This window comes from Terrapene carolina, unplaced genomic scaffold (genome assembly GCF_002925995.2).
Source record: "Terrapene carolina triunguis isolate 2854851 unplaced genomic scaffold, T_m_triunguis-2.0 Scaffold85, whole genome shotgun sequence".
Lineage (NCBI taxonomy): Eukaryota > Metazoa > Chordata > Testudines > Emydidae > Terrapene > Terrapene triunguis.
Genome location: NW_020664436.1, coordinates 45551398 through 45623486, shown reverse-complemented (window position 1 = coordinate 45623486; position 72089 = coordinate 45551398). Strand labels below are relative to the sequence as shown.

The window sequence follows — 72089 nt, the reverse complement described above, 5'->3', positions numbered from 1 at the left end:
ACTGAATGATTGTGGGCAGGATTTTCCCAGTTGTCAGTGGGATGCTGAATTTCTTGAGGCCTTCCTTGACTTTGTCACAGTATCAGAGCTTTGACCTTCCTTTGCATTGCAGGCGGTTCTTAAATTGGCCATAGAGCATAGCCTTCGGCAGTGCTTCAGTTACCCATCTGTCAAAAGGGGATAATAATACCCCTTAATAGCACAGGTATTGTGAACATTTGGGAATCTCTCGGATATTATGGTGGGAGCACCACAGAAACACCCAGGAGGAAATTAATATTCTGTACAGGTTTTGTGCATGGTGTGCAGTAAATATTGCCTGGGCCTGCCCATTAAATGAGGAGACTAAGAAGAAATATTGAAGAACTAACTACTCATTCACTGAATGAAGCAGGAGTCATTTGTGGGTGGGTTGGTGGGTGGGAAATAATATCTGATCACGTTAGTTTAAAAAAAAAAATCATAATGTACACACAAATGGGCTGAGTTAAGGTGTCAAAGACCATTAATTCCTTAACTTTTGATTGCTTGACTTTGCAACCTTAACCTTCCTTTGATGTAGTTGTTATGGAGGTAATACAATATAAAGGGCCAATTCTTGAGAGAGGATGAGGGCTTGCAGAGCATACTTACTGGAATGGGAGTTGCAGATGCCCAGCAGGCACTCAGTTCCTCTCAGGATTTGATCCAAAGTTTGCAAAGCATTTTGGGGCTCCTTCTGGATGAGTGGCATGTTTGATAACCACAAAGATTAAAATCCTTTATGTAGCCAGCAAACAATCAACCTAATACCCTTCCTAGCCACTGAATTCACTAAAAATAAATAAGTATGCACGTGCAAATGACAGTACTGTAAATGATGGCCTTGGAAAAATACATGTATCAAATCACCCAGGTGATCTGGGTTGAGAATGAACGATACCTATTACATGTGTTTATTTGATCCTACAATATGCAGTTACTGAATAATGAGATCAACAGAAAATTATAATAATCCTTCACTGGGAAGAAGCTGACCAAACTCAAGAGATTCTTATCCTCAATGTGTGCATCTGATAACTCTGTCATGGAAGGAGCTATTTGTATATATCAGAAGAATATTTTCACAATGGCAAGCCCATAAGTATGTGTGGGGGTCCATAGAAATTGCTGGGTGCAGAATATCTTCTGAAATCACAGAACCAAGTACTCCCCACAGAAATCTGACTTCTGTATGTATTACAGGGAAAGCACTCATTTTCTGAAGAAAACCCTTAAATAAATGGAAGAATTAGACATTAAGGGCCTAATGCTAAAGTGCATACTCAGTTCTAATTTAGGCAACAAAACTATCATTGAATTAATTATTAATTTTGCTTCTCTTTTGTACAAGGCCGGTCAGGACAGTAATACTTACTCTGTCTGGTGACTGGTCTGATGCAGAGACAGAGGTTCACTTCTGAGTGACATGGTTTGGCAGTGAGACTTCAAAGACTTCACCTGGGCAAGTGTACAAGCTTCCAAAGTACTTACGTGGGCAGGGGCACTATCACAGAATGCTGCACTCACAGCCATCCAGACCTCAAACGGTGATCTTCCAAACTTTTTTCTACTTCCGTCCCACCTTATTTGGTTCTTCAGAACTTTGACAGATTGATTTCAAAAGCCACAACTATTGCATATACTGTGTGTGGGTTTGTTTTTTTTAAAGCAAAGTGGCTAGAAAAATAGCAGACCAAGACATTTGTTTACAAATTTCTTCAGTGTCTAGAAAATATAATAAGTGGCTGTTTAAAAAAAAAAATAAAAAAATTCTTTTTCAACTTGCATATAAAAATGCAGGCAAATCCATGGAATATGGATCAATGTTGTAAAATAGGGTGATATCTCTTTTAATAGTGTGGGATTATCTAATGGGCTTCCCTGTCTTCTGTGGCAGAAGATATCAGAACCCTGCCAGAGCAGCAGTGTACTTAGGTAGCTAGGGCTTGCATATTTGTACATAGTTAATAAATGAGGTTATTTGGAATCCAGCTGTGCCAGTGTGGTTTCCCCATGGTCTCAAGGTTGTGTAGGGAGCAAGGACAAAACAGAGAGAGTCTATTTTCTGATTAACATAATCAGATACTACTGTCAGTCATGATGTTCTATTGCAGATTATCTAGGACAGTCCCAAATGGGGAAGACCATGCCCCAGAATGCACTGAGAAGCTGAAACTTCAGTTTCCAGAAAGGTTCTTTTCTCTTAAGCCTCTTGAAATTGGTTCTTATCATTGGGTATTTCCTGTGCAATTACTGCAAAAGGACACCTTAGTCCATAGAATCCCCAGTGGTCCCAAACACTCTCCCTTCACTGCCTTTCCCTTGAGGTTAAAGGTGTTTCACCTCTTTCGGAAGGTGTGCTTGAAATTCACAAATAACTGCATAAACTCGCAGGAGCTGTAGTAAAACAAGCTTTATTAAGAGTGGGAGTTAGGGGGTGTGAATCTGATTAGAGCAAAATAAACAATGCACATGACACATCAGTTCTTCTGCTCTGCAGAAGCTAATCCCTTTTGTGTTACAAGCAAATAATCAATAGTTTGTTTCTAGAGAGTATCCTTTCTCCTCACTGATTTTTTTGTAGGCAATAAATCATAGACACAGCTAGTGCCCCAAATCTGTTAAGGATTGCATTCATTACTGTGAGCAGTTTCAACCCTTGTTTTACCTGTACCATTTGTACACCCTAAAAAGTTCTATGGAAGGTGTTGACCCACAATCACTGTCTATAGCCCCACTTCATTTCTTATTTCTAAATAAGCATCCCCCTTTCTATGGGCTGCCTTCTCTTTGTTTTCCCATCACGATGTGAGGTTTCTAAATCAGATGTTCAGGGGAGTGGGAGGTGGGGAATCTTATGTGCTCTTGAGAAAAGATAGTAATTCCTGTAAGAAATCTTGGCACTCTCACAGGCTGCACTGACATCCCGTGGCTTGATTTCTGAGACTGGAATGAATGTGACACAAACTTACGAACACTAAATTTCTGTTTTTTCTTCTCTTCACCTCAGTCCCTTACCCTTCTCATGACTCGCTGCTGTTTCCATCTCCACAAACTTTTGCTGGCTGGGAAGGCAAACAAGCACCTGCCCCTGAGCTGACACCACTGCTGCTGCTTGTCCAGCTGGCAGGGGCTGTAGTGTGCTGGGGAGCCTGACTTCACCACTTCCGTGACTCGCTCAAAAACCACTGACCTTGGGCGAAAGGATCCATCCATCTTTTTGGTATCCTGAGTTCTCCCTCCAGTGAATCATTGCCCGCAGCAATGGTGACGGGTGAGGCTGAGCTGAATTAACCCATCAGTGGGTAGAGTGTTATTTTAAATGAACATTTTTTTAACTCCTCCTTAAAAGGACAAGCAGATGGAAATCCCCCCAAATGCCCTGAATTCCAATTCCCTGTACTCCAGCTAAGGTTTGGGGCACATTTTATACACACTTTTGAATGATGGGCCATAACATGGTCTGTTTTAAGCTAATAATATCGTATTTCCTCCCCAATCACTGATCACATACATTCGATAGCACCCAGCACCAGTCACTGGTCACATTTTATTTTACCTCCACAGTGGGAATAACATCAGTCTGTAACTTTTTAGCCATCACCCCATTTGCTGCATAACAGCTATTAGCTTTGGGCTCTCAGCATTTTCATGAGATATTAGTTCCAGGGCTTGTGGTTTGGCATAAAGAGTATATTATATTATTCACACACAAAACAATTGCATTAAAATAACTAAGAATCTGGCTTAAGCTGACAAAAGCTAGAAAACTCAGAATTATGGCTGGAAAGTATGTCCTTAACTCACCCCAATGTGCTGTGGCTTCTGCAGCTTATTTAGTATGTTAAACTCTCTGGCTCCAATCCTGAGTCCATCTGAGCACACGACTTGGTGGAGGGGAAGGAAAAAGAGACTGTATGCCACATCTGCACTCCCCACACACCCTCGGTTGCTGGGAGTTGCTTCAATGCCTCGCATAAAATAGACCAGCCCGTAGGCTACTCTGAGGGCTGCTCTAATTAATGCTAGCTAGTAATGCCCCTCAAAGGGCTATTACCCCAGCTGGGGATTGCCAAGGTCCGCTCTCCCCAGGCACACCCCCAATACACCCCTACAATGGGCCAGAAGGGGAATGCATAGAGCCAGTTGAGCTGATTCTACAGCTGCTAAGGATTCCCCTATGCCAGCAGTGCAGCCCCTTCATGCTGCTAGATTAGTGCAAAGGGGCTGTATCGTGGGCCTGAATGAGTCCCCCCACCGATTTGAAGCCCTCTGATCGAAGGCCATATCAACTGCAACACCTAAGCACAATAGGCTGAGGTAGGAACTGAGCTACGAAGTTGAAGGGGCCATGGCATGAGGCTCAAAACCAAACTGGCTTCTTCCCACCATGGTGCCACTTTGGAGTAACATCTTGAAATACCATTGTTACCACGCCATGGTATGCTGCCATTGTGATAGTACAACACTTTTTCACAAGGAGTTACATAGCTACAGGTGATGGAAAATAATTGTCAGATACCATGGTGCCTCGCTCATACTGTGGCGTCACCTGCTCAGTGTTGGAGAGGAAAGAATTTTTTAAAATATAATGCCCCTCACCCCCAAAGCCTCTCCAGCACACCTAACAGCATCTAAACTTACCAGGCTAGCAACAAGACATTGGCAGAGGTCTCAGGCCATGCAAAAACTACTGAAAAAGCCAAGACGAGCAGAAACACACCACCAAGAATGGAATCTTAGCCATGTGGCCAGGCATGAGGCAGGAGCAGGTATTTCCACTGCTCAAAGAAATGTCAGAGAATATGGCTAGCATGATCTCTGCCATGAGAGAGTTCAGTTGACCCTGCAGTTACTCGCTGCCTGGATGGCAGAGGCTTCAGACTGGATTTAAGATTTAAGGAGCAATCCAGGCTGCACAATAACTGAGACAAAGCAAGGCAGCCAAGGAAAAGCTTTTCACTAGAAAGTGCTGGAGCTAGAGAACAGATCCCAGTGCATAATTTAAGGATTTAATGAGGTACGGCCAAGAAGTGTATCAGGGATACAGATTTGGAGTTTGAAAGGACATACAAATCACTGGCACTTAAACTGGGGGAAGAAGAGGAGGACCAGACCTACTCCTTGAAGGAGAAACTGTTTTGCAAGGCCCATGAGCTGGGGAGCTACATTCCTTGTGGTAATTAAATCTTTGCTCTTAAAACATATGTCATGACATCCCATGTCCGAAAAATAAGGGAAGGTCCTGGAAAGATGGGTGTGGTGAATGAGGAACACTGTGGTTTTGTCAAACTGAATGTAACTGGAGGATGCTGACACTTTTTTTAACCAATTCACCTCTTGAGCCAGGGTGATTGTCATCTTCTTATTGTCCATCTTATAACATGTTGGCTTTTGTCACAGAACACAAATATCAAACCTTCCATCTGGCATTGGCTTTCCACAAGACACGTTTGATCATTGGAAAAGATTACCTCAGCTGCTATATCTTCACTGCACAACGAATAAATAAAAGTAGCAGTAGCATCATGGGTCATATTCCAAGTAAAGAATCAGCAGGTAGGCTCCTAAAACCCATGAGAAGGACCAGTGTGTCCACTCTGCTTCCTAGTGACAGCCCAGAGTGGTTGATTTTAAGGCCTTATTCCAAGGCCAAGAATTTGCCTCCAGACTGCAGCTAAATCATCTCCTCCGAAAACATGTTTGAAGTGAGTTTCACTTTTTCTCTCTCCTCATTTTTTTTTAATGTATGTGTTTTGCCATTTTACAGGAAACAGCCGAGATGCTCAAGTGTGAGGCAGCTCTCTCTGATAAGTAACACCAAACACACCAAGTGTAACAGCCAAAAAAATAGCTTTCTCTGCAGAATTAAAAGGCGTGCATCTAAGCCTCACTGGCTATGATTTTTCCCCCAAGTGCAGGGAAACAGGCAATTTGTTGTTCAAATACTGGAAGCAAAACAAATGGAATAAATATTCCCTTTTCCAGCAAATGTTAATGCAGCTGGATTTAGTTGTGTTCTTTTTATTTGTATACTATAAACCAGCCCATTCCTTAGCAAACTGGCATTTGGGACAGACCATAAACACCACCACAGCTGGTTGTTTCAATGGAAAGACCAAGGACTGATTTAGTGTCTGGGCTTAACTATCCTGTGTTTTGGGGAAGTTCTATGTTATGCAAGAGGTCCGACTAGATGATCACAATGGTCTCTTCTTGCCTTGGAATCTTGAATCCTCCTACTAGCGGTCCCTCCATGTCAGGGTTGAGACATATTGGTGGTATGGAGATGAACACTGCTGCTGTCTTTGCTGTTCCTGTTCTGTGGGTTACTAAAGGACTTTAGTTAGGCACCAGGAGCTTGGCAGCTTTTCTGAGCACTGAATCTATTGTAGGACAATGCTGAGTTAATTGTTAGGACGACTTTTACTGTGAAATAAATGTTTGTTATATTGGGCCACATTTTTCAAGGTATTAACGAATTTTGGATACCCAACTTCAGACTTCCAGGGCCTGATTTTCAAAGCTGCTGAGCGCCTATAGGTCCCATGGAAGTCAGCTAGAGTTGTGGGGGCTCCAAACCTCTGAAAATCAGGGCCAAGTGTAGGTAGCCAAAATTAGTGATGTTGGAACTAGGTGTGTCATTGTCTGGAGTCGCTCACAACTGCGTGCCTACCTCAGGGCAGACTGTCAGAGAACGGGGCAGACACCTCAAACTGGTGGTGTGTTCTATACTTAGATTTCACCAAGCAGAGGCGTAGCGAGCGCCCTCCGTACCCTCCGACCGGAGGGGGCCCCGCAAGGAAGGGGGCCCCTAAAAGTGGTAAAATAAATACCGCATTCCAGTTTCTGCATTGTAAGGGGCCCCGCCCAGACATATGTTCGGAGGGGGCCACCGTTCGGAGGGGGCCACGTTCTTTGTTGCTACGGCCCTGTCACCAAGCCAGTAACAAATGTGAACTCCTGGATCACTATGCCAGTCTTACCATGGAGTCACAGACAGTCCCCTTAGACTCTCCAGCCTATCTTGCCACCCAGGCCAGCTGGACTTTGTGATAAAAGGTCACTTAAACCAAAAATCACATGACATCAGGTTGCTCCCCAGTTCCAAAAGACCAATCACTTACCCCAGATCAGCTGGTACTCTAGATCTTACACCAAGGACAATGCTGGCAGCCAATTCTATAGTAAACTAACTAAAGGTTTATTAGCTAAGAAAAGGAAGTGAGAGTTACTGAGGGGTTAAAGCAAACAAAATATATGTACAGGTGAGTCACAGTTTGTAATTCCAAATGGTGCTAGAGATGTAGTAATCTGCCAGTTTCCCAAAAGTCTGTTAGGGTTAACCAGAATAACTCTGGGGATCTCTGTCTTCTCGTTCAGTTATTCTGCCCTGCTAGAATCCAAACAGTGCAGAGATGCAGGATCTTTCCATGAGTCCATACCTATAGCTTCTTCTCACAGAAAACAAGCTGACAGGGTCACTACCCACATGTGCTTTTCCTTTGATGAGGGAGAGTGAGGAATGCATTTTGAGCTTTGACCTCCAATCATCACACACCATGACTACTTGCTTTGAAATCAGCACTTTTCTGTTACAGTTCTTCATTTGCATTTCACAAGGCTTCTTTCTTGTCTGATTGGTTATTTCATTAAAGTGGTATTTACAATGTAAATGTTTGCAATTACATTATTACAGGATACAGATAAGTACAGACGCTCCCTGGGTTATGCAAACCCGACTTATGGAAATCCGCACTTACGGAAAAAGTTCCGTACGTTCCGTAAGTTTTTTTTTTTTTTTTTTTGCATAATTGTCAGCGATACGTTCCTGACGTACGCAAAATTCGACTTACGCAAGGTGTTCCGGAACGGAACGCTTGCATAAGTCGGGGAGCGGCTGTAAAAGCAATGCATGTAACATCCCACTAGTTTTCACGACGTTTAAACACCAAATACCCTCTTATACATTTAACAATTACTTTCATCTATACTCACAGACAAGTGAATGCACCTGGGGCTTCGGCATGAGCTGGCACCTGATCTGCCAGTGTCACAGTAGGCCACAGTGTACAGTGTATGTCCAGAGCATCCAAAGGATGAACAAAGTGCCTGTGCATGCGCCCTGACCCTGACCAAAATGCCTCTGCATAAACCTAGGCGCTAGCTATGCCTCCCAGAAGGCCTGGCCGAGTAGTGAGGCAAAGGGTGAAGGTAGCTTTATGTCACCCTTGCATGCCCCTGGATTCATGGGTTACTGAGACCCTCTAGTACCAGCCCCAGTAGGAGCTAGAACAGCACAAGGAGCTCATCTAGCTTACACAGTCCCAAAGGGAATGCTTGGCAGCCCAGAATTGCCAGAGCACAGAGCGATATGGTCACATCCCCTCCTTCTCCTAACAGATCCCCCTCCCATCTCTGTGCTGGATCTAAAAGGAGAGCAACCATAGCGCTGTCACAGTGGCCTATGGCATTCGAGGAATGCCTCTGTACTGGAAGACTTCCTACATTATGAGATCCAGCTGTTTTCTGGCCCTTCTACGTTGCTAGAGCACTGTAAAGAGATGAGAACACAGCCCAGAATTGGTGCCATTGTTATGGTGTGTGTCATTACGATTTCATGTTCTGTGTAAAAAACCTATAATTGTCTAGGAGTCTGGGCAGGGACAGCTGCCATTTTGGTTAGGCAGAGTTGATGCAACATGTTACAGACGAGACCTACAAAGCAAAGGAAAGTTTATTAATAGCAATTTAGCCATGGGCCAATGTGCAAAAAAAAAAAAAAAAAAAGAAGTATTACAATAAAAGTACATCTAAAATTATAAAATGTTAAAATACTTATAAATAAAGATTACAAAGGACATACACCTTTAAATCATATACGATCCCCAGGCTACTTGCCCTTTCCTTATTTTAGTGCAGATAGAGCAACAGTTCTGGTCAGTTCCTAACAAACGGTCTGTTTTCTGAGAGGTCATAGACAAAGGCATCTGGGACAAAAACACAGAAAGCCATTTTGACCTCAAATGGCAATACAAATTTCAATATAATAAGTAGTGGGGGATAGGTCTTCCATTTGCCTTAAGCCGCATGGACAGAAGCAGACACATTTCTCTGTGCCAGTATATTGGCTTTCTAAGTAAGCTGTCTGCATAGATTGAAAATGGAAAGCTGTAAAGGCCCTTCTTAGATGTGATTATACAACAATCTAAATATCTGGCATACCCACGAATCTTTTTAACCAAAGGGAACCAAGGTGATATATTTGAAATATATCTATTTGCTTATTAATAGCCAAAGACACACACCGCTTCCACTTCCATCAGCTGCAAGGTGTGTTTAGCAGGCACCAGTAACTGCCTCCTCCTCTGCACATGGGTACCAGCACCCAGGCCTATGAACTCCTGTTTGCTCTTTATATTTCCTGGAGGTAAATTTACAAAGATGTCTGAGAGGCATGTGCAGAAGACAACTGTACGTGCACACACACTGCGCTGTTCATTCTCAACAGATGGCCTAAATCGGAAAACAAAAAGAGGATGGGCCTTCAGGTGTATTTCAGCATGCACAGGCACTTTCAACATAATGGCACAAACTGTGCTGTAAAATGTAGGTGGCCATTTCCATATTAAGGACTTAGAAATGACTGACAAGCTCTGCTTTTACCTTCTGATTTCTGCCAATCAAATTCCTGAGGGAGAGAATGGACGGAGCATATTTAGAATATGTATTTTTAAAATTTCACTTCTGCCAACGCGTTCTGACGTTAAGAAGTCAAACACCAAAAAAAACCACACAAAAAACACCCAACCAGCTGTGACTAAAATATAGCCAAAAAAAAAAAAAAACAAAAAAACAAACAAGAAAGAAAAAAAAAAAAAAAAAAAAAAAAAAAAAACAGAACAAGTAATCAGAATGAAAATATAGAACAATGTGGATAATTCCCAGTGAAAGCAGTTATGTTAGACACACATTAGATCCATCTGCTGTCAGCTAACACTTATGCAGATAAAAAAGAGCCCAAACCAAAGGGTGTGGTACATGCTCACACGCAAGGACAACATTTAATCCTTTCCTTCCACCTTCGTTACCTCTCACTCTCCAGCCCTTTAATTTGGTTTGATTTGAGGAATGAAATAAAATTCTCTCCCTGAGCTGAGGAGTGAGGTCCCCATGTGTTTGTCCTCATTACAGAGATTGCAGTAGGAGTGGGATCCAGCTGGTAAAAATTCCTCATTAGGATGATGAGGATGAAAGTGCAGGACCTTGGGTGACACCAAGTAGCTGCCTGAACAGAGCTGTTCTCTAGACCAGGAAAGAGAGAGGTGGGCAAAGAAGCTGGCAGCAGGTTTATTTCTAAAAAGATATTTATTGCTTTTTCATGATTTATGACTCAAAGAAGGTAGCACCATAAATGTGCATGGTGCTTTAAAATACAGATACAGATGGATCCCCGCACCCCAAAAGCATATAACCTAAGGGCTATATTGTGACTAGCCCCAATGTGGCTAATCAGGGCAGTAAAGGGATCTAAGGCCTCATTTCATCCCGCTGCTCTAGCGCTACCCAGATCTTGGGTCCAGGTCCTGTGCAACGCATGGGAGCTGTGCCCTGGATAGTCCTCTCATTAAGTAAGTGCATGAGGAAGGGGCAGGGGGAATAGGCAAAGCCCCTGCTTGATAATGATGATAAAACAGATACTGATATGACCTTACTCAGTTTGGGAAACCCCTCCATGTTCATTGACTGCCCTTATTCACTGTCTTGTCCTTATTTTACACTTAAGATTGATGGCCTATGCCAGACACAGCAGGGTTTAAACACTAATTTAACACAAATAATAATAAATGTATTACTGTAGAGCCTCAGAGCTCCAGTCATGAGCCAGGACCCCATTGTGGTAGGTGCTGTACAAACACAACAAAAAGACTGTCCTTGCCCCCAAAGAGCTTACAACCTAAGCATAAGAGACAACAGATGGAGACAGACAGACAGGGGAATACAAGAAAACCAAGAGACAATATTGGTCAGCATGACAAGCTGTGGTCTCAGCACACCAGCAGCCTAGCAATTGTCATGAGCTCCCCAAGCAAATCTTTGTGACAGAGGATGTTATCTCCACTCCTTGATGCAGATGCTGGGCCAAAATTAGTTCTCAATTACACTATTGTAAATCTGTTTCAACTACTGTATTCTCAAGAATGGACCTGGGGAGAGAAGATTTTAAAAGCATATCAAATTATCCTTTTTTTTGTGTCTGGCAAAACACTAAAAAAGCCACATCTTAGATCGAGATCATTTACCCTAGTTCAGCTGAGGGCATCGCAAATGTAAACAGGGTCTGAATGAGCTCTCCCCTGACGGCTAATGATGAGCTGCGGGGGAGGCTTCAGGACTAGACTATATTTACATGAACAACCAAAGGCTATGGCTATACTACAGCTTAAGTCAACATATGTCACTCAGGGGTGTGAGCCAGTTACGTTGGCAGCAGAGCTGAGGCATTGCTTGAAGTTTCTTCCCCCAGGTAGGAGGTGAACTCATGTGAAATGCACATCCGAACTCTGGGTCTTCGCTGAGCAAGGACAGCCGCTGTGAGCAGGGTGCAGTGGAGGGAGAGGGGAGTGGTGTGTTAAAGGGACATTTGTTTGTTAAGGCACGTCTTCACTGGCAACGTTAAACCGTGGCAGCGCTTTAACATGGCGTGTGTGGTCACGGTGCAACACTATGAGAGAGCTCTCCCAGCGCTCTAAAAAAAGCACTGCCACAAGCTCCCAGTGCTGGTGCACTGTCTACCCTGGCACTTGACAGCGCTGAAACTTGCAGCGCTCAGGGGGGTGTTTTTTTCACACCCCTGAGCGAGAAAGTTGCAGCGCTGTAAAGTGCCATGTAGACAAGCCCTTAGACTCTCACGCCACAAGGTGAGAAACGGAGGCAAAGGACACTGCCCAACGTAGTCTGGGGTACATTTAACAAACACAAATGGACTGCTAAGTTTCAGTGTTAACCCACCTCTTTCTTCTCTATTGCTTTCAGTGAAGGGAGGTTTTAAACCCTAATATGGAGAACAATTATCATTGAGTCACTCAGATAACCATGAAACTGGTTTACTGCCCCAGCTAGGATGCTGAACTCCGTGTATTTAAATGTGAGGATTGTAACAGTGAGTAGTGATGTCACTCTTTACTTCCTTCATGCACCAGTGAACTATGCTTATGGTTGCTCTCGGCAGCACCAAACAATTAAACAGATAAAGCCACCAGTCTTATATTTCTACACATTAACCTAATTGCTAACAAAGCACAACTCACATTATCCTTATGGACTCTCCAGAGCTGAGTCATATTCAAACCACGATACAACTACTGGAAAAAAAAGTCATGTTTCTTCCTTCCCTTCACTTGGCGCTCCAGGCCAAATTCTCCTGAGTAAAGAGGCTCTGTGCTGTGTGTCCTGTGCAAGGACGGGGTGGGGAAAACAGCATCACCACGGGGGCTGTGGCTGATGCTGTAGCATGGAGACAGTAGTTGCTACTGCACACTGTGCACCCTGTGCAATATTTGGGGGCAGTGGATCTGTGCTGCGCTTGTCCTAGTTGGCCACATCCCTGAGCTGCTCATACCATCCCCTCTCCCTTGCAGAGAAGTAGGGACAGGGGGCAAGGAGACCCTCCATAATGGGTTTCTCTTTGCCGTTCCCCTTAAGCAGAGGAAATGGAACACTTCTTCCTTGTGCACCTACAGAAGGAGCCAAACGATGTTGCCATCAATGACTGAATTTAATCTTTCCACATCCATCTCCAAACTAAGCTCGGCCTTTCTGCGGATTCATTATGGTACATATGAATCTATTTTATCAGCTGCCTTTCCCTAGAGATACTTTACACTTAATGAGAAACTCGATGGAAGGCACTGAATTGCTTTGCAAATGTTAAGCCTCACAACAAGCTTGTGAGGTATTATCATGTGCATTGCATTATAGAGGGATAAACTGAGACTCAGAATGGTTATATTATTTGCACAAAGTCAATAGCAGAAGTGGGAAGAGAACCCCCGAGTTCTACTTGTATTATAGCAATAAACAATAACCGTGTATGTATTATCAGGGTACTGGTAAATGCCTCTGCTACATTTGACTAATGTCTTCACTCACCAATAGCCTACTGATGCACCTCCTGCTCTGGCTTATTCATATTTGAGTATGTTTAATAATTTAAATAGTCAACTCAGTAGGACAGGGACATTGTCTATTTCTATGTCTGGGAAGTGCCTAATACACTCTGTGAATGATATGAAAATGGGAAGAGGGTTCCAAAACCGGAATATTGAACAGTTTGGAATTTAGAATTATAAATGATAAAGGGCAGGGGATAGTTTAAATCTAATCACCTTTCTCCTCTTACTGTCTCTGGCTGCCCTTATTATCTCGGTCTCTTAATTCACTTTCTCATCCCCCCATTTATTATAAGGGGCATAGGTTGGTTGGTTGGTTGGGTTTACGTCGTTGCGGTTGTTGTTGATAAGGCCAATGCTAGGAGCTGATGTACAGGTACAGAATCATCAAAAAGACCCAGCCAGAATGTTGCTTTGTAAATGCTCTAAAAAAGTGTCAAGTATTTTCTTACCGTACAGTAATTCTTTTCCAGTGTAGGGTCCTATAACAATGTAGGGAAACTGTCTGTACAATTTATGAATTCTATGTGACATTATCAATTCTTTCTATATATCTTTACCAGACTGCAGACTCTATTTTGGATTTGGGGTTCTTTACCTTCTTTGTTTTCCTATTACCTCTGTGTTGGATTAAAATTCCAAAAGCAAATGGCAAAAGAATAACAGAAGAGGGTCATTGACTTAAGTGCCCAACCATTGAAACTGCTGTAGACGAAACACTGGGTCCCAACCAGGAGAACTAATTTATCAGGGGAGAGCTTGCCTAGCAATGAAGTCACCTGATAAATATCTGGGACAGGGATCGGCAACCTTTGGCACGCAGCCCACCAGGGTAAGCACCTGGCGGGCCAGGCCGGTTTGTTTACCTGCTGTGTCCGCAGGTTCGGCCGATCGTGGCTTCCACTGGCCACGGTTCGCCGCTCCAGGCCAATGGGGGCTGCGGGAAGCGGCACGGGCCGAGGGATGTGCTGGCCACCACTTCTCCTCTTTCCCTGGCCATTTTTCACTATCTTAAGATGAGAGAAGCTGCTGCAGGAGCTGGATGAACCAGGGGGGAAAACCCTTCCTACCTACCTGAACAGAGATCCCAAAGGACTCCCAAGATATAGTGAGAGGAAATGTGTGCAGGGTTTGTTTTTGTTTTTCTTTGTATGAATCTGTGTATTTCTGGGGTGATTAAGTAAAGAGCAATAATGTGTTTGGTTCTGTGCAAAGTGTCTGTCTGTTACATGCCTCAGATACCACATGCCCCCTGAGAGAACTAAACCATAACCCAGAAGGCTGACACCTTTGATGGGATTTTGGAAGAGGGGGTGTTTAAGCTACAGAGGAATTTGATGGATCAGCATTGGTAGCAGGGGCTGGGTAACTAGACTGTGTGATCGCAGCTGTCAGGAGGGGGTACTAAACAGAGTCGTCTCTCTGACAGTATGCCTAGGAATCCCAAGCGTAGGACAGTGCCTGGGGTCTGTTCAGAATCCAGAGGCTTAAAACACCTGAGTATCCAGAGGCTGGGATTCCCCCATGGCAAAGTGGTGGGCTGCTGACAGGGAGATTCTGACCAGATCTGTGACAAAGGCCCAGCCAGAGTGTGGCCTTGAAAATGTGTGTCCTATGCTATGCTCCAAATAAGTATCAAGCATTTTCTTTTCTTACACTCTAGTAATTTTTTCCAGTATGGATTGTTTAGGTTCTATCTTGCAGCCTTTACTCCATGTGAATAAAGGCTGCAGGATTTGGCCCAAGTTATTTGGCAGACTGATTTCCTCTCTATTGATCAACAGAACAACTGTAGCACTAGCAGCAGCAGAGCAAGCTTTTCACAGAATGCTGTGCCAAAATGCCTGTGCTGCGGGCACCACTTCTAAGGCCACATCTACACTGGGAGCTAGACACGTAGATTATCAGCTCCCATAGACATACTCATGCTAGCTGTCATCGAGCTAGCATGCTAACAGTAGTAGCGTAGCTGTGGTAGCACAGGCAGTGGTGAGCAGCGCCATGGGGTAGCTCTGCCGAGTACATACCCACGAATTCCAGGCAGGGTTGTACTCAGGGTGGCTAGCCTGAGTTGTTGCTCACCACTGCTCATTAAGAGCTAGTGCAAGTACATCTACATGAGCTGGGAATCACACCCCAAGCTCGAAGTGCAGACATAGCCGAAAGGTTAGGGGGTAGTTCATTCTCCACTTATTCAGGCCTCTCTATTGCGACTACACCAATGAATGCCAACCGTGATGATTTTTTTTTTATTTGTCTCTTGTCGATTAGGAATGGGAATGAGACCACCAACTCATTTCACATGAGACACTGAACAGCCAACAGATGGTAATAACTTTCAGTCACTGACAACATGGTCTGGATTCAAAGCAGAAATATGGAAGTGAAAAACAATTCCATTGGCCATTTCTTAAACCATTCCTGGCTTTACTAATCTTAATGCTGAATAGATCAAGGGCTTGGGCTCCTAAATCATTTAGGTGCCTTTGAAAATTTTATCCCATATTCTTCCTGGTTTAAATCCATTGAAGTTAATGGAGTTTCACAGGGGACTGAATCTAGCCAAATAAGTGTCAGTAGCTAGAAAGATTTAACTTTGACGTTAATTTTTTGTTCTCTGTGGAATTCTGGTTAGAATGAGTGGTTTATTATTGATTTAAGTGTATTATAGCCTAGACTTCTGTTTCATTGCTCATGTCTGGGTTCTAGGTATTTAGAAGTCTATATAGCTAAATTATACGGTTATATTGTGTAGTTGCATTAATCTTATAAAGCGTGGAATAAAAAAAAGGCATTTCCTAGCAAAGAGAAGATGTTAATGAATGGTAAAATAGGCATTAATTTATTATCTACATCAAATTTATTTTTTTGGCTGGTCTAATTGCTATAATACGTATGTATGCATATGAAACAGTTATTTTAATATAAATACAGAATTGAGAGTGTTAGTTACCATCAATCTATAGCACACTATTTAGAAATAATTTATGGACTGTAGTTGTCTTTTCCTCCTTTTTCTTTTTTTAGATTAAATGTACTGAAGGGGAACACAATTTAACAAGTGAACATGGAATTGATTTCATGTCAGCTAATTTTACACAAGTTAATATACTGGTATTAATGATTTGCCTGGTCACCCCTTGCTGTTGAGTTGTATTGTAGTCTCTCTTTGAATTGCTTAGTAATCTACAGGTAGTAAATATTTAATTATTCAGAAAGTGACATGACCTACTGAAAAATAATTAAATATCTAAAAGGTGATTGTATGCTTACAAGGGGAGATGATGGACCTTGAATCGCTTGTTTCCATTTGCTCATGCAAGACTCGAGTTCAAAGGTCAAATCCTTCCTTTATAGGCACTCAAGGCCTCAAAACACATCAGCACAAAGGCCTGGAAACAAAGTGACTCCGCTCTACCCTTGTGGATCTGGAGTGACAGTATGTATAGGAGCACAAAGAAAGAGGGATTCTAAGCTGGTATAGTAGTGGTATGTCCAGTGGGTCTGCACCTGGCATGGATCCACTATTTCAACATACCAGGGGAAGCAGAAACTGGCCATGTCCACTACTTCTCGCTTATCTTTCAGATGTAGCTTCAGAGCAGCTTTAAAAGGGCTAGTAGGGAGGAGTAGAATCCTCAGCCCCACTGTATTCCCCTGAATGCATAGCTCATTTCTTCAACTAGTTTGAGTGCACAATATTTATTTTTTCCTCAGACTTCCTCAGACCATTTCTCTCCTCTTGCCCCAATGATGATTCATTACAAACATGTTGTTAGCAAAACTTGTGGAAGCTTGTGGCCAATGTATTAGAAATAGAACCATCTTCCTTTCCAAATGCTAACCTGGCACAAATATGTGGCCTGCATATGGAATATAATCTGGGCTTCAGTGAAGTAATACATGAGGGATGACTTTGTCTCACAGTATTTATTGTTCTATTAGAATTTTTCCTACCCATTCTCTGCTCTGTTTTTCCCTCTGTCAAAATTTTCCACTTCCCACCCAATTCTTTCATTGTGAAGTAGGTAAGTACATTTCTATAGGCCAGACTGATACCCTTCATTGCATTGAATAGTACTTTATAATCAGTCAATGAGATTAGTGGAGTAAGGTAATACATCAATCTGGCCCCATTCAACTGAATTTCTGATAAAGTGGGTACTCTTATACCACATCAATCGCCGTGATATGTGAGAGCTTCTGAATTCCAGTGAGAGCTCACTATGCATCCTCATTCATTCAAATTACTCACCAAAGGAGCTTGAGTAATCTATAGAAGTGGCTATGTGGAAGTGATATTGAGGTGGGTGTTCTGTTGCTCACTGGAATCCAGACACAAAATTACATTGTAGTTGTACTTACTTGAGGAGTGAAAGCAAGGATTCCTTTGCTGACAAAATGGTGGATGTGGTCTTTCCCTATTATGACAGAGAAACTGTGAGCACAGAGAAATGGCCAGGAAGCTGCTGGCAGTGCAGTTTAAGAAAAAGAAAGCACAGTGTGTAATATCATCTCTCTGCTTGGTCATCTGGTGCATGAGTTATAAAACCTCTGGACCTCAGTGATGTCTCATGAGTTCTAAAAACCTACATAATTAATCTAAGTCAGTTGCCACATCTGAACAGACTCAAGGTCTCTTAAATAAAATGGAAATACCTATAATTCCTCAGGAAATTAGAGCAGTTAGGTAGTCCCATAGCCGAGGAAAAAATAAAAAGAAGCCATAAAATCTCTGGGCTCTGGAAAAGCTCTGGGTGAAGATGACTTTCTAATAGAATTTTATAAGCTCTTTCAGTCTCATCTGGCTCCTAATCTACTGAAATGTTTTTAGAGATGTAGAGGAAAAGGGTTTCATTTCAGCATTAATTGCAGCCTAGATTTTTCTTAACTCTCTCCCCACCAAAAAACCCAATGATGGACCATTTGCAATAATTAAATTACAGTCCATAATCCTCTGATTAGTATGAATATAAAGACATAGACTAAAATATCATTCAGAAAATTCCAGAACAGTTCCTTTTATGGAGAATAATTTAGCATCTAATCTTGAGGTTCACATTAATCAGAAAAGTTGCAACAGAATCTATAGGCCTGTTAAATTTGCTATTTTTAAAATTCTCAAGTAATCATAAAAATAAAGCCCAACAACCCCTAACTGGTCTGCATCCCACTCATGAACAGCAGCTGACTTCGTTTACCCAAAAACCATTTAGTGCTCTGCGTACTACTCTGCCATACTACATACTATAATTGTATCCTTAATTTTTGTCTTGTTGCAAGTCTGCTGGAAAGCCAAGTGTGCGAGTCCTCATTAGCAGCAATTCATATGTAAATAGTTTAAGATGACATAAACAACGTTTTTTTTTTAAAAAAAGAAAAGTTGGCCCAAAGACTTGCAAACATTGTGAAGGCTATTGCTCATCCTTCTCGGGTGGGATGACGGCTCAGCTGGTGTTATGATGCTTGGTGAATCTAATGTGCAGTGTGAAGGATGCAGAGCAGCCTCTCCAGGCTATTTCCTTAGATGCTGGAGAAAGCATTTGACAAGAGAATATAAATTAAAATAAATAAATATAAAATTAATGGAGATATCCTATCTCCTAGAACTGGAAGGGACCTTGAAAGGTCATCGAGTCCAGCCCCCTGCTTTCACTAGCAGGACCAAGTATTGATTTTGCCCCAGATCCCTAAGTGACCCCCCTCAAGGATTGAACTCACAAATGTGGGTTTAGCAGGCCAATGCTCAAACCACTGAGCTATCCCTCCCCCTAATACTTATAGAATACTTATCTCCCCATGCTCTATTGCCACAGTTGCAGTATTGGAGGCACGTGAGTTGAAGCCTCATTAGCATAAGAGCAAGGGGCTGCTGGCAGGGTATTCTTCATTAGGTACATGAGCCTTTCGAAAGCATGTCTTCCCTTTGGTCTGTAGTGACCTGAATTTATTAATTTCCATGTGCATTGCAAGACCCATCTTTTCTTCCCCTGACCATAAAGAAATGGGAGATGGGTAGTGATGGAGTGCGAGTCTGGTGGGGACCTCAGCACTGCTAAGGCAGAATAATTTCCCAAATTCATGTAATGTGTGAGTCAGGTGTGCTGATCTATTGATACAAAGGTGTATGAGGTAACTGTTAATGGTTTGTGTTAGAGTCCACGTTTGATGAAGTTGGGGTAGATATTGCTTTTTGAGTATCTGTTGGAGCTGGGAATGAAAGCCTCAGGGAACGTTGGTGAGTGTCATTGATAGCATTGTAGGCAATATGAAGGTTGAAAGGAACACACAATTCTTTCCCCTTATTTCCACACTTTTAAGGCACTGGATGAATGGACATGAATCATCAGTTCATTCCAGCAAAAGTATTACGATAACCACTGAGAAATTTGGGCTCCTATCCAGATTTATAAAAAGTAGGATAAAAGCAAGGATACTCCTATCCAGTGGCCAAAACCTACGTTAAAACTGATGGCATCCAAAATCTCCATTGATTTTGATTCTGATGGGGAGTGTTGCTTTAAAAAACTAATAGGACCACCTGGCTTCAGATTTCACCCTTAAACTTTTTAATAAATGGCAGATACATGATACTGGAAAATGTAAAATCAATCATGAGTTAATGTTTCCAACTCCTTCTGGGCTAATCCTCTTTTGTAATTGGAAAAAAGATCTCCAATAAGCAAGTGCTAGGAATACATCAGACAGGACAGAGATTCCTCACCTCTGATCCATGGACCAGTGGTGCTCCGTGGAGCACTTGTTGGTCACATGGTGCAGGTTCACCATGTTTCCAACTGAGAGAAACAGAACAAACATGAGGCAGAAATGAAATGCACAGGAAAAAGAGATAGAAAACCACATTCTTTAGTCTTGCTGGGTTGTACTGAGCACTAGACCAGATGGGGTGAGTGCAAAGATTGCTTTAAGTTACTTTTGCAGCACCCTGATCCTTGGCTGACTCAGCACTGGACTAGTCTCACAACAGAGATTCATGTAGCCTGAAGGCTGCTGAAAACTGTGCCAGCTAATAACTGGGGAAGACTGCAAAGATGGGCTAAAATGTGTAAGTAACAAAAAGCACAGGAAATAATGTCCTAAACACGTCATAGTGCTCCCATTTATACATCTAGTCTATGATACAGGGAATTTAGCAGTAAGAATAAAGACATGCCATATCTGCATTAAGAGCTGCCACAGTGAACAAGGAAACTATTGAAATAGGAGTGATAGTGAAACACAACACAATGAGATAAACAAGTACTTAAAAGACAGCCCTGGCACAAAGTTAAGGTAAAGAATGGGTGGAGTGGGAACAGGCCAAGGAGTCAATTCACTGTGTAAGGCTCTGAGGCATCTATTGACATTCAGATCTCCAGCTGGTGTGCAGGCAAGGTACAACACTGAACGCTGCAGAATATTTTTTTTAAAAATCCCCAAACCTAAAGATTTCTCAAGCTGCAGTTGCCCACTCACGGGTTGTTAGACATCCCCCAAGATGGAAATGCTATTAAAGTATCTTCAAGTGGAAGTAATTAGGGGTTCTGTTGTGCAGGAAGCTGAGGGCCTTTGCTGAAGTCAATGGGAGTGAAGGCTCCTCAAGATCTCACTGGAGATAGTAGATGCCTTACTAGTAAGTTAGCAAATTATTACACAACGGATTTAAATACTACAGAGCACACTCAGTAAGTGCATATGTGTGCGCGTGCGAGTGATTCCTTCAGATTGCTATTGCCAACAGCAGCAGCTCTGCAAAAGAGGTTGGAAATGAACTGTAGACTCTGCAGTGTGGAGGATAAGCAAATGAATCACATTGAAATGAAGTAGCAGCTGTCTTTGTGGAGAGGATTAACAAGAACAGGTTTGGCCACTTAGGAGCTGTCCATCTCCTTCAGAGCCTGGGGATTCTTGGCCTGATGACAGTGTGAGTTTATGAGTGAAGCCAGAGAACACAAAGGTAGCTACACAATTCTGTTCCAACATTAAAGTGACATTTGCTTGTGTAACACTGTAAATCACAAACAACATGGATTGATTTCATGCTTAAAAGTAAGAAAAAAAATTTAATATAAAATAAAATAAAAACTACTCTTCTCTTCCCCAGCAGCAAAATTATGTGAGATGCCCGAATTCATCTTCACCCATTTTTGAAAAAAGTTTACACAAAATTGTTGCACTAGCCTGACTCATATGGATCATTTGCAGAGCAAGGAGCAGGGCTATTACATGACTCCAACCTAAGTGCTCCTCTCCACTTGTCATTGCTTAATTTGATGGGGACTTTGGAGAGGCAAATCAAAGAAAAATGCAGGAAGTGCAAGTGCAGGCAGGAAAAAGACGGCACATGGGATATCCCGACACACACAAATATCTATGTAGTTGCTAATGACACCTGCACAAAAATTCCATGTGGCAGATGGACCATACATAGGGACAGAGGTCAGGGAATGGAAGAACCAGGGAACAGACGCTCTTAGCATATGTTCTCCTTCTGTGTCAAATATTCTAGTTATTTAGTGATGCTTGGAGCAGCATTATTTATTAATTATTATTTAGCTGTACTAATAAACACTCTCAGAAAAAGCTCTAGGTTTCCTAATTACTTATAGTTACAGTTACAAAATGATGACCATCCAGCAACATTAAATAATTGTAAAAGGGGAACAAGCTAACTCAACCAGCCAGTAAATCAAAACAGAAAAGCCCCTTTCACTTCTCTCCCAAGGGACATACCCTCATCTTTTCCAACAAACTGTGTCAAATGGGTGGCTTTTGCAGTGTGACTGGAAGGTTCTGAAGTTTGAGCAATTTCAGACCAAGGTGGGAAACCAGTTAGAGTCCTGGGGGCCTTGCAGAGAAAACAGTACCAGCAGCCCCTGAGAAATCAAACTTGAGAGCCTCTGCTGATCACAGCTATGGCAGTATGTCATAGGAGAGATGAGGTCCCTCAGGTAGGCAGGTTCCAAGCCATTTAGGGCTCTATAGGTCAGAACTAATACCTTAAACTTCACTCTGAGACCGATAGGCAACCAGCCAAGATCCTGGAATTCTAGTGTTATGTGCTCCCAGCAAGATGCCCTGCTCAGTAAGTGAACTGCTGTGTTCTGCGCTGGCATCAGTCTCTGAAGGGTTTTAAGTGGTAGCCCCCCAGAGCATATTGCAGGTGGCAAAGGCATGGCTAGCAATAGTAAAATCCACATCCAAAAATAAAAGTCGCAACATCCTGGCTAGGCACAGAATATAAAAAGCCACCTTAGTTACTGCCGCAGTATGATCCTCTAACAACAGCTGGCAGTCTAAAATCACTCCCTAAGTCCTGAACTTTGGTGATGAGTGAAGCAAAGAGGTTGATCTGCTATCTCTTCTGCAGCTTCCCCCAACCACAATCCTCACCTCCATTTCTGATGAGCTGAGCTTCAGCTAGCTCGTTCTCATCCACAGCCCTGTCTGAACTGAACAGTGGCTGAGGCGCTGAACCACAATGCCATCCAAGCAAGACAAGAGAGCCATACAGTTGGATGTTATCAGCATACTAAAACGGCTTCCCTGTGCTACCCCATGCAAGAGAGCCTTTTGGGAAGAGGAACCATAGCATTAGCTAGTCTTAAAGTGATGCCCCAGTAGCCAGTGGCCACATGGCAAATCTGTCAACTGTGGTGACACTGTTAAGCATTCTTGTGTGAAACGAGGACAGTCTGTATTTGGAAGTTAGGGCCAAAATTTCCCATGAATCCTCAGTCTCCACATCTAGCCCCTCCCCCTTCCCACACCAGTTTACACCTGGTCTATCTGTCCAGGTTTTTATATAATTCCCATCACCATGGTATTTGAGCAACTAACGTGTCACAGTATAATGCAAACTAATGGCAGCATCTCAAAATTCAAGGCTTCTTTTTCACAAAAGTGGAAAATAGGGTCCTGGGGACACTGAGTGAATTTTTCTTGATAGTCACTTATAAATAAGCTTACAAAAGCCAAAAGCCTCACAACAAAATGTATTTTTTAACCATATTAAAATAGGAAAACAGCAGGTGAAATCTTGGCTCCAACTATCCCAATGGCAGTTTTGCCATTGACTTCACTGGGGGCAGGATTTCACCCCATATCACTACAACCTGACCAATTCCTTAATTCCAGAAATTGCCCCTACTTTACCCAACAGCATCATCAACCACCTACATGTGGGTGTGCGTCACACACACACCCCTAAAAGGAGTAAGAGTAACTAGCAGACACATTTTCTCTCTCTCTCTCTCTCTCTCTCTCTCTCTCTCTCTCACACACACACACACACACACACTAAAAGGAATAAGAGTAGCTGGCTCGCTCTGTCTCTCTCACACACACCCCCACTCTAAAAGAAATAAGAATAGCTGGCGGACACACACACTCTCTCTCTCAATAAGAATAGCTGGCGGACACATTCATAGCTGAGGTCACTGAGTTGCTCTTCAGCCAGAAAACAGCAAACTCACTCCTTCTGTCCTCAGGCTATATGAGGCTAACAAACATAACATCCCTAAGAAAGGCAAGATTAATCAAACAGTTCTAAACTTTCGTGTCCGCAGAGTTCTAAGCTTTTTATTTTATATTACCTTTTTCTTATTTTTTAATCATGCATATTTTGAAAGAGACAAAAGTAAGACAGCATTGAAAACATTTAATGTCTCTATGGAAACACAGGCTAACTCATGTTTTATTGCCAAGTGACTACCTAACTAGAGTTTTACATCCTATTGGATCACTACAGGCCATCTGCCATATCAGAAACTTCTGCAAAAAAAAATTTTTTTTCAGTTAAAGAAAAAAATCATCATTCTTGACTACTAGTTTAGAACAATTTTGAAAAATTCAAATAACCTCACTTCAGAGGTAGCCCCTTAAAAAGATAAAGGCCTGCCTTAGAGAACTAATAGAAAATGACCCATTTCTAGGTGTATTTTAATTATAAGATTGTATATTGGCAGCCACAAGGCAAAACAAATGATTAAACATCTGTTTCTTGTACTCTAGCACTAATTGTCTTCCTCTCTCCTTTCCTCTGTTAGTGTCAAAAGCATTTTCTTTTAAGATTTAAGAGTTACTGCCTACACTGGTGCTTCTGGCTGCAGGCTATCTCCCCAGATCTTGCTCCAAATACAACAGAGGAATAGGTTTCTTGCCAAGCCCTGGGAAAGTTTGAAGACTTTACTTTTAAAAATATAATCTTCTATCAGTGCTCTAAGCCTGCCAAGGTAATTATGGCCCATGCTGCATATACATCTCTGCAAAAGACCTGCAGACATTTCAAACACTTAATAGAAGAACTCCATAAATGTACATATTTAAATAAATAAAACTGTCATGTAAAGGTATCACTTAATCTCAAATAGTGGAAGGAACTCATAATGAGAATGGAATGGCTCAATAAGCCTTTCAAAGCCCCAAGTTGTAATTTAAATTAATGCTTTCTCCTGTCGTGCCAGTCACAAGACATACTTATTATATCTTTGGATTGTCAATCACAATCCATTTAGCACAGACAGAGCCATGTAGCTTTGTGCTCTTGCCCTTCAAGCTGGTTCAACAACGGCTGAAATAAGGTCACAGAATTCTGTGATTTAAACTGGAGAAGATACAGTCCAAGGTAAGTCTGATGCAGCAGCATATTTTTGGGGGAGGTGAGGAAGCCTGCATTTAAAATACTTAAATTAATTCTATATCATACAAGCTGTGGGTATGTTTTCTGTACCTTTTCATGTCTTCTTGGCCAACACTGTAAGAAACAAACAAACATAAAAATAATGAAGCAAAAGTCATTTGAAAATAATTTGCATAATTAATAAGATTGCACTGAGATTTCCAGATAGCATTGATAGCCAAGGATGCACTTCAAGCCCAGTGAAGTCTAAGATTCTCATCGACTACAATAGACTTTGGATGGGCCCCTGGTGAGGTTGTAATAATTTCTTCAAGATGTGGAACCCACCAGTTTTCCATGCCTTGGTCACCTCCTCCTTGGTTTGCTGTAATGCTCTCCACACGTGAAACCTGCTTGCCACATTGTGGCTACCTGCTTACTTGGCAGATTCTTCCATGGAACACATTACGCCCATGCTCCAAAAGCAGCAACGGATTCCTATTTGTTTCCAGCTGAGGTCAAGGTTCTGATTTGGACCAGTAAATCATTATATGTTTTAAGTCCTGACTATAATGCCCTCTCTCCCTGTGTTCCATACCAATAATTGAGGTCAGCTGTGGATCTCTTCATGATTCTGCCCCTGGAATTCTACTTCAAAGGAAGTAGGAGCAGCGTACTCTGGCAGAGAGTTCACAAACCTGAACTTATCTTCCTGACGGTCTGACAGAGTCTGAGTTTGTAGATCGTAAGAACATGATGCAAGGTCTATCAATTTTATTACATTTTTCATGAAAGAATGTTTTGACTGGTTGTTGGGGACATCAGAATTACTATACTAGAACAGCCCAATGGACAATCTAATATCCTGTCTCTGAGTGACCAGTACCAGACACTTCAGAGGAAGGTATGCAAAAACTCATAATATACAGTTATGGAATAACATGCCCTTTAGAGGAAGTTTCTTCTTAACCGCCATCGGTTAGTGGTCGGCTTATGCCCCAAAATATGAGGGCTTAGATCCCTTATTAAAATAATAACTTCATCTATGTAACTTATTGTGACTCTAACAGCATCCCAATGCCAGAGGGCAAGGGGCTCATGGGTATCTGGTGGTGAGTTTCTGTTGGCCTGACCAATTCAGTGTAGCCCAATTCACTTATGTCATAATCTGTATCTCTTAGGTGTCGTGTAAGATGTTACTGGAAAACCATAACAACCTGATCATTAATATTCTTATGTGGTGCAGGTATAGTAAATGCCCAAAGGACTGTACAAATGTGAAGGAAACATGGTACTAAAATGTGTTTGGGGACAAGTCTGGGGAGTGAGTAAACAGGTTTTTTCCAAAGGAAAGGCTGACACCTCCATCCAAGCACAATCACAGACAATTGGCAACCAGTCAAGTGGCCATTCACTAGTATATCGGAGGCAGCAGGAAAAGATTAATTTGCATTGTAGAAAGCACCAGCAAGGAAGAAACCTGCATGGAATCTTCTCCATCAGACTCCATGGCACGTTTCCTCACAGCAGGGGCACTGGACTTTGAGAAAGATACATTTCAAAAGTTCATTGCACTATAAAAGAGAGGGGCACAGAACCTCAAGTTACCTTTCACCTAAGATGACAAAGGAACCAAGCACTTTGGACTTGGTGGGAGCTCCTTACCGATTGGATGATCAGCCATCTTGCTGGTAGGAAGCATGGTAAGAATCTTACCTTGAACCAAGACTGTAGTTTTCTTAAGTCTTAGTCACCAGAAAGTGTTTTTCACTTTTATTTGCTTGTAACCATTTCTGACTTTATCCCTTATGCAGAAACTCACTTAAAATCCTTTTTGTTAATAAACTCATTTTACTTTTAATCTAAACCAACCCAGTGCTGTGTTTGAATTAAAGTGATTGTTAACGCCACTTAAAGCAAAATAACTGCTATGTGTAGAGTAGCGGACTTTATTACTTGCCTACATATTCCAGGCCAGAGCTGGACCCTTCAGGGCAGACAGTTTGGGGGAAATTCAGGACTAGGGTGTATGTTGGGATCACATGGCTAGTAGTAACCAAGGCTGGCGGAGACCAGAGTGTTGCTGTGGTGTGATAAGTAGGCTGCTGGAGTCAAAGTTGCTGAACCAGGGCTTTTTATCATACAGAGATTCAGTGTATGTTTATATGCTGGCTGGAAGCATCCAGACTGGGATGCTAAAGCAGTAGAGGAATGTGGTCGCCATTGGCCTGGGACGGTGAACCGCGGCCAGTGGGAGCTGCGATCGGCCGAATGTGCGGATGCTGCAGGTAAACAAACCATGCCGGCCCGCCAGCGGCTTTCCCTGGCGGGCCACGTGCCAAAGGTTGCCGATCCCGGATCTATATGGTCATATTTTAATCACATAACATCACAGGCCCTACCATTGTTTGCTATAATAGCATCATACATTCATTATCATTTTCTATTCTGGTCTTCATGTATTGTTGCTGTTTGTTTGATTTTCTGACTGCAGCTTAACATCAAGCAAAGGTTTTCATTGAGCTTCCATATTGATACCTTGGTCTCTTTCCTTTAGAAAATTTTTTTTGTTTAAGGTGACAGAAAAAGTAAAAGGTGGGTCAAGTTCCAGTTCTAAATGGACACACTATAAAGCTTGTAGATTTTTTACATAGCTTGATTTCTCTATTAGGTTAAACTTCTCAAACTCAGGTGCCTAACACTCAGACACGTATTTAGGTACATAATTTTCAATTGTCTTGAACACCTACAGCCGCAACAGTAGTTAATAGAACTTGAGGCACCCAATATAAACACAGTACAATACAACAACGCCAACATTTTCTAACAGGCTTTGGGGGCATGTAGCTGTTAGGAGTATCTTTATCAATTGATCTATCAATGTATTTTTTCAAGTCAGGAGAGAGAAAGTAAAATCCACGAATATTTTCCATGACAAGGAAATAGGTTTTGTAACTTAATTTTGCCTTTTCAGAGGAGAGAAATTGGTTCCCTTTCAAATCCTTCATCAAGGATTCATCAATACCCAAGAAAGTCCATTTTTGGACCCCAACAGACCAACCTGAGGCTGGGGAACATGCCAATTTAGCATCAGTTCTAATGCTACAAAAAGTGTTGGTAATAGAGGCTAAAGCCTTGATCCTGAAAACACTTAAGCACATGAATGGTCCCACTGATTTCACGTGGGTTAGTGATGAAAAGATTTGTAGGAGCCTGTAACTGTGGCCTTTTTTTCTTTTCTGCTTTACTTGTTGGAAGGGATAATCAACCCTATCACAGACTTAGAAATGTCACCACCAGATTTAGTCTGGGTTTTTTCACTTCATTATAACTTTGTCCTAGGAGCTAGAAATTGACCAGGTTAGAAAAAGCCAGTGGTTTGGGTAAGGCTTTCTCAAGCCCTGCTATCTGAAATATGACCCAGCAATACATCTGGCCTGTCATACGAATCAATATCCTAACATTTTTAGAGAAAGAAAAACCTCTCTCTAAGATGGGTTTCTTTTAAAGAATCACACTTGCCATCTTTTGTTCCAGTTCGAAAGTCCTAGATAGAATCTCACTGTGTCCACCACCTTCAGCTGTACTGTGTGCGGCATGCAGTCCTTCTCCCCGACAGCTTGATTCTTCAGCCCTGGTTCCTGCTGAATTATTACTCACGTGACTAGTCCCATTGACTTCAGTGACTACTCCACATGCAAGTACGCTTTCCTCAATGTAAGCAAGGATGGCAAAATCAGGCTTGGCTTCAGAAGTATTTAATTTTCCTATTAGCAATGATCTATATACTTAAATGGTTTCAAATATTAATTAATTTGTCCTTTCAACACACTAGTGAGATAGGGAAGTATTGGTATCCATTTTACAGATGGAGAATGGGGGCAGAGCGTGTAAGGCCCAGATCCTGAAAAAGTATTTAGGTGCCTAAATCCCACTGATTTCAAAGGGAATTAGACACCTAAATATCTTTTGAGGATCTGGGCCTTAAAATGACTTGTTCAAAATAATCAAAGAAGCTTGTCTTAAAGCCAGGAATTCAACTCATATCTGAGTCACCAGTCAAGTGCCTTAACCACTGGTATATCCATCCCCTGAGATCCTCCTAGGCATTAAAACTGTTATCTAAATTGTGAATATTTTAGGCAGTCTGTTTCAGGGTCCCTTGTAGCCCTTGCTTACTGAAGGAAGGGAACGGACAGTATCTCCTTTCAGCACTACATAATCTCTGTTGATGCCGATGAACCTACAAATGCAGTAACATTTTATTTGGTTATAGGAAAGAAAAGACTCAGACAAGCAGCAACTGAGGTCCAATGGGTCAGGAAATACAATAGACTGAAAATGTAAACAAAAGGAATAATTTTAAAATCTTTTAAATAACAGTAATATTAAAAATAGCATATAGGAGCCCAGCACAATCTTTTTTTTTTAAGTTCCTTTTTCCTCCATTCAGTAAACTATAAGCATTGAGAAAATTATATAAAGAAAATAAATTCCAAGGTGTTGGCGGAACTGGTGGCAAATGAGTTTCTTTATTTTACCATCAAAAACAAAAAATTCTACTTTTTCAACGTTACTCTAATTGTAGAAAATATTTAATTGTACCGTGATTTTGACTTTTGTATCCATAGAATTCTAATCTCTCTTTTGTAATAAAAAATAAGACATTTCTCAAAATTTCTGCATATCAACCGACTAAATCACAAGATGTTTTTTCCTCAAGATAAATATCCACCAAAAGCAATATAATCAAGGATTCAACTTAGACCTATACTTTTTATTCATTAGTGGAACAGTAAGGCCCTCTTCTGGATTATGAATTACAGCATGGCCAAGCAAAAGCATATGTAAGTGACATTTAAATAACAAAATGCTCCAAAAGGTAGACTGTCATGCATCTTGTTTTCTTTTTCTTAGTGCCATTTTCCTTCCTAGTTTTCACATTTGTGATTACACATTTCAAATGCCATGATTTAGTAGTTTAGAATGAGTCCAACTGACTGGTGGATTTAATTCTTAACTGTCATCTTTTTCTATAGTCTAACATTCAAGAGAGGGGTAAGAGGGACAAACTTTCATGGCAACCTCCAAAACTTCACATACAAATACTATGCAGGCAAAACTGGAATTTGCTTATGCAAATCACCATTTGTTTATGCAAATCAAGTAGTCACACATGTAGTTTTGAATAAATATCTGCCTTTTCATATGTGACTTTTCAGAAACTCTTTGAAAGTTTGGCCTACAGTAGATATACAGTGGAAAACAATGAACTGCTACATTGGTCTGATCTCAATTTTCAAGATCGGTATAGTTGCTTAACTGTCCTTTTGTTACCCTCTTGTAACTCTTAATTGAATTCTAATTCAATATGCAGTAGGGTATGTATATGAATGTAACTTTCTAAGTGGCTTGTTTATCCACTTTTGGTATTGATCTAGTCTCTACAAGTATCTGCTGTTTAACAGCAAGAGGCTGCTCCATAGACAAAAGGACACAGATATTCATCCATGTGCTGTACAGAATGGCAGTTACTTCAATGGAGTGCTGAATCCATATGGCTGAAAAGAAGTTCAGTCTGAACTATAATTCAAAATATTCCCCACCAAACAGAAACCATACATTCTTCATAAAGGCAATGTTTGGTGATTAGAAATCAGTCAACCTACTAGACATAGAAAATGACAGAAACTGATAATGTTCAACTAGTGAAACCATACAGATCAACATATTTGAAATTCATTAATGTTTCCATTCCATACCCAAATGCTGTATCAAAGGGAACACTGAAGAGATCTTTTTCCACAAATCATTATTTTGTTATCTTTCAGTTTTCCATCAGTAGAGGACTATCACTTATTGCATTCCTTTTTCCGTACTTTTGATTTCGGTGCTGCCAGAAAGGATGGAGGAAAAAAGACATGGAAAGTGAAAGATGACAATGCCTGTGCCAGAACTCTTTTAATTTATGATTAGGGTTAAAGTAGTTGCAAAAAAAAGGAAACTTACCATTTGGATTTTCTTGTCTGTAGAAGGTTTTTAACATGTCCACTGCTTCTTCAGCTCGATAACCAGCAATGCACTGTTGAAATTAGAACTCTATGTTCATTAAAGCATCCAAAACCAAGATGCCTTGTGCCACACAATAACACTTGAGGTGTAGGATAATTGCACAGAATTTGTACTGCCTTTTCTGTTTACTGAGAGTACATCTCTAATTATCTGTGATCAGAAACCCTCATTTTCAGAATGAAGACCTTGTCTGTTTTTAAAATTAGGCTGAGGCTTAGTATAGTAGTTGACAGACCTCCTCATACTCCATAGGAGTTATAAGAAAAACTTTTCTGCAACCACCCTTCCCTCCCCCACATACTAGCAGTGTACTTTCCGTTTACTTCTGCAAATCACACTAATCCTTGGGAATATAAGAAACATGCATGCCGGTATTTGTAAATTAGGTTCCTATCAAGTAGCTCTTCTATTATCCTATTCCTAGAAATCAATTCTGAGGCTTCCTTGGCCCTTCAAAAGTAACACTCCCACCCACAAAATGTACTGTAACTGGCCCAAATATGTGAATGGGAATGATAGGAAAAATAACGAGCTAGGATGTTTTCAATAACACCACTAATTGCAGAGAGTACACCCACATAAGAAGGTGCTAACTTTTACACATTCATCCCACTGCAATTCCTTGAAAAAAAAAACTTTTACTATAGAAATAGCCTTCTCCTTTACACAGTTGGGTATATCTGAGAGCTAAATACCCTTTTTGAGCTTGAATATCAGAAAATCTTTCAGAAGAAGACTGTACAAAGCTCTCAAACTGTACTCTCATAAGCAAGCTTCCTCTCTTTCCCACCACTGATCAGCAGGTGGTCAATCTAAAAAGCAGGTGCTTATGTTGTGATGCCATCAGTATGTTCTTGCTGATGTCGGAAACCCTTTTACAGCCTCACTATCTCAGTTTCTCATCACCAACAGTAACTGTATTCATTGTTTTAAACATTAAATACAAGAAGGAACACATCTTGATGTTTTACCTGAAATGGTTCCCCAGTGTCTGTTAAGTTAGCAGAGGAGATGTTCAAAACTGAGCCACAACCTCCAAATCGCTCATTTTGACAGCCATACACAACCAGTGGGATTTATATGAAAGAGTTAAGGAACTAAGTTAATAAGAAAAGAGTGGTATGAAGCAAAGTATCCTGATTTTACTGGCCATCTGAGTTCAGTAAATTGTGCCTGTACTCTTTTTATAAAATTAGTCTGCACTCAACCCTCACTCCTGTGCACTACTTCTGGGTAATGCACGGAGCATGCCTTCTGCAGATGGAAGGATGGGTCATCCTGCTCTGGCCTTTGAAGATGGAAGAGAAGAGATCCCAAAGGGGACACATTGGAAACCACATATTACTAGTTTGTTACATTTTCTAAAACTGGACACTTGCGTGGGATTAACTAATTGTATACAGTAACAGGCTCTTTCTGAGATTTACTTTCACACCCCTAAGAGAAAACAATGTATGTGCCAGGTTTGCAAATTGCTTTCTCTTATCCTTAAATCTCTCATCCTTGGTCATATGGCCTTCAATATAGGAACTGTAGCATGGGCATGTTCTCTGAGCAGATAAGCTGGTACCCTATAAACCTTTGTTTGACAACATCAAGCTCTTCTCCATTGGTTCATTACCAAATGATTTACTTGAAAGTAACATATTGTCATATGGTTTCCCAGCATGAATCAGAACCAAAGGATACTCATCAAGCGCAGGGCAGCTGCACACATGATACAAGGTTCTACAGTTACATACAACACTGTGTGTGCAAACACTTCCGCAGGATCCTTGTCGTGTTGATGACACCAGTCTAGGACCTGATCGATTGCTACCATTTCTGCATGTCGAGTAGCCTGGGAATTTATAGGGAGACAAAAAAGGCTTGCATTGATCTGCAACTTTAAACATATTACCCCATTAACCTTATCCACTCAAGTGAAATGAGAACACACCACCATAAAATTATCTCTTTTTAATAAAAACAAGGTGGGCTACAACTTGTCTATTAGAAATCAGTTATTTTCATTTCTATCACAGTGGCACTGTAATGCTTCTTTGAAAGCACTCTTTTTTGGCTGGTCCCAGCTGAAGAATTGAGTACACGCAGAGTGCAATTTCAATTTTGCACAGATTGATTTGAAGTAATGATACTCAGCCTCAATTTTTAGTCATGTACAACTCTCAAGGAATCCACAAGCTTGATCAGATCTCTTCTCATTCTGCCTACTCCTTGGCAGAACAAGCAGAGGGCTCAAATCAGAAGTACCTCTCACCCTATCCTGCTCCATGTGTAAGGAAAATGTTGAGTAAAGAGACCAGAGTGACCTCTTTGCAGTCAGGAAATATGGGAAGGGAATGAGGAGGAGACATGTATCACAGTGATGGGTGTGGCATAATGAACACAAACAGAATACAGAAACTAATGGAGTTGCAGAGACCCATAAAACAATCCCAGAATAACGTCCTGATATTGCACTGTAATGTCGGCATCATGATATAGCAGTCACCATGAGTTTTGTTGACCTAATGTCACAACACAAACATCACAAGATAATATAACATCATTGTTCTGATTATTTTGTGGCTCTCTGTGACTCCATTAGATTTCAAAGTAGCTCTTCAAGTTTGAGAATCATTTATTTGAATTAATATTACCAAGATAATTTTCTTTTTTTAAATCCTTATTTAGGAAAAGAAGGATTTTTTGTGTGTCCCAGGCACTGAACTGGAATGTGGGAGATCTGAGTTCAACTCCCAGCTCTGCCACTCACTTCCTGTGTGACGCTGGCCAAGTCATTTAATCTTTGTGACTTTATTTTCAATCTGTAAAATAGGGATAATACCTCATTAGGGTGCCATGAAGCGAAATTCACTGTTGATTGTGATGTGCTTGGATATTAAGGTGATGGGGCCCATGTATACAGATAAATAGGTTACTAATAAAATCTTATGTTGCTAAAACTAATAACTGTAAATTCATATTTAGATTCACATTTAGAATCTACATGTGGATCTAAATCAATATTTAGATGTAATTCCCGCATTCTTAGTGATGCAATGTGACCTTAACATTGTCTTAATATGGTAGCTGAGGATTCCTCGGTGAAGGCTGACACTAAAAGTGATTTGGGGATTCTAGTGGGTAACCTGCTGAACATGAGATCCCAGTGCAACGCTGTGGCCAAAAAGGCTAATGCAATCCATGGATGCATAGAAAGGGGAATCTTGAGTAGGAGTAGAGAGGTTATTTTCCCCCTGTATTTGGCACTGGTACGACTGCTACTGGAATACTGTGTCCAGTTCTGGTATCCAGAAGGATCCAATTCAAGAAGTATGTTGAAAAATCAGAGAGGGTTCAGAGAAGACCCATGAGAATGATTAAAGGATTAGAAAACATAGTGATAGACTCAAGGAGCTCAATTTATTTAGCTTAACAAAGAGAAGGGTTGTTAAGGTTTGTCAAGTGACATGATTATAGTCTATAAATACTTACATAGGGAACAAATATTTGATAATGGGTTCTTCAATCTATCTGAAAAAAGTATCACACAATCCAATGGCTGGAGATTGAAGCTAGACAAATTCAGAGTGGAAATAAGGTGCAAATTTTTAACAGTGAGGGTAATTAACCATTGGAACAATTGACCATGGGTCGTGGTGGATTCTCCATCACTGGCAATTTTTTAAATTGAGATTAGATGTTCTCCTAAAATTTATGCTCTAGGAAATATTTTGAGGAAAGTGTATGGTCTATGATCACCTAGTCTGACACAACAATCCCTTCTGGCCTTGGACTCTAAGAATCTATGAAGGCTGTGTGCATTGAGAGTGCCTGGGAGTGAGCTCACTGCACTCCATTAATCCCTGGCCAGCAGACTGATTCCCGGGAAACCATTATAGTCAATGTAATTTAGAGCAGCCCTGTTTGACTGCTCAAAATTATGCCCTGAAGATCACAGGAGGCATGAAGATAGAGCCACCTCTGCTCACCCCCACACCAATTCAACAGCACCCACCATGAGCTGGATGTAGATGAGGATTGAGTCCACATTAGTGGAACAATACATGGCCTTAAAATATGACTTTGTAAACAGGTATATTGAAACAAACCTATGTGTCATTTTTATATGAGTTGTGCATGTGGTCACTTTCATATTACATCATATGAGTCGATTTATAATCTCCTATAAGCCCAATGTATAAAAATTACTATTTGCATAGCATTTGTGTGCTTCATATTAATTCATTATTATATAAAGGAAAAAAACAGATAAACAGTAACAATGGAACAAGAAAATAATTATTGTTATAGAAGGGTGATAAAAGGTGTTGGAAGAATAGACATTACCTGAAGGTGAAGTCATTAGGGAAGAAACTTATGATGCTATTAATACAGTGCCCAAAAGTATCCTGCCCTGAAGAACGAACAATATAAATCTTACACAAGAATCAACAAGTGGAAGTGACAGGGCTAAAGCTGGTAGTTCTATTTTATCTCAGGGCATCATTAGTAATTTATGAGTGGAAACAATATTTCCTTTTCAGTGCTTACATACTGTACTTGCAAGATGCTCTGGGCAAAGACACATGCTGGCATGACTAAACAGGAGATAAATAGAGAGGAGACGCCTACATGTGGTAACAAAGAATCTTAAAGGGAGAACAGTTTAGTGGGAGGGGTATGCTTGCACATAAACAAATTCCAAAAAATGTTCTTGCTGGGAAGGGCCACATGTATTATTACAGAGGAAATAGTAGGGTTGTCTGAGGAAAGACTGAGAACAATCAGGCAAGCGTGGGAGCTGCCAGAGGGAAAACAATGCTGGCTAGGGCTTGTGTACCTATTGCTAAGTTGTTTAGAAAGAATGACTTACAAAGATATTTGTTGCACTGTTGCCCAACGAATTCAAGTAATGACAAGCCTAACATCTTGAAGGGCTGAATCTAGATACATGCTCCTACTAAGCAACATGAAAGATTCTGTAATGTATACGGCCCTTCCTCCCATCCCCAACCTTAGCAAGAAGGAGGAGCCTGATGATAAAGAATTTTAAAATAAGGCTGGTAGAAGAGATTGCCTCACTGGTTTTACATATATTGCTATTGGCGCATGGAACAGAAAGAGAGCATATGTGACAATATGCAGAATAACTAGAGATTTCAGTTGCTGGCAAAATTTGAAGAGATTTCAGAAAATAAATTTTTAGACAAAAATGACCAGTTTTGGAATAGGGAGAAGGGGTTTTGAGTGCCCACAGCAGTTCACTTTGTGCCTAGTCAACTAATGCCAGAAAATTGTGTGAGAAAATACGAAGAGAAATATTGAAGACATTTTGGTCTTTCCTGCTTACATATTTTCTAGTAAGTAATCACTATCACTCTAACACCATCTTTCATCCAAGACCCAGACTGCTTGTAGTCATTGAAGAACAAGGGCCAGCTATTCAGAAGTGCTGAGCACCCTCAGTTCCCAATTACTTCAATGTGAGTGGTGTGTGCTCAGCACTTCTGAAAATCAAGCCACAAAAAATGTGAAACTTGGGTGCCTAAAGTTCCCTTTACACTTTTTTTCTGTAGGAGTAGGGGTGCTACTGCTGACTTTTTGTGATTGATTTCTACTGTTACATTCTGCCTTATAACAAACAGTAAATTCTCCCTATCTAGATTTCGAATTCTTCACTTTATTTTCTAAATAATGGTGTAGTATTGATTAAATACATGTTGTAGGTCATCCAAAAGGTACCTGTATTTCAGTGGTGGGAGAAGGATTCATACTGATTTTAAACTGAACCCCCTAACATGTACTACACTTCTAATTTTCATGAACTAGAGATGAGAAGCAAAGCTGCTACAAAAAGGTTGTGCATTATTATCCAACACAAATGGAAGTGGGTCATTAGACTTACTACCATCTCTTTGAAACTGAATTTATAAGCCTCCTTTTTTTATTTTGTTTTTGGACTGGATGAGACATAATACAAATTGAGGACCTGAATCTGCAATCAGATCCATTTGGGGCAAACCTTTCTACCTGCACAGAGCCCCACTGACTTCTATAGGGCTCTGTGGGGCTTAGGACCCACCCACACAGATCTGATTGCAAGAATTGGGTCTAAATGTTGAAAGCAGAAATTCAGTATAGCAAAAGTCTTTGTTATTAACATAATTTGGGTAAACAATACAGTTGAACTTTGCTAAAATGCCTATTCTAAAACTTCCATACCAAAACTAGCAGTCCCGGTATTGTCTTTCTTCCCAAGGAAGTTTTCATAGACGAATACTAGAGTTAGGTCTCATATTACTAAAACTAACTTTTGAGAAAACACACTAACAGCAATCCTATGAAGTATTATTGTAAGTAAATAAAACCCAACTGCACTTGTCATTTTGCAAAGTGACATCCTTGTTTTGTTCATTTAAATGCTAAATTAAAAAAATCAATTATTTGTCATCTGTCTCCCAGTCATTAGTGTGAATTAGCAAGGCTCTCCTGCATAATTTATTATGTCCACAAATATACGGAAAAAAAAAGAAAAATGACCAGTAGTCTACATTATAATGCATTACCTTCAGTGTCCTGTAGTCACAGGAAATTTGGGTGCTGCTTTAACTGTAAATATGAATTCAGTACAACATATAAGGTACAATATATGTATTTGTATAGCTATGTTATATCTGTGTATATCAACTTTCTTTTCTGATTTTCGTTTATTTCTTGTCATAAATAGCTCTAACTAGAGGAATTACTAATAAGTAGATAAGTGGAAATTTCTGAAATCCATCAGTCGCATAAATTACAGTCAGTAAGTACAGAAATGTCCCAGGTGATAGCAAAAGCATACTGAAATAACTAGACCATGCTCTGAAAAATAAACATGCAAAAAGTGATAGCAAAAAAAAAAGACAGAATGGCTAATTAGCTGAAAGAGGGGGGCATTATTAGGTGTGCAGAGATAGAAATGTGAAATATATATGAAAAGAAAACAAAATATGCACATATGGGGGGAAATCCAGGCCCCACTGAGGTGAATGATGAAATTCCCATTGCACATAGTGTGTACTTTTTGATAGGGCTTTTTTTGTGACTTACATTCTTAGTTTCATTCACCTCATTCCTCCCCTTTCCTAGGATCTCATTGTTGTAGACCATAAGGCAGCCAACAGGAACTTCCCCATTTTCCAATGCTTCTTTAGCCTGCAAGACACACAAGAAAATTAGGAGTGGAGGGGGAAATGTTAACGATAAAGTGCAGACAAAATAAAACCTAATTGCTGTTTGCGTTTGTATATACTGTACACTTGATGGCAAAGTTACACTCTGTCACAGAAGCTCTTTCTGTATTTCCAGTATAGGTTTACCATATTGCAGGTTCCCTAAAAGAGGACACGGCCGGAGGGGGAGGGAGCTTGGGGGAAGGGGGAGCAGGAGGGGTACAGCTGGGGCTGCTGAAGGAGGTACCTACAGCGGAAGTACTCACTGGAGGTGGGGGGCAGTGACTTTCCCTGTCACAGTGGCTGGTGTGAGCCCAGGACGCAGCAACAACCATCAGTCAGTGCCTCCCCAGGGATGGGAGCTGGGGCCTAGGTAGGCGAGATCCAGCAACTGTGGCTGCAGGGGAACGAACCAATCAGCTGCGGATGCAAGGGAGGGACCAACCAGAGCTCTTTCTGAGGTGCAGCTTGTCTGCTCTGCAAAAACCCTGGACATTTCCTGTTATTAGAAAAATCCACACAGACAGACAAAGGAAGCTCAAAAAAGAGACTATGTCCAGGAAAACCAGGATGTATGGTAACCTTATTCCAGTAAAAAGACAGACCTGAGATATTTTATGTCTTTTCTAAATAAAGGGCCTGATTCAGCCCAGGAAACCTTGTGGCAAAAATCTTGTGCAAACAGCAACACATACACCTTCCATGAAGCCAGTGTAACCACAAATGTAGGAGTGCTGATCGGGATGGGAGTGTGATGAGAGACTGATTGAATGCATTCAAACATCCTCTGGTGTGGCTACTATGGCTCTCACCCAATGTACAATCCATGAAGGCAGGCAGATGGTTATACTCCTTCCTGCCCTCCTTTGGGTGAATCTCCCTCAGGCACAGAGGGCCAGCCTATTGCAGAAAGGTGCAACTGACACCTCCCTAGTCCAGGAGACACTAACCCAGACACTTTGCTTGCAGTTTATGTCCACATCCTGATTAGTAAGCTCAATAAGGGTCATCTTAGATATCGGTGACCTTGACTGTACCCATGCAGCTGGGCCACGCTGAACTCTCTAGTGTAGCTGTGCCCTTAGATGAGGGGTAAACTTGAGGTGCTGATTTTTGGTCACTCATGAGTAAACATACTAAATCCAGTGCCCGACTCAGACATCTGCCAGCCTACATTCCCCTTGCAGCTTCAGCTACATGGGGTACCTGCTGCCCTGATACAAACAGCTGAGTGATGCTGGGCTGTCCAGCTCTCTGTCTTCACTAGCTATTTTGCCTCAAGTGAACGGATTGGCCAATTCACTCAAGTTAGCCAACTCTAGGGAAAACAAGCCCTGAGTGCTGGAGCCCACCACCCTGGTGCCCCAGCTCCAGTCTAGGCGCAAAGCTGCACCACTTTAACCTCAGCTGTGTCTTTTAACCCAGACCTGAAGAAGAGCGCTGTGTAACTCCAAAGCTTGTCTCTCCCACCAACAGAAGCTGGTCCAATAAAAGATATTACCTGGCACACACCCACCCCTTGCCTCTCTATTTTAACTCAGTTATAAGGGCGTGCCGCTCCCCCTGCAGAGATTCCTAGCTCAGGCAAACCGGCCCGCACTGGGCTTGTCAGGAAATTAACAGGTACCAACTAGACTGTAAACTCCGTGGGGCAGGGACCCGGGGGCTCTCCTGGCTCCGTCCAGCGCCTAGCACAGTGGGGACCAGGCGGCGGGGAGGAGGGTCCTAGGTGCCCGGAGACTACAAATAACAACAAACGCCGCTCTCCAGCCTTTGCGCCCTGGGGGCTTTATCCCCAGTTCCTGCGCCGGGCGGCCCCGCACTCACCATGCGCAGGGCTCGGTCCATCCAGCGCTCCGCCGCCACCTCCATCCCCCGCCGGCCGGGCCCGGAACGCGCCGCGCCGCGCGGCTGTTTCCGGGGGAGCCGGGCGGCGGCGGCACCGCGGGGAGGCGGCCTGGGCGTGTCGGTGTCTGCGCGGCCGCCTCTGCCCGCCCCTCCCGGCGGCACCCGCGGGGCTGAGGCGGCCTCTCTCGGCTGGTCCGGGCGCGGGGCCGGCCGGGCCGGGGGCAGGATGCTGGGAGCCCTGTGGAGCTTCCTCAAGCGCCACAAGAAGAAATGTCTCTTCCTGGGCACCTTCCTGGGCGGTGAGTGACCCGCCCCGGGCCTCGGCCTCCCGCCGGCCTCGCTCACTCCCCCTTCCCCTTGCAGGAGGCAGGTGCGGGACCCAGAGCCGTGCCCTGCGCGGTGCCCCGTGTGTGTCTGGGGCCGGGCCCTGCTCTGGGGGGTGGGGGCGCGTTCAGATCAGGGCGCCCAGGGTCCGTGCAGAGGCTCCTGCCCAGCTCGGGAAATAGTCCCACCCCCGCGGCGCTCCCTGCAGAGAATGGGGGGAGCTCCCCGGGACCCTACGGCGCGCGCTGCAGCCTGCTACCTCTCTGCCCAGGCCGTTCGGCTCAGCTTTAGCAATATCGCAGCTAAATCATCCTTGCGTATGTAGGGCGGACATGCTTCCTCTCCGCTCCTTGTCCTAGGCTTTCTTTAGAAGCTTACACCTTTTAATAGGTGCGGCCCAAAACCCTTTTGTAGTATTAACTTGAAAGGCAGTTTTAAAAATAGAATCTTGTGACTGGTTGGGATAAGACAGTTACATGTTCATATATAACTTACTTAAATTGATTCATTATGAATAATTTTGGGATGCAAAATCTGTGGTTTTAAAAAGCACAGCAGACAGATCAGGCTTTTACATGGTAGTTATTCTTTGCAGTTATATGGAGAGGATGATGGCACAGTAGCCAGTGAGGCAACTCATATTTTAGAATATTTCCCTCCTGTTCCATGTTTATTTTCATAGTGATTGATTTTTACTAAAATGTTACCAAGGACCATGATCCCCCTATTGCTGGTGGGGAAACTAAGAGGATCAGCTGAAGCAAACAATATAAATAAAATTTTTAGGCTGTGCCCATTCAGTTGCTTATGTTAGATTAGTAAATCTGAATTAACTTGAAGGCCTTGAAAGCAACACGTACCTTGAATTATTTAAATTTTTAATCATAGCTTAACAAAATTCATACTGCAACATTGGAAAGCCATTACATGTTTTGTATCATCCTTCAAGTACTAACTATTGCAATAATTCGGTAAGATAGCTGTGTATTTAGCTGAAATGCACATTTGCCATCACTGATAAAAACACCACATGCGCTCATTTTAGCCCCAGTCATGGAAAATACATTGTCCCAAAACTTAGTTAACCCAGCTGACCGGCAGTGCCATTTGTGCCACCAGGATGTTGAATGCACCTATACTTAAAGGTCTGAAAACAGGAAATAGAGTTTAGTTACACACAATAATCTGTTCCTGCTGTGGGGATTTGTGCTAGTCTGGTAGTGTACGCTACAGGGCAGAGGTAAGTGTGGGTGATATTCCAGATGGAGTCCTTAAGACAAGGGTTAAGGGCTGGTAATACCTGGCAACAAGTGGTCAAATATAAGCACACTAACAGTTTCTTCTGCTGTAGTACCCGTGTGTTGTGTCCCCACAGTGCTTTATATTTATCTGGAAGGATAGACATCATCTATCAAGGCAGATTGGGACACAAAGGGTTGTCTACACTGCACTTGGGAGGTGTGATTGCAGCAAGCGTAGCTGTACCTGAGCCAGCTTTGACACAGCTGGATCTAGCAGGTCCTGCTCCCAGAGGGCATCTCAGAGCTATCGCTGCCTGTACCTGGGCCTCATCCCAAGAGGGCATCTCAGAGCCACTTGACTAACAGCTCTGCCTTCCTCCTGGCTTCTCTATTCCCCACATAGTAGAGCCCTGTAACCCAACGGACCTGACTACAAGTGTTGGGGCTGGGTCAGTTGGGAAAAAAACTGGACTGTCTGGGGGTGTGGTGGGGTTGGCACAGTGGTGATTGCCTGCCCCGCTCCTGCCAGCTGCCTGCAGCTATGAGGAGCACATCTGCCTGCTGGAGAAAGCAAGGGGGAGTGGATGGGAGCCCCATACTTCATATTCCACACTTCAGGAATAGGGTAGAGATAGGGGAATCTGCAATATAGGAGGATTACTGAGGTGTGAAGTGTTTCATCTCAATGGGATGTGCTTTGGGGTGGGCGCGGATCAGACCATCCCATGGAGATGAATACAGCATAACATAATAGCTCTGAGACATGTGAACTGACCCATTTATCTCAGTGGGTGTTTTCCCTTTCCTAAAACCTATCCTATCCACTTTTGTGAAACACCAATTTTAAGGACAGACAATCACTATGCGCAGGTCAGTTTTAGAGCAGTTTGAATATTAAAATCAGCTCCTTATTGGTGGGGCAGGGGGAGAGAGGAGCCTGTGTCTGAGGAACCCCTTGGCAAAATGACCTCAACTTACACCTTAACTCTATCTCTGTCCCTGACATGGCACAGAAATATTATGGTGGGGTACACTGGAGCAGGCTCATATCTTTACTGTAAAGATAGCTAGATTGACTAAAGATTTTCAGCCTTGAGCAACATTTAAATACTGTTTGGGTTTATAGTAGTAATCTGCTTACTCTTTCAAATATTTACTTTGTAGCCTGTGAATCTTGATTCAGTTGTGGGGGGAAAGTGTAGATTTGTATTTACAGCTTTGTAAGTGCACTGTAGCATCAAGAGGAATTTTGAATCAATATCTAAACTTGTTCTGTGTACTGTTATGTGATTCTCTCTTCAATGAGAAGAGCTGTATAAAGAGAATTAGTGTAGAAAAACACATGTATGTGGTCAAATAGCAGTGATGCTTATGGTAATAGTGAAAACAACAAAGAGTCTGGTGGCACCTTAATGACTAACAGATTTATTTGGGCATAAGCTTTCCTGGGTAAAAACCTCACTTCTTCAGATGCATAGAGTGAAAGTTACAGATGCAGGCATTATATACTGACACATGGAGAGCAGGGAGTTACTTTGCAAGTGGAGAACCAGTGTTGACAGGGCCAATTCAATCAGGGTGGCTGTAGTCCACTCCCAATAATAGATGAGGAGGTGTCAATTCCAGGAGAGGAAAAGCTGCTTCTGTAATGAGCCAGCCACTCCCAGTCCCTATTCAAGCCCAGATTAATGGTGTTGAATTTGCAAATGAATTTTAGTTCTGCTGTTTCTCTTTGAAGTCTGTTTCTGAAGTTTTTTTGTTCAATGATAGTGACTTTTAAATCTGTAATAGAATGACCAGGGAGATTGAAGTGTTCACTTACTAGCTTATGTATGTTACCATTCCTGATGTCCGATTTGTGTCCATTTATTCTTTTGCGGAGGGACTGTCCGGTTTGGCCAATGTACATGGCAGAGGGGCATTGCTGGCACATGATGGCATATATAACATTAGTGGATGTGCAGGTGAATGAGCCCTTGATGGTGTGGCTGATGTGGTTGGGTCCTCTGATGGTGTCGCCAGAGTAGATATGGGGACAGAGTAGGCAACGAGGTTTGCTACAGGGATTGGTTCCTGGGTTGGTGTTTCTGTGGTGTGGTGTGTAGTTGCTGGTGAGTATTTGCTTCAGGTTGGGGGGTTGTCTGTAAGCGAGGACTGGCCTGCCTTCCAAGGTCTGTGAGAGTGAGGGATCATTTTCCAGGATAGGTTGTAGATCGTAGATAATGCGCTGGCGAGGTTTTAGCTGGGGGCTGTATGTGATGGCCAGTGGTGTTCTGTTATTGTCCTTGTTGGGCCTGTCCTGTAGTAGGTGATTTCTGGGTACCCGTCTTGCTCTGTCAATCTGTTTCCTCACTTCCCCAGGTGGGTATTGTAGTTTTACGAATGCTTGATAAAGATCTTGTAGGTGTTTGTCTCTGTCTGAGGGGTTGGAGCAAATTCGGTTGTATCTTAGGGCTTGGCTGTAGACAATGGATCGTGTGATGTCTTGGATGGAAGCTGGAGGCATGTAGGTACGTATAGCGGTCAGTAGGTTTCCGGTATAGGGTGGTGTTTATGTGACCATCACTTATTTGCACTGTAGTGTCCAGGAAGTGGATCTCTTGTGTGGATTGGTCCAGGCTGAGGTTGATGGTGGGGTGGAAATTGTTGAAGTCCACGTGGAATTCTTCAAGGGCCTTCTTTCCGTGGGTCCATATGATGAAGATGTCATCAATGTAGCGCAAGTAGAGGAGGGGCACTAGGGGACGAGAGCTGAGGAAGCGTTGTTCTAAGTCAGCCATAAAAATGTTGGCATACTGTGGGGCCATGCGGGTACCCATAGCAGTGCCACTGACTTGAAGGTATAAGTTTTCCCCAAATCTGAAGTAGTTGTGGGTGAGGACAAAGTCACAAAGCTCAGCCACCAGGCGTGCTGTGGCCTCATCAGGGATACTGTTCCTGACAGCTTGTAGTCCATCGTCATGTGGAATATTGGTGTAAAGTGCTTCTACATCCATGGTGGCCAGGATGGTGTTTTCAGGAAGAACACCAATGCATTGTAGTTTCCTCAGGAAGTCGGTGGTGTCTCGAAGATAGCTGGGAGTGCTGGTAGCGTAGGGTCTGAGGAGAGAGTCCAAATAGCCAGATAATCCTGCTGTAAGAGTGCCAATGCCTGAGATGATGGGGCGTCCAGGGTTTCCGGGTTTATGGATCTTGGGTAGCAGATAGAATACCCCTGGTCGGGGTTCTGGGGGTGTGTCCATGTAGATTTGTTCCCGTACTGTAGCTGGGAATTTCTTGAGCAGATGGTGTAGTTTCTTTTGGTATTCCTCAGTGGGATCAGAGGATAGTGGCCTGTAGAATGTGGTCTTGGAGAGTTGCCTGGCAGCCTCGTGTTCATAATCCGACCTGTTCATTATGACTACAGCACCTCCTTTGTCAGCCCCTTTGATGATAATGTCAGAGTTGTTTCTGAGGCTGTGGATGGCATTGCGTTCTGTACGGCTGAGGTTATGGGACAAGTGATGTTGTTTGTCCACAATTTCAGCCTGTGCACGTCTGCGGAAGCACTCTATGTAGTGGTGATAATACAAAAAAAATTGTACTCTAGTAGGACTTGCATACCTCCAAAACAGCGTATTTAAGACCTGAATGCTTTGGATACATATGTCCTCCAAAACATCAATTTGGCTTGTAGTCTAGGAAATTTCAACATTCTAAGATTAAGGTGGTGTTCATGTCCAAGCTCAAGTACAATGAATATAAAAATAGCTTTTCCCCAACTGATCAATGGTTAATGTTGTTTAAATCTGTCAATGTCATGATATGAAACAAGTGCTCAAAGACTTTTTAATAGAAACATAGCAGGAACAGTCCAGGAGTTCCCCTGACGTCTGGAATCTTGTCTTTGCCATTAGTCAGTGCTAGATGTTTCAGTGGACAGTGAACACCTATATAATGTCCTCTGCCAATTGTACCATATTACAATATTATAAGATAAGGGGAGATTTCTTCTTGATCCCAGCTGCTGGGTGTCTTGGGCTCTGATCCTGCAATGTGTTGTATATAGCAGACCCCTGAAACCAATAAGGGTTGTCTACACTTGAAACGCTACAGTGGCACCACTGTAGCTCTTCAATGTATGCACTCCCTATAGTGATGGGAGGGGTTTTCCTATCAGTGTAGGTAATCCACTTCCCCAAAAAGCAGTAGCTAGGCTGATGGAAGAATTTATCCATTGACTAGCACTGTCTACACCCAGGATTTTTTTTGCTACCATGCCCATACAAATATCCAAATGAAATATTTTTGTCTAAAATTGAGCTATCCATTTTCTTTTCTTTTGTATCTCACTCTCTTTCCCTTTTCTTTGGGTTTTATGCATTTAACTTTTCTCACTCACCCTTTATTTCTACCACACTTTTACATTGTGTCTGCTTTTCATTCTCCAGTCTTTTAAAATATTTGTTGTTTGTATTGCAGTCACACCAAAAGCCCCATTGTCAAATTGTGAGGAATCTCTGCTTGGAAGATATTTCTTCCATAAATTCAAAGCATTATGTCTGGCATTTTATTTTCAACTTAAAGTTCCAGCTTTTAATAGTACTATGGAAAAATTCCACCCCAAATAGTTGAGACTCAGAATCTCGAAGAAGCATATGATGTTGTGGTTTTGTTCAATAGAGAGAGGTCGGTAGTTATCATAGGTTTCACCCCCACTCTGGACTTTAGAGTACAGATATGGGGACCTGCATGTGAACCCCTAAACTGAATTACCAGTTTAGATCTGGTTTTGCTGCCACCACTCCCAAGTTCTAACTCCTTGCCCTGGGTATCCTTGAGAGACTTCGTCACCAATTTCCTGGTGAACACCGATCCAAACCCTTGGATCTTAACACAAGGAGAATTCAACCATCCCCCCTCCTTTCCCCCACCAATTCCTGGTGAGTCCAGATCCAATCCCCTTGGATCTTAAAACAAGGGAAAAATCAATCAGGTTCTTAAAAAAAAAAAGGCTTTTAATTAAAGAAAAGAAAGGTGAAAGACAAACCTCTGGGAGAGATTAGCATACCAGCTACTCTCACAGACAACAGATTCAAAACACAGAGGATGTTCCCCTGGGCAAAAACTTAGTTACACAAAAGAATACCCAATTTGATTAACCCCCTAATGCCCAAGACAAAGAAAATAAACATAAACCTATTTATTTCCTTCACTAATACTCAGTACTTGATAAGAGGCTGACTCCTGGAGCTTTCCCACTCCGGTCAAAACTTAAACTAAACTCTAAACGAAGGGAACTTCTCTCCTTTCTTTTGAAACATCTTATCCCCCCATTGGTTCCTCTGGTCAGGTGTCAGCTAGGCTAGGTGAGCTTTGTAACCCTTTACAGTTTAAAGAGGCATTAACCCTTAACTATCTGTTTATGACAGTAGTAAAACAGAACAAAGGGGCAGAAGTAGGAGGAGCTTAATGACATTTTGTAAAGCCACTTGTTATTTAAAAATATATATATCTTTATAGGAGTCTACCTACTGGGAAAATATGGGCAGAGGAAAATTAAAGAAATCCAAGAAAGAGAAGCAGCTGAATATATTGCCCAAGCACGAAGGCAGTATCATTTTGAAAGTAATCAGAGGACCTGCAATATGACAGGTAAGGCAAGCAAATACATTTTTCTGATAAGAAGAATCCTTTGGGGATTTATACAATATATTTAAACCCACAATATGGAAGGAGAAAATTAACACAGCAGCTAGTTAGAACTCAGAAGCATCAGTGTTGAATAATTGTCTTATAAAGGCATAGCCCAAATAGTATTATTGGGCTCTATAATAATATAGATAGATTACAGTTTTTGTAGGTTCAAGATTCTCTAAGGTCCCTAAGCAATATCTTATTCAAGAATAAAGTGGTCGCCAAAGTAAAGGGGTGTGTAGATTTACAGCAAGCCACCAAGAGTAATAATATAAACAAACTCATTAAGTTACATAGAATTAACTTGGCAGATAACCTTTAGTACATCCAGTAAGAAACTTTGCAGTTTAATAATTCCCTAACTTTGAAGATAGACCAGTGGAACACTAAGGTGGTGATGATTATTCTTGTATTACAACATAGTCTATAGCTTAGAGATAGGGAATTATTTAATCACAAGTGGTTCAAGGTTATTTATATAGCACAGGGGTGGAAAGGCATTTTTTTTTTTCACCCTTTGTAGTGCATAATGGCTCCCTGGGTTGCTGAAAGTGATTGAGGATACCAAGGGTGCTTGGAAAGCAGTATGGACTTCCTTTTAACTTAACAGAATCATAGTACTGGGTTGACTGTACAGAGGAAATTAGGTTTTATTTATCCTGCTCATCCACCACAACTAAGTACCATCTCTGAGGGTTTTTTTTCTTTTTTTTCTTTCTGTGTGCATTATCATTATATACTGTGCATGTCTGTCTTTCATTTTATCCTCCTCCTAATAGGATAGGAATTTGGCGCTGAGATCTTCAAAGATGAAAGGAAGTTGGCTCCCAATATCCCTTTTATGTGTTTCTTGTTTTAAATATAAAACAGATCTCGCAGATATGCAGCATCCTTCCTCTTCGGAAACAAGCTCAGTGTTTTCTTCTCCACCGAAGAAAGACAAATTTTAGTTTTGGGCCAGCTACAGTATACGTTTTAAGATTTTATATATCAAATCATTAGATATCTCCTATTTGTATGTAAAAATAATGACATACAAAAGTGGCACTAACAATTGTGCAAGTTGGCATCCTGAGCACTTTGTTTATATTGGGTTCTGTTCTATTACCTTCCTTCAGTTTTTTTTCTTTCAGATACATAACTCTTTGAGGCACTGACTGTTTTCTTATGTCTGTAAAGTACCTGGTATACTTTGAGTTCTACTGCATCATAAATTATAATTTAAGCCCTAAGAAATATATATTTGGTAGTTTGTGTGTGGTAGTACAGTATTCAGTTGTGAATCATCTAAAAAGAGGAAAGATGCCCCAGTGGTTGGGGTCCTAGCCTGAGATTTGGGAAACCAGAGTTCAATTCCATGCTCTACTACCGATTTCCTCTGGGATCTTGGGCAAGTCACTCAATGCCTCAGTTTCCCATGTGTAAAACGGGGATAATATCACTTACCCATCTCCTGGGGTGTTGTGAGGATAAATGCTTTAAAGATTGCGAGGCACTCAGATACTACGGTAAGGTAGGCTATTTAAGTACCTGAGAGAGAAAAAGGAGGACTTGGAACAAAAGTCTAACTTGACCAGCCAATTAAGCCTGGCACAAAATATAGCCAACTTGGGAACTAGCCTGGAGCTGAGGTTTATAGACCCATGCACTTGATAAACAAGGCAAACGCAGACACTAGGAAGTAGGAAATATTCTATCTGGAGCTGTTGTAAAGGCTGTTCCTAGACAAGCGGAGCAGGCTCTGATATGAGCAGTTAGATGGGCTGATGAGAATTTGTTTCTTCCTGCACAAATCGGAGTTCCCAATCAGTAAATAGAACAAGCGAGGGCTTCTTTGAAGCAAACCATCCCTGTGACTTTACATACTGTTAAAATGACTTGGTAAATTTGACTGCAATGTTTCTTTTTTGATGTAACCTGAAAAGGGCCTGCCTTAACCTCTAAAAATAGTGGTAACAGATGGGTAGTGGCCACCCCAGTTTGATTTCCACAAGACTTATTGAATTAATGTTTGCTTTTGTTAAATTATGATTGGAAACCTTAGATCTTATGGTCATGCTATAGTATACTTTCAGCCCCTTCTGTGTATCTTGTCCTTCCTTCCAGTCACCCACACCTACCAGGTGTGTTGTAAATTAGGAAACAAAAATAAATATTCTTAACTATTGGAGGGGAGGAGGGTAGACACACTTAGGCTGACTGTTTTTCTTTGTTTACCAATTTATTTTCTTTTAATAATAGTGCTGTCAATGCTTCCAGCACTGAAGGATGCCCTAATGCATCAGCTGAATTCTGAAAGCCTCACATCTTTACTGAAAAATAGGTAAGAATGTTTTGTAGATTGTCTTAGAAACTGTGCAAAGTGATTTTGAGTCACAAATTTTCCCTGATTTGGGCTTTAAGTGATGCATTTGCAGTTTAAAGAGCATGAGAGATTTTGATTCTCTAGATCCTTGAATCAACAGTCTATTGTGATATTCGTTATATCACAATAAAATGATTATTAATTATGTAGTTTCGTGTGTATGGCACTTCATCAATATTAGAAGAAAAGACCCTTGCCCTACAGCACCTAGTCTAAGACAGTGGTTCCCAAACTTGTTCCGCCGCTTGTGCAGGGATAGCCCCTGGTGGGCCGGGCTGGTTTGTTTACCTGCCGCGTCCGCAGGTTCGGCTGATTGTGGATCCCAGTGGCCGCAGTTCACTGCTCCAGGCCAATGGGAGCGGCTGGAAGCAGCAGCCAGTACGTCCCTCGGCCCGCTCACTGGTGCAGAGGAAGCATTGAATTTAATTTTGCTTGGATATAGGATTGTAAGTTTTTTATTTTTTGTGGAGAGACAGATCATGAGATGAAGTAACTGACTGGATTGGGTATAAAGCTAGAGTTTTTCAAGTAGCTACGTATTCTTGGGCTCTGCCCAGAGATTCAGGGATGCTTTCTCACCTTTTCCTCTGACAGAGATCGATCAAACTTCTTCAGTCCATGAGTGGTCATTTTGACCGAAGGAGTGAAAGAGAGTACATAGCAGGTAGATAGAAAGGACCACCGTTTCCTAACACTACTGTCTTATGCCATGTAAAGGAGCAGAAATGGAGATTTCAGTTCTTGATGTCCCAGAGGATACATCATCTTTCTGATATTTCAGTGTGTTAAGATTGTGCCATGCCTTAGTAAGTCTGCTGAAATACAAAAAGCTGGGCACTTTTTTTAGCATTGTTGTGGAAAAAATTTCTTCAGTCTTCCTAGGAAACTGACTCTGAGAAGAAGAAATATCAGATAGGAGCAAGAGTATTCAGGTTCCATCTTGGTCTCCTTTCTCACACCAGAGCAATCCTGGCTGTTGTGACCAGGGAAGTGATCTGCCGCTGTATTCCTTGCTCAACACCTCCCATCCTCCAAGCTACGCTTTTACAGTGTCTTCCCTAGCGAACAACTCCAGTGCTTGCTTCTGCTGCTAACTATGGCTTTCCAGAGAAATAAGAGTAAAGTTGATGTGATCCTGGTCAGTTTCACTGCCTCCAACAGGCTTCTGAATAGCAACAGTGAAAACTGACATGACTGGTCAGTTTTCACTCTTCTGTCCCTTGATATTGCAGGTGTTTCCAGGGACTTAAAAAGACCACATCAGTTTACACTGAAAGATTATCTTTATAATCACAAGCTCTAGAAACAGTTTTTCTGTTTAGATGAAAACAGGTTCTGCAAAAGTTGATGGCATTGGTTCCTCTTCCCCATCCCGTTTGGCATGGAAAATTTTGTACTCATTGTATACAAATAGACAAGTATATTTTCAAGCCCTGTAATGTGCTGGCTTAAAGGAATGCTCTAGTATGTTTTTTTGTTTGTTTTTTTTTATGTAGGATTTTCTTTCTCTCCATTTTTTTAAAACATAGTTTTTAAAATTGTTGATATATTTTGCAAAACAGAATAAAGTAAGTGTGAGTTGCTGTTACATATGCCATAGCGTTCCTCTGTCTCTTCCTAAATGTTTGTCTCCATCTGTCCACCAAAGTCATAGATTCGATAGCCTATTATATTTCATTGTCTGTTGTATGATTTCTACTAGAGAACTGAGCAGTTGATTGATATTTTAAACAAATACCAAATTCTGTGTGTTTCTTCTAAAAGGATGAAAATGCCCAGAAGTGTTGAGAGCCAGACCTGTGAAGAACAGTTCATTGGGGATCAAAAATGATAATTTAAATTTTATTATTTTACTGGAATTTCTTGCAGCCTGACGAAAGAGTAGATCATGTTTTCCTACATAAAAAAAGTGATATTTATGTAACCTTTCACACCAAGGAATTACAAAATACTTCCCACGTTATTTTCAGGCATCATTTCACACAGCACTGAAATGCTGTCATCTCTGGGCTGAAACGCAACAGCCATTCTGTATCCGCAATGCTTAAAGATAAGCATGGCTACATGAGGAAGAATTAAGGTTATAAATAAGGGTTAAATTTGGCCAAGACATTGGGGATAACATGCCTGGTTTTAAAAAAAAAAAAAAAAAGTGGGGGTGGCATTTTCTTTTCCACAGATGTCCCAGAGGAACATCATCTCTCTGATATTTCAGTGTTTTAAGATCATGCCATGCCTTAGTAAGTCTGCTGAAATACGAAAAGCTGGTCAGTTTCATCTTTCGAGCTTCATTTCATCTTTAAAAATCATCAACTGTGCTCCCTACAGCCAAACTTGGCAATGGTTGGACTTGGAAGAAGGAATATGACCACTGAGACTCTGGTCCTGCAGTGCAGTGCACTGTGCCCACCCAGAGCCCCATTAAGTCAGTGGGGCTCCAGGTGGGTGTAGGTGTCTGTCTGTGTAAAACAAATGATAGGATCTGGGCCCATGTCACCAACACCACCTTCTGTATCATCAGGGTTTTCTCTTTAAATACTGTAAAAAGCAACAGAGGGTCCTGTGGCACCTTTAAGACTAACAGAAGTATTGGGAGCATAAGCTTTCGTGGGTAAGAACCTCACTTTCTTACCCACGAAAGCTTATGCTCCCAATACTTCTGTTAGTCTTAAAGGTGCCACAGGACCCTCTGTTGCTTTTTACAGATTCAGACGAACACAGCTACCCCTCAGATCTTTAAATACTGAGTCACTAAGCTTATAAACTCAGACCAGATAATAGAGCTACAGAATCCAGATTGCCAAAAAAATTAATCTGGTACATGAAAGTTGTTTTGAAAAACCTCCAGGATTTTGTAGTTCTTTATTATAGACACGCTTCTTCCTGAACTACAAACAAATGATGGTGGACACAAACTTAATTTCAATAATTTTTGTAGTTATATAAACTTGCCTTGCAGCACTGTTATTTCATTTAGTTTCTTTAATACTTTCTAGTTTCTTTTTGAATGTAAATGTTTTTAATATTTTTCATTATTTCTTTCCCAACAGGCCACCAAACAAGTTAGAAATATGGGAGGATTTAAAGATAATAAGTAAGTCAAAATGAAAGATTTTTATGTACATATTATTGTAGCATAATAAGCCTGAAAAAAATCTTTTTTCTTCTCCTTTTAGAATATACATATCCATTTAAGTGCACAGGAGTGGGTTGCTGTTGCTTAAGCAAATATTGTTTATATAGTCACTATTCTACTACACTTCATAGCAACATTATACAGTAGAAGCCATCACAGAAAGGTGCTACGGATAAGAGTTTTGTATCTCTTTGGAAAGTCATAGGGTCAGAGGCCAAGCTGAAGTATCTCACTGAGTCTTGGAAGGCTGTAAGACCCTCATGAAAATCCTGAGAAGAGTGGAATAACAATGTAGAAATATGCATGCCACATCTTCTGCACCATTGTGAAAAATCTCCAAAATAGGTTCTCAGAAACGACTGCAATAGGCGCAGCATAAGAACCTGAACAAAAAAAATACGTCATTGCTACTAAAATGTAGGCCAGTTGTACGTATTATCAGCTGTTGATTTTGCTGAAGCCCAGAGTCTCATGTCATTGTTGACATAATGTGAGAATCGCAAACACAGTTACATGTGGGACAAACAAGATTATCCATGACCAGGGCAAGCTGTTGTGTCCTTGCTCTATGGTGTTCGGATTTTTCACATAAGGTATTAAGGTGCCTTGCTTTAAAGCAGTTAATGACAATATGACAGAGCAGTGTGGCGGCAGTTTTGACATGGGCTGTTGCTTCCCAGTTGCTGGGTCAATCTGACATGTTTTCAAGTTTTTTAGTGTATCTTTATATTGTTTGTACTTGCCATCATGAAACTGGATACTTTGCTTTAGCTGATCATAAAATATGGCCTTGTGTATTGAGTTGGCCTATGAATAAAATACCCAGACCAAGGCAGCTGAACTTTTCTGAGCATGCCTTCAGTGCCAGACATCCAACAGTGATTAAGGATTCCAATATTGGGAATCTCGTCCCACTATTTCATCCTGCAAATAAACTGAAGACTGAGCACATAAAACTAATCAGGTTACATAATGTGGCAGCAATATGTTGCTTATGTCTTACAACCATATAAAAGCATTATAAGTACGACTGTCCAATAGACATATAGCTTAGATGTCTCTGTCACTCCATAGGCAATATGATAGCATTCCAAATGCAAACCTGGCCTTGGTTATGCACTGGGGAATCTCATAACCAATTATGGCATTCAGTGATGGCATACTCCCTAAGTAGCAAAACTTCTCCACTGACTTGAGAGAAGCGTGCTATCAGCTGATTTTTGTCCGCCCCCCCCCCCTCAAGTTCCATAGTAACCAATCATACCATCGGAGCCCCTTGTTTCATCATTGTATGTGTTTTGGGGTAGAGGGAAAGGAAAGGATGCCATAGTGTATACATAGCTGAATAGTTGTGCAGTGAAATACCATTGGGCCAAGGTTGAATACCCCTTCTTGACTCCTAGCTACTATGTGTTGTTCTGTTTTTTCTCTTTGCTTCATCTTCCACTCCCTTTGGTTCTGTTCCTCTCTCTTCTACAGCTCTCTTATATATGCTACTTTGTCCATCTGGTCCCTTCCTTCTCCTTCCCTGTTTCCTAGTCCTTTTCTTCTCATGTTCATATTGCTTGCTACTCAAGCAGACTTACTGCCTAGTTCCCTCATTTACCCTTCTGTCCAGACATCCTCTCTAGTGGCTGGCTGCTCCAGTGCCAATGCTGGTTCCTGTTTCCTTTCTTAAGCAATATCAGCCCCTACTGTAGGTAGTTAACAGGCTTCTTGTTACGCTGCCTTTGTCTGAATTGCATGATGAAGTCTAATATAGTGTTCTAAATTTGTTTCCATGGCCTAATGAAGAATGGAACTTTCAATATAACACCCTATTTTGCATTTTTAATTAGCCCAATAAAAGGGATCAGCTGGAAGGGCATGTAGTTCGGGTAACATTATGCAGTATCTTTTCGTTTTGCAAATTATTTTAATAGTGTAATTTAGCATGTTGCTTTACAGTGAATGATTGTGAATTTTATTAAGCATTTTAGCTATCACTACTGTACATATTTAGACTTATGTGATCATCTTGGTTGTGAACTTTCTTTGAGGGGTGTGTGATCTAAGAAAAGCAATGACATGAAAAAATGACTGTAAAAATGAAAGTTGATACTTATTGAGCTCTGGAGAATGCTCCCCTTTGCCCTCCTAGTGAGATAACTTCAAAATTATTTCCTTTTTCCTCTTTAAGGTTTTACCAGAAGCATCGTAGCTGTGTATAGTACATGTATGCTTGTAGTTCTTCTGCGAGTCCAATTAAATATTATTGGTGGTTACATCTACCTGGATAATGCAGCAATCTGCAAAAACGGCACAGTAAGTATTTATTCATGAAAAGAAATTATTCAGTGAGAGATGAAAGGGTATAACCAGGAATATTGGGATGAAATTATGGAAAGGAAAATTTAGGCTGAAATCAGGAGTGGGGGTATGAGAACTCTTCTGGTATTAGTCTATGGAATAGTCTCTCAATGGAAGTAGTGATAGTCCTGTTGCTTGAAACCCCTAAAACTGGGCTGAACAAAATACTAATAACCTTATCTAACACCCTTTCTGAGCAACACAGGTGCAAATTGAGAGGGTTATTTGTTATTAAATACCCAACTAAATATACACTTCTCTTATCTTATTAATTTTCTGAGATATAGCAATATCAGTATGGACAAACCAGCCTGTGGTAAGTAATCCAGCTGCAGGATTTTCATGCCTAGTTCCTCCCAGCATATAGGCAGGCTGCCCCAAGTTACAGTCTCCCACAACTGAAGAAAAATAATGGTTGGCTAATTACAACACTGACTATCTAGTCACGTTGTCTGACTCCAGTTGTCCCTTGAGGCTTATTGACTGGATGTTCTTACTGGTGTTGCTAGATCATGGAAAACAGCTAGCAAGTTAACCGATTTGGTTTTCTTTTCTGTGTTGTGGCTGTCCCCAACAGGAACAAATGGGTCCAACTAGGGTGTCAGATAAGATCTCAGTGAGCTACTGGACGGCTGCTCTAAAAGCATGAGGTGTGGGCATTAATAGTTATCTGAGTGCTCCTCTTTATTGTTAACAGCTCCTTCCACCTTCCTTTCCAGAGTCATAAAGGAACATGTTGGCCTCTAGAGACAGGCCTCAGGGCTTAGGAGGATCCACTTTCCAGTAAGGCAGTCAGAGACAGGGCCGGCTCCAGGCACAGGCACCAGCACAGCAAGCAGGTGCCTGGGGCGGCCAACGGAGAGGGGCGGCACGTCCGGCTCTTCGGCAGCAATTCGGCAGTGGGTCCCTGAGTCCCTCTCGGAGGGAAGGACCTGCCGCCGAATTGCCGCAGAAGAATGAAGCGGCGGTGGTAGACCTGTTGCCGATCGCGGCTTCTTTTTTTTTTTTTTTTTTTCCCTGCTGCTTGGGGCAGCAAAAACACTGGAGCCGGCCCTGGCCAGAGATGGTGGAAGTCAGGGTCCAGTTGGTAAAATCTGAGGTGGTTCTTGGGCAGGGGAGTGTAGCGGAAGAAGCACTCTCTGTTTCTGCCATCTTCCGAGCAGTGGAGTGGATTGGCAGGATCCAGTCTGAGAGGTTGCCTTGGAGCAAAGCAGATGGCCTCTGCTTCATGTCTTGAGAATTTTTCACCAAAGAGACTTTTAAGGCTTTTGTGAAACTTGAGTTGTTACTCCATTCCATGAGAGTGGCTTTCCTGAGGTTATCTGAGGAGCAGGAAGGTGGAGAGGGGGCTGGTTCCAACTCTAGCTTCCCCTCTTCAGGAGAATTCCTATCTGAGCAAAGGGCGAATGAGGGATGAGGTTTTTCCTGCCACTAGGGATGGAGAAGTCGTCCCTACAATACAGTGGAGGGAAAAAATCAGGGAGCTTGTCTGCAGAAAGCTCTTTTTGGAGGAGAGGTAAAAGGATCCTTTAGGATGGAAGAAAGCAGAAGCCATAGCCTGAATAAAGGGTCTCCTTTTTATTGGAGAAAGGGGAATGTCTGAGAGAGACTTGTCATCTCCCACCTCCAGCGTGTCTGCTTGTGAGCTCCTGTTTGAGTTGATTTCCTCTGGAGGTTCTCTTCTTGGGTGTCCTAGGACAAATAGGAGCAGTCCTGCTGTTCCTCAGAGTCCCCAGTGGGGCAGGGGTTGCTAAATTAGATTGGCTGCTCCCATCTTTTGCTCGGGCTTGTGTGTAGCAATTCTACACAAGGCTAGGAGAGGAAGGATGAGCACAATGACCTGCTGCTAAAGAATGGATGTGCTGCAGAAGACGTTTTTAGCTCTTCTTCCCAATTTTCCTTTGAGGAAGTCTTTGTTCTACCCTGTTTCATGCTGTGAAACTACTGAGGTCTGGAAGAAAGATGGTGCCTCACCAGTGAGGCAGAGTTGGGGAAGCCCATGCATGATATTAGAAGGATCCGGGGGAAACGCACCTATGGTGTTGGAAGGACTTGGGAGAGGAAAATCCACATCCAGAATGACTACAACCTGCATGAAAGCAAAGGAGGAGGACTCATGCATTAATCTATATTAGTGGCTGGCACATCATTAAATTGTTTTTGTTTGTTTTTTCTTTACAGACACTTCTAGCTCCCCCTGAAGTCCAACAGCAATATTTATCAAGTATTCAACACCTTCTAGGAGATGGTATGACACTTGTAAACTACTATTTTTATATCATGCCATTATATGCAATATTTCGACAAATGAGACTTGAATCATTTTTGGTACCTTTTTTCTGCCCATAGGTCTGACTGAGTTAATAACTGTAGTTAAACAAGCTGTGCAGAAAGTGTTTGGAAGGTAAAGGTGACTGTTTTTTTCCATCTTTTCCATGGTGGTTGCTTCCTAATAGTGTGTCGGGGGTAAAAATATTAAAATGAGGAAACTTTATGATTTGCAAATAGTATCTGAAAATTCCTGATTTATCTATTAATGTGCATTGGCAAGCTTAGCTTGTTGCAACAGATTTCTGGGTTGATCAGTATCTAAATATGGTGATTGTTGTTGTTTGAATGTAATTTTGTCACAAGCAAATAAATGAAATCTGTGTTATTGACTCTGCAATTAACATTTTAGTCCTTTATTTCCACAGTGTTTCTCTTAAACATACTCTGTCTCTTTTGGAGTTGGAGCAGAAACTTAAAGAAATCAGAAGGTTGATAGAACAGCATAAAGATTTGTCCCACTCAGATAAGATTGGATCTAGATCTCTGTTGTGTCATTATATGATGCCAGATGAAGAAAACCCATTAGCCACCCAGGTACTTGTTTAATTTTATGTGCATCATTTTTGTTCTATTTTGTGCACCACATTATTGTTGTAGCATGGTAACTGTACCCTTAATGAGAGCCGATGCCAGTTACTTCACATTAAGTCAAGTGTCGTGGTTTCTTTAATCTAGGCAATGTAATTAATAGACTAGAAGAGTTAAAACAGAATTGCTTTTTATTCTAATCTCAACTTCATCCTCCAGCATGGAGAAACAAAGATTAGAAAGAAGAAGAAAACTTCAATGGCAATCAGTTGTTTCACTAAAACAGTTTTCCAAACTTCCTGAAGTTTGCCAGCATCATAGTTACATATCTAATCTACATCTCACATTGAGAGGAGATTCAGCTCTTAACTGGATATAAAACTAGTTTTAAGGAATAAACTTTCGCCATAGCGGGCAATAAGATGCTCATCTCATGTTAAATGACTAAATATAAACGTGTTGAATTATTCAACTATAGAGGGCTAAGGAGTAGAGAATATCTCGCTAAGTTACTCTGTTTCCCAGTAAACTTTCTGAAAGGAAACAGCAGTGATAAAATTAGTGAATGCTTCTGTGCACACAGAGATTATAAAGAGACTTGATGATCACGATTTAAAACTCGGTTTCCAGTTGGACATTTGTTACAATGATTTTATTGTATTACATTTTTGGCTTGACTTCTCTCCCCTTTTCCTGTTGCTCTGACATTTGGACTCTTATTTTTGTCGTTCATGGGATATTCACTGTGAGGCTACCTACCCTTAGCACGAGGAAGCCTTGTCTGTGCTTGCCATGGGTCAGCTTCCCAACCCCACTGGCCATTGACAACACAAGCATTGCCCTCTTGGCCTCACTGTCACTCTACAGATTAGTGATTGGCATACCCCAACTCCCAAGATCTCCCAGCATCTCCCTGGAGTGTACAGCCCCTGGTCCACTGGACACTCGCAGTATTTACAAATCCACTGCTTCCTTCAAAGAAACGGTACACTTCAGTTTACCACTTCCACCTCAGATCACCACTCTGCTTTACACACAGCCCTTAATATCTTTATAGCGAACTCAAGTACAGTAGAACCTCAGAGTTACGAACACCTTCAGAATGGAGGTTGTTTGTAACTGAACAAAATGTTATGGTTGTTCTTTGAAAAGTTTACAACCGAACATTGACTTAATACAGCTTTGAAATTTTACTATGCAGAAAAATTCTGCTTTTAACCATCTTAATTTAAATGAAACAAGCACAGAAACAGTTTCCTTACCTTGTCAAATCTTTTTTTATACTTACCCTTTATTTTTGTAGTAGTGTATGTTTAACACAGTACTGTACTGTATTTGCTTTTTTTTGTTTGTTTCTGCTGCTGCCTGATTGCATACTTCTGGTTCCAAATGAGGTGTGCGGTTGACTGATCAGTTAATAACTCTGGTGTTTGTAACTCTGAGGTTCTACTGTATAAGTCTATTTAACAAAGCGTAGAGATTCAAGTAGCAGCAAGCAGTAGTATTGGAAACAAATGGTTACATATAATACACGTTCTAGTGCCTAGACTTAATTAAGATGATACTCTCATGTCTAATAAAGTATTGCTCACCCAAAATTTTTGTAGCACAGGCTAGCTGCGACACTTTTCATGAGACTAGAACACTGTCAGTTTGTTTCCTAGGTGAAGGATTCAGTATGTCTCCTTACGCTCCAAGATATACCGGAACAGATATACCTTTGTCTTTATTCATAAACCAGACACCTTCCCTGCTGTTTGTTTGTTCTTGTAGATTTTGCAGTCTCTCAGTCCGCACCTGATTCATTATGCATGTAGGTATATAATACACAAAACGCAAATGGCCATGGAGATAGGTGTCTTGCCTCTTGCCTGAAAGGAACATTTCTGAGATATGTCACCTTCTGGTGACCTGCCTTAATTCCAAGACACTGCGAATATAATTTTCAATATAGCTCCATAAATATCTGTACATATATTTTGCAATGATTATGACAACCAGTGGGCTACTACTGGCTCTTGTTAGAGATCTTAAATGCCACCATCAGTCAACTACAGATTTCTGACCTAGGGGATCCCTGTAAAGCACTTTGCACCCCCTGTGCACTCTACTAGTTGGTACCAAGCGGTTCCTGGGTCACTTATTCCCATTTTACTAAATTTCTGAAATGAACGCTAGGTGCATGTGTATTACCAGCCTGGTTCTGCAACAGTGACTTCAAAACCAGACCATTATATTTGTAGTCTAACTGTATTCCAGTTGCTAATGGAGTTCCTATTAAATTGGATGTTTTGTTTGCTTTTTCTAGGCCTGTGGACTTACAGAAAGAGATGTTGCTACTATTAAATTACTTAATGAAACCAGAGATATGTTGGAAAGGTATAGTGATAACCTGTGCTGTAATCTGTATTAGCATTAAAATTTTTATCATAATTGCAATTTTCATATATGTACCTATGGTGGTGGTGGTTCCCCTCATCAAATTTGACCCTTAAATTATTAACACTATATTAAAATTAATGAGCTAAAGGCTTTTAGGCTGCCATTTTCAAAAATGCCTAAGGGGGTTGAGTGCTCAAATTCAGTGGGATTTGAATACCGAACTCACTGGACCTTTTTGAAAAACTAAGCTTTAGCTTTTAAAAACAAAACATTCTGATGAAACATTACTAGACACATCACTAGAAAATATACTTGCCAGAAATAATCTTGCAATGACAAACTGACATGACAGGTCTTCTCCCTCCCCTCCCCCCTCATTTTCTGTGGTTCTACAATAACTTGAGCCAACTTCTCTTCTCTGTTAGATCAAAGTAAGTCCAGAGTTGTTTCACTGAAATCAATGGCTTTCCTCCACTCTTACTCTTATGTAAAAGTGCAGAAATTTGGGCTTAATTTTCTTTTTCAGATTCCATTTTTAAATGGATTCCAATTAACACTTTTTTTTTTTATGCAGGGTTTTAGCAGTGCATTAAATGTTTTTCTTTTACAAGGGAGTTATAAAAGTGAGGGATTTTGCATTGAAAATGTTGACAGACATTGAAGCACTGAACTATGGGCAGGCTGTTCTTTTAATTGATCTTCTAGAGGTCTTGGGGATTTTATTGCACCCATCACCTCAGTATCTTAGCACTAAGTAATGATTATTGAAGTTCTAGTTCTCCTATATTAGTGATAAATGCTTTAGAAATGCTTGATCTGCACTGGCTTTTATTCAGCTTACAGGTGGAGTTCAATGTGTTGGTTATAACTGTAAAGACCTAAATGGTTTGGGGCTTGGTCTCTCTCTCTCTGTAGTATACTGCCACAATTGAGAACAGCACTGGTGCTCAAAGTGGAATTGCCTCAATAGAAATGAGAGGGAACTGCTGGCAGGGTGTTCTGTGTCTTTTTTATTTATTTTTTTTCCCACTTTTTGGAACCTGGATCTGCCAGAACCCATACTTACTAATCTTCTGGACGTGCTGCAAAGGCCATCTGTTTGGTGAGCTGAGGAAGATGAATTTATGAGCAGTCCTTTGTCTCTGTTGTAAACTTTAATTTATGGGATACGCATCCATATTGTTGGAGGGGTGCCTATGGGTGTATTTTTTAAAATGTGAAGAACTACATATTAGGAACAAGAACAGCAATTTTTAAACTTTTTTTTTTTTTTTTTAACAGCCCAGATTTTAGTACAGTTTTGAGCACATGTTTAAACAGAGGATTCAGTCGACTATTGGACAATATGGCAGAGTTCTTTAGACCCACTGAACAGGACCTATGTCAGAGTGGCTCTGTAAATAGGTGAATATTACTTTGATGGTATTTTATGTGTTTTCTGTCTTGATTATGCTTTTCACTTCACAGTAAACTCTGCAAATGGTAATAGATTCCATGGCCCCTGTATAAATGGAAGTAACTGGTGATGAGAAGAATTATAGCACTTCGTAAACAAACATGGATTTTATTCACTTTAGTGAGGTAGAAAAGTACTAGCTTTGCCATTTTACAGGTGAGAAAACAGCAATATAAGCTGTGATTTGACTAAGGTCCCACACAGTCAGTTGCAGCGTTAAAACTAGAACTTCGAAGTTCTTGGCTCTCTATCCTGTGCTTAGTCTGCTAGAGCGTGCCGCCTCACTAATTATATTTTGACTTATTTAGAATTTACTCTGCTGGTAGCAACTATTGGAACAATGGGAGGTGATACTTCAGGGAAAATACCAAACACACTGGGTGGAAGAGAGAGTTAGTTTTGGCAGACAAGTTCTTCATTTTGTTCTACTTACCATTTCCAGATCTCTTCAATAACTGGCATGAAGTCAGTCAGGAGTTGCCGTGCCCCTCCCCCACCAAATACACGCTACGTTAATACTTGTAGATCCTGAAGTTCTTCATTTGCATGGTGTATTATTATAATGAGCTATTAAAAAATCTGGAGTCTAGTGCCTCTTCTAATAGACTGCTTACTTTTTTATTTATTTTTATAATTATTTTAGCAATAGTTTTTACAAACCCTGAGTTCAGAGTCCTACACGTGATCCTGCCTAGCCACTGGGCCAGACTCATCCCTGTTGTGACTCCATTGTCTGTTTTAATCCCCTACCTCTTAACACACTCCCTCCTCCTTATAAAACTTTGTTTTAGCACTCTTTCTGACATGAAGTTTCACTCCTTGACTCCCAGATGCTTAGTTTAACCCCTTCTGAACTACGTTCCGTGTATAATACTGTCAGAGTACACAGTGCTGTACAATAATGGGAGTGTGTTGAATACAGAATAGGTCCTTCCTGGAAGAGTGGATGCTGAAAGGCAAAGTGGATTTAAAAAACCCCACACAGGATAAACACAGAATAATATGGGGTCATTTTATAGCTGAAATACTTATCAGAATAGATAAATTGTGGGCATTTCCAAGGGAGCTTGACTTAATAGCACTTCCCTTATAACACACTCTTTATGCCCTGATCCTGCAATGGGGGCCATATAGGCAAACACCTGCACCTAGAGAGAGCCCAGTTGGTTTCAGTGAGGCTCTACGTGTGTACAGGGATCTGCTTACAAAGATCTGTCTCAGTGCAGGATTGAGCGTTGAGGCTGACTGTGAAAGTGGGATGTGGAGGGGCTTTATTACTTTGTTATATTTAGTAATAAGATGAAAGTGAAATGTGTGTACTTTTTGGGTGAAATCCTGGCTACACTGAAATCAATGGCAAAACATCTTATCTGAAAACGCCACACTCATCCAGTTCTAAAAATGATTTTCAGATGAGAAAAACAGATGATCATTGTCAATAACAAAAAAGCAGAACTGTGATTTATTTAAAAATGCTTGATAGTCCCCTTAAGTATCACTTATTTAAATTATTACAATTACTGTAATATTTTTGATTGCTATTAATCTCCCATCTATCCTGCTTGACTCCTCACGCTACCTCCAATAGTATTTGGAAGAGGATAGGACTGCAAACTGACATCGCTAGTGATATAGTCGGTACAAACTTTGGTTGAACTATAGTTCTTGCTACATGTGACACCTATGTTGTTGAATGGAATACAGTCACCAACAGACCAGTTGCTGCTTATTGTGGTTGTTCTCTATATGTGTGCTTTTTAACAAAAGACCTGATAAAGAACAAATAAGTAAACTTAAAACCACACACAATGAAAATCTGAAACTTACTCTTTTAAGGGTAAAAGAAATGGAAGTTACTTCTTCAGAGTTGTAGCTATCCCAAAGAGTTTATATATCGTTTTTGCAATATAAAAGGGAGCTTATGCCTGCCCTCTTGTGTGGTTTTTATTCCTTCTAGTCTCTCCAGTGTCAGTCTTCCTTTGGCAAAGATAATACCCATCATAAACGGACAGATCCATTCAGTGTGCAGTGAAACCCCTAGTCACTTTATTCAGGTAAGAAGCCTTTGTACTTAGTATCTTAAAAGTATCCCAAGTCTGCTAAAATATTCATTGTTAAATGCAACATTTTATATCAAAACTATGTTGCCCAATTCTCATGTGATGAGTTTTAGTTCAGTTTCTTTTAAGAAAAGGCTCCCTCTCCCAAAAAAAGGCCTCTCTCTCTCTCTCACTCATCCCTGCCACCTGCTGTTGTCAGTGGGGGGTAGGGAGGGGACCAGGGAGAAGAAGGGAAGGATGGTGGGAAGTGGGGAATGCAGACTAATCTCTTGATCAGACTCCTTTGGCGATTCTGATCACAATTTTGGTTTTCAAATGTGACAAACTTTTATATTTGAGTAAAAAAACTCAACACTTTCTGGTATCAGACTCACACATGTTAAACATGACAAAGTACTTCAGCAAGAAAAGGTGATGCTTCTTAAACTAGTTATTTTTTACTTCCATCTTCTTCCAGGACTTGTTGATGATGGAACAAATGAAAGACTTTGCTGCTAATGTGTATGAAGCTTTTAGTTCTTCTCAACAATTAGAGAAGTGAACTGTGCATCAAAAGGAACAGTTCATGTCTTTATATAGTACATCCCTTGTGAATACCAGGTGGGAACTTAAGGATTTTGGTTAATTTCATAATGGCGTAGGATTGCTAGACCTTCAGAAAGAATACACTTATTGAAATACTTGGAAATGCACCTGCTATTGTTTATATAATAGAATCCTGCTTACAACACCTGATTAAAAACTTGTTCTTGTTGGAAGAATCACTATTCCCTAAGACTTTGCATTAAGAAGGTTTCAGCTGTATTTAATTAACTCATTTAGAACTACTTTTATTGTACACAAAAGGCCAATATTAAGATACCTACAGTTATTAAAACTGACTTGCTTCGGATGTGGTGAATTTTGGAAGAAGCAATCTCTAATCATAAAACTCTAGAAACTGCAACTGACAGTAAGATGGGTGAAGTCAGGCTTCTCTCTCCTTCCGCTACAAAAACTTTTAAAAACCCTTCTTTCCTCAATACTATAAATGCCATCCTGGAGAATTTAATATTCCAGAGTCAAAAACAAAGTCTCTGCCAACTGATGCAGGTGCCTGACCAAAGCTCTGGGTGCTTGCCTTCTTGCTGAAGACTTAGAATACATTGATTTTTAGAGGGTCTATTGTGTTTATGCTGTTGAGGAACAGCTATCGATGTACACATTTGTAAATATTTTATCTTACTTTGTATTAATTTTGATCCCAGTACACTGTCTGTATTGCAATAAAGAATTTTAATGTAAAATTTGTGTGCAATAATTTTACCAACATAAAAGAATGTCTATACCTAAATAGACCACCATTTTAAAACTTTACATATATCAAAATAAATTTCTCTATATTCTAGTAGTCTTGCATTTATTTTCATTAGTTTCCTGCAGAAATTTGCAAAGACTAGAAAAATATAATTCTTTGACCCATGAGGTAGGACTACTGGAGAGCAATTTTCAAGTACATATGAATTTATAAGTCCACACGAGGCACTTATTTAAAAACCCAATCAGCATAAATAAGAGAAACTACAGCATCCCTACTAACTCTTAAGAATAGCTAAATGCACCACACAGCACAGGTGCATAACATCAATTCACCACTCAGACTTTTAATATGCCCATCACTGTAGCAGAAGTGCATATTTTGTAACTCAGACCTATTCCTATTCACAGTCTCCTAAATTTTACACAGTAAATAATTTTACATGTGAAATTTAGTTAAGATTTTGTGTTAAATTCCTCACCTATGGGAGCTGCTTGAAATACTTACACCTACATGATTTTCCTAGTCTAAGGTTACTTGCAGCCAGTCAGACTAAAGCCCTGATCTTGAAAAGACTTAAGCACATGCATAACTTTATATGTTGTAAGTACTCCTATTAAAATCAGGGCAACTACTCAGTATGTAACGCTATGGATGTGCGTAACTCTTTGCAGGATTGCTGCCCAGGGTAGGATATACAATGGAATATAGATAATGATGAATATTTCTGCAGTAAGATAGACGCTACTACTGTACTAACTTCCCTAGCTCTCTAGAAATGAAATGTGGCACTGAAGCTTCTTTACAAATGTCTTTGACAAAACAAGTTGTAGTGGACTTTGACTCTTCTGAAGGCTGTGAGAACAGCCTAGTTAATCTCTTCCTTGATTTAGAATTCTGCCTAGGCACTTATACCATGTTCAATACCACAGTCCTGTTAAGAGTAGGACAGCAGATACTGATTACCCAAAGATCAATTTTGATTGGCCCATGGGGCCTTTTTGGTGGCACAGCTGCACACGGCCTCCTAGTCACTGAAACACAAATCTTTACATCCATTTTGTTAAGTGGGTATTGAGGAAGAGATAAAGGGCATCATAAATGGACAGCCCATGCCATAGGAGGAAGGGAGGATTAGAATGATTTTTAAACGGCTTCCTCCCACAAGTGCTATTTAGAGCAACATTTGGCTAAACCTGGAACTGCTAAATACTCAAAGTGAGTTGAAAGTGATTACTGGGGGGACACAATGCTGCTGAAAGGACAGCCATACGCCTAGAAGGCAGCAGAGGTCCAGATATTTCTAGAAATATCTTTTCTGCTCTATTGTATATCCTTCACTAGGCGTGCCTTTTATAGTGAAAGGATTTGTTGCACAAGTTCTCTGTAACTCTTAAAAATTAACCATACTCCTCATAGCAATAACCTGCAGCATAGCGGAGATTCTGCTAGACTCAGGCCTTGGCAACACTTGCGAGTTACAGCGCAATAAAGGAGCCCCGGGCGCACTAGCTCACGACCCGTCCACACTGGCAAGGCACGTAGAGTGCTCTGACTCCGCGGCTACAGTGCTGCTGGTACTCCACCTTGGCGAGTGGAATAACATTTGCTGCGCCCCCGCTGGAGCGCCGCGGCGCCAGTGTGGACGCCCTGGTCCTATAGTGCGCTCTGATCGGCCCCCAGTAGTGTCCCCCAATGCCTGTGCTAGCCACTCTGGTCATCACTTTGAACTCTATTGCCCTGCCCTCAGGTGACCAACTGTCAGACCCGCACTTTAAATTCTCTGGGAATTTTGAAAAATCCCTTCCTGTTTGCTCAGCCAGGCGTGAAGTGCTCTCAGCGAATCTTTCCAGGTGACTATGCCTCCACGAACCAGGCGAGCCCCAGTATGGAGCAATGGCGAATTGCTGGACCTCATCAGTGTTTGCGGGGAGGAAGCTGTCCAGTCCCAGCTGTGCTCCAGCCATAGGAATTACGATACCTTCGGGCAGATATCAAAGGACATGACCGGGATGCACTGCAGTGCAGGATTAAAGTGAAGGAGCTGCAGAACGCCTACCACAAAGTCTGCGAGGCAAACCGCCACTCTGGTGCTGCCCCCGCGACCAGCTGTTTCTATAAAGAGCTGGACGCGATACTTGGGGGTCACCCCACCTCCACTCCGGGGACCACCATGGACACTTCAGAGCCCAGTGCAACAAGGCAGGAGGAGGAGGAGCAAAGCAGGAGCGAGGGTGCTGAGGCGGAGGAAGACACCCCGGAATCCCTAGATGCATGCAGCTAGGAGCTGTTCTCAAGCCAGGAGGAAGGTAGCCAGTTGCGGCGGCCGGTGCTTGGCGAAGGACAAACACCAGAGGAGGTTCCCGGTAAGCGGCTTTTATTTTGGGAAGGAAGCTATTCGCTGCGGGCTCTTGGGGCGAGGAGGCTCTTGCATGCCTAAATGCGGATTAGGGCATTGATGTGTTCTCTCACATCGCAGTAATCGGCCTCAGTGATCTCTTCAAAGGTTTCATCCAGAACTTGGGCAATGCGCTTGCACAGGTTTCTCGGGAGAGCCACTGTGGTCCTTGTCCCAGTCAGGCTAATTGAGGGGCAGGGGGACCATTGCTGCACACAGGCAAGCTGCATATGGGCCAGGGCAGAAGCCACGTTGCAGTAGAAGACCTCCCTTGCTTCCTAGGTAACCCTCAGCAGCGAGATATCTTCTAGGACGAACTCCTGTGGAAGATGTGGGGACAATGTTCAGTATAGGGGCCCCCTGCCGCTGTTGGCTCTCCCTTAGGCACAGAAACCCAGAGGGCAGTACAGCCGTGAAACAATCAGTCACGCTTGACACTGTGCTTACTCACCATTTTGGGGCTCCCGTGGGTTGTGCACACTCGCTTTGGGATGGGCAAATTATGCTATTGTGTAGACTGTGCTTGCCCTTAAGTACGGGGGAATCATTGCTCTGTCTGGTGTGAACAATGCTGCCTCTGTTAAGTGTTGCATTTTGCCTTTACAGATGCAACCCTGAGATCTCAGCCGCCCATGTTATCACCGGCCGAAAGACTCCAAAGAATCGGAAAGAGACCTCATAGAAGCAAGGAAGACATGTTGCATGAAGTAATGCAGCATTCAAGTAATGAAAATCAAGAAGTGCAGGAGTGGCAGGAGAGTGAAAGGAGGGTCCACCAGCAGAATGCGAATTGCCAGCACCAAAGCATGGAGCGCCAAGCGGACTCGATACAGGCGCTCATAGCAATGCAGGCGGAGCACTCCCGCCCCCGCAGCCCTTGTCCCAAAACTCTTTCCCTTATGCCCCCATGTCACCTCCAACCCACTTCCCCAACATCCGGGTTCTTACCGCCACCAGCTGCCTCCAACACCTGTAGCTTCACCACCCTGCCCTGAAAACTACGACTCTTACCCACTGCACTCAATCCCCATCACCATGCAGTATAGCCATCCTGAAGTGCAGCACTCATTGCACAGCACTCCAGACAGGACATACACAAATCTGTGATTGTACCGCTCCCCACCCCCTTGCCCTTTCTGTTTCCCAAGCAGTTGTGTTTCTTTTCAATAAATGAATTTTCTTTTCAATGGATTTTTTGGCTTTGAAAACATTCTTTATTATTGTATAAAGTAAAAGATATCTTAGCCCAGGAAAGATACAGGCACTGCAAGTCAGTGTAGCAAACAAGCAAACAGATTCCTACTAACATTGGAACCACTGCACTTCACTCCCGTGCAGGGCACCAGCATTACTGGTGGCTTTCAGCCTCAAATTTCTCCTTCCAGGCATCCCTAATCGTTGCAGCCCCACGCTGGGCCCCTCTAATAGCCCTGCTCTCTGGCTGTTCAAATTCAGCCTCCAGGTGTTGAACCTCCGAGTTCCATACCTGAGTGAATCTTTCACCCTTCCCTTTCCAAATGTTATGGAGGGTACAGCACGCAGATATAACTGCGGGGATGCTGTCATCGGCCAGGTCCAGCTTCCCATACAGAGAGCGCCAGCGGCTCTTTAAACGGCCAAAAGCACACTCCACAGTCATTCTGCACGGGCTCAGCTTGTTGTTGAACCACTCCTTGCTGCTGTCAAGGCTCCCTGTGTAGGGTTTCATGAGCCACAGCATTAAAGGGTAAGCGGGGTCTCCAAGGATCACAATGGGCATTTCGACTTCTCCTACTGTGATCTTCTGGTCTGGGAAAAAAGTCCCGGCTTGCAGCTTTCTGAACAGGCCAGTGTTCCGAAAGATGCATGCGTCATGCACCTTTCCGGGCCAGCCTGCGTTAATGTCAATGAAACGCCCATGGTGATCCACAAACGCCTGGAGAACCATCGAGAAATACCCCTTCCGATTAATGTACGCGGAGGCTAGGTGGGCTGGTGCCAGAATTGAAGTACACGTGCCATCTATCGCCCCTCCGCAGTTGGGGAAACCCATTTATGCAAAGCCTGCCACAATGCCATGCACGTTACCCAGAGTCACGGTTCTTCTGAGCAGGATGCGATTAATGGCCCTGCAAACTTGCATCAACTTGATTCCAACGATCGACTTTCCCACTCCAAACTGGTTAGTGACCAATCAGTAGCTGTCTGGAGTTGCCAGCTTCCAGATTGCAAAAGCCACCCGCTTCTCCACCTTCAGGGCAGCTCTCAATCTCGTGTCCTTGCACCGCAAGGTGGGGGCGAGCTCCTCACACAGTCCCATGAAAGTGGCTTTTCTCATCCGAAAGTTCTGCAGCCACTGCTCGTCATCCCAGACTTGCATGACGATGTGATCCCACCACTCAGTGCTTGTTTCCCGAGCCCAAAAGCGGCATCCCACGGTGGTGAGCATGTCCGTGGAGCAAACTCATGTCATATGCGTTACTCGAGTTGATATCATGGTCAGAGCTCTCACTGTCACTTTGGATCATAAAGAATAACTCGACTGCCAAACGTGACGTGCTGGCAAGACTCGTCAGCATACTCCTCAGTAGTTCGGGCTTCATTCCCAAAGACTGAAAGGGAAGACAGAGTGCGCAGTTCAAAAAATGTTGAAAGATGGCGCCAAATGTGGACGGAAGCAAAGGGAATGTTGGGATGCGAACCGATGCATCATGGGGCGTTGGGACAGGACCCAGAATGCCCCGCACTCCACACCCCCTTTCCACAAGCCACAGCGCCAGAATGGGAAGAGGTGCTCTGTGGGATAGCTGCCCATAATGCACCACTCCCAATGCCGCTGCAAGTGCTGCAAATGTGGCTACTCCAGTGCACTTGCAGCTGTCAGTGTAGACAGACTGCAGTGCTTTCCCTACTGTGCTCTCCGAAGGCTGGTTTAACTCACAGCGCTCTACATCTGCAAGTGTAGCCAGGCCCTCAGTGTATTTCTAATGTGGCTGAAAGTGCCTTATTCATGATTTACTACCATAGCTGGTAGAATTTTTTCATGTGAAATTTTTTAATGAAAAATGGCCTTTTTTCAATAACAAACTTTTTCAAAACTTTGTTTTTGATCAATTTTATTTTTGGCTATTTTTCCTTTTTTTGAGTGGAAAAGAGGGTGAGGAAACAACTGAAATATTTCCATTAGAAAAAAATAAACTTCTGGTTTTAAAAAGTACACAAAATAACTTCAAAAAGGCTGATTGGTATAACTAACGCTTGCCCTGTACACCTGCTTTTTGATCAACTTATCACTGCAGAATTTGGCTACATTCACAACCTTGCTCAAGATTACATTGGACCTTGTTTGAAGCATAATATTAGATTTCTGACCTACTGGTTTCAATTCATCTCTTCAGAAAGCTTGTACGCTGACCCAAGGTCCAATGTAATCTTACAAATCCACCCCACCACTTAAAGCTAACCAGTCTTTCAAATCAAAGAGGTTAAATGCTGGAAGTGAAAGGGCCAAATCCTCATTCCGCTGAATCTGGAACAGCATTTGTCTGCATTAAATCTGCTCCCATCAATCCCAATTTCAGCTGTACATGGAGAGTTCAATATAGTGTATATATAAAATCAAGTTAGAAATGTGAAGTGTTCTCAATAATGTGTGTTAAGAAACAGCAACTGAAGTCTCCATTTGTATCATTCACTTTACATTAGTCAGTTGCAGAGTCCAGCCCCACTGACAGGGTAACTGATTAGGGGTTAGCTGAGGTACAGCCACTGTCATTCCCTTTTCTCCCAGTGAAACCCATTTCAGTTGTCCTTTATCTCCAATCAGCTTCACCTGGGGGAGGGGGAAAAAAAACAATTAAATGAAGTCTATTCAAAGTGACTGTTGTTCCAGTGATTCAAATCGTAGTCTATTCAAAGTGACTGTTGTCCCAATGATTACCTGCATATATTTTTCCACTAGTTAACAGGTCTTTTTAACATAACGGATTAACTATAGGCACCACTGTGCCAGCCACATGAATGGTCAGGGGATGTCCAAAGGTTCTAAACATGCTTCTAAGGTGTTCATATAAATAAGATGGCAAATGTAATGATGCTGTGTCCTATGATTTGGGCCAGACTATGGTTATTATGTTCTACATGCAGATGGCAATGGGAAATCAAAAGGATTTTGAGACACTAGCTCCCTATGTAAAGGGCCAGGTTTCACAATACAAACCAGATCATTGTCTTACAAATTATGGTGTAGTTTACATTTTTTAAATAAATACTACCACAAAAATAGAGCAAAGTGACTATACACAAGCAATGTTCAGATGAATAAGCAGAACATGTACACAAAGATGAAAAGGTTCCAAACATCATAATGCAATGTTACACTTTTGGAAAGTTAGTTAACAGTTTCTTAAACTTGCACTACTTCTTGCCTATAGGAAGAAGTCAGATGCCAACATGGGTATTTTAGGGGAAGCAGGAGTTTTTGTTTTTTTAAAAGATAAGATATTCTGGAATCTACTTTTAAACTGAATTGTACTTTATTGTAATGGAAATAACCATTCTGCTCAGCTCAGGAAAATCAATGGTTTTTTAATACACTATTGCTTCATTTAAAAAGCATATTAGAAAGCAGGATTT

At 41.7% G+C, this 72089-nt stretch overlaps 3 protein-coding genes across 3 annotated transcripts in view; 1 reads left to right on the top strand and 2 right to left on the bottom strand.

Moving 5' to 3' along the window:
- Nucleotides 1-29326: 29326 nt before the first annotated feature.
- Nucleotides 29327-39973, bottom strand: ADAT2 (adenosine deaminase tRNA specific 2). Its single transcript, XM_024220042.1, has 6 exons — nucleotides 39912-39973; nucleotides 37963-38067; nucleotides 32574-32725; nucleotides 31857-31962; nucleotides 30823-30895; nucleotides 29327-30706 (listed from the first exon to the last, which is right to left on the bottom strand). The coding sequence occupies exons 1-6, from the start codon at nucleotides 39954-39956 to the stop codon at nucleotides 30666-30668; spliced, it is 522 nt and encodes a 173-aa protein (XP_024075810.1). The 5' UTR covers nucleotides 39957-39973; the 3' UTR covers nucleotides 29327-30665.
- A 58-nt stretch (nucleotides 39974-40031) lies between these two features.
- On the top strand, nucleotides 40032-64335 carry PEX3 (peroxisomal biogenesis factor 3). The gene is made up of 12 exons (XM_024220035.2): nucleotides 40032-40231; nucleotides 47000-47131; nucleotides 49415-49496; nucleotides 52589-52632; nucleotides 54854-54978; nucleotides 57205-57271; nucleotides 57373-57427; nucleotides 57720-57888; nucleotides 60191-60261; nucleotides 61546-61668; nucleotides 63678-63774; nucleotides 64238-64335. Exons 1-12 carry the CDS (start codon nucleotides 40159-40161, stop codon nucleotides 64319-64321), a joined length of 1122 nt encoding a protein of 373 aa, XP_024075803.1. The 5' UTR covers nucleotides 40032-40158; the 3' UTR covers nucleotides 64322-64335.
- Nucleotides 64336-70569: 6234 nt separating this feature from the next.
- The window catches only part of FUCA2 (alpha-L-fucosidase 2), a 16110-nt gene continuing 14590 nt past the window's right edge, over nucleotides 70570-72089 (bottom strand). Inside the window, exon 7 of the mRNA XM_024219786.2 lies at nucleotides 70570-71286. Within this exon, the coding sequence (XP_024075554.1) occupies nucleotides 71146-71286 (141 nt within the window). The 3' untranslated portion in view covers nucleotides 70570-71145. The remainder of the gene's footprint in view (nucleotides 71287-72089) is intronic.

What these genes read in the sequence shown, in the direction of transcription:
- PEX3 (XM_024220035.2), top strand. Translation starts at nt 40,159, where the DNA reads ATGCTGGGAGCCCTGTGGAGCTTCCTCAAGCGCCACAAGAAGAAATGT. An exon ending in CAATCTGCAAAAACGGCACA is followed by an intron (nt 54,979 to 57,204) that starts GTAAGTATTTAT and finishes TTTTCTTTACAG; the next exon opens with ACACTTCTAGCTCCCCCTGA. An exon ending in CAGAGTGGCTCTGTAAATAG is followed by an intron (nt 61,669 to 63,677) that starts GTGAATATTACT and finishes TATTCCTTCTAG; the next exon opens with TCTCTCCAGTGTCAGTCTTC.
- ADAT2 (XM_024220042.1), bottom strand. Translation starts at nt 39,956, where the DNA reads ATGGAGGTGGCGGCGGAGCGCTGGATGGACCGAGCCCTGCGCATG. An exon ending in GCTGCCCTGCGCTTGATGAG is followed by an intron (nt 31,963 to 32,573) that starts TATCCTTTGGTT and finishes CTCTTTCATATA; the next exon opens with AATCCCACTGGTTGTGTATG. An exon ending in ACACTGGGGAACCATTTCAG is followed by an intron (nt 30,896 to 31,856) that starts GTAAAACATCAA and finishes TAATTTCAACAG; the next exon opens with TGCATTGCTGGTTATCGAGC.